The sequence below is a fragment of the Vicugna pacos genome, unplaced genomic scaffold, assembly GCF_048564905.1.
Source record: "Vicugna pacos unplaced genomic scaffold, VicPac4 scaffold_17, whole genome shotgun sequence".
Classification (NCBI taxonomy): domain Eukaryota; kingdom Metazoa; phylum Chordata; class Mammalia; order Artiodactyla; family Camelidae; genus Vicugna; species Vicugna pacos.
The window spans coordinates 2,849,334-2,921,422 of record NW_027328738.1 but is presented as its reverse complement, the minus strand read 5'-3'; the positions used below and the strand labels follow the sequence as shown (position 1 = coordinate 2,921,422).

The 72,089-nt window shown below is 45.7% G+C and overlaps 1 long non-coding RNA gene across 1 annotated transcript; it reads left to right on the top strand.

Moving 5' to 3' along the window:
• Nucleotides 1–21,696: 21,696 nt before the first annotated feature.
• Nucleotides 21,697–44,620, top strand: LOC140692802 (uncharacterized). The gene is made up of 3 exons (XR_012068408.1): nt 21,697–21,830; nt 40,939–40,998; nt 44,348–44,620. It is a non-coding gene; the product is annotated as an uncharacterized lncRNA (long non-coding RNA).
• Nucleotides 44,621–72,089: the final 27,469 nt, after the last annotated feature.

Here is a 72,089-nt window from a genome sequence, read left to right as displayed (position 1 = left end):
TTGTAGAAGACACATAGAATGCACATGACACCACAAAGGTGAGTCTAGCAGAGACTAATTTATTCTTTTCTAAAAATACATTATATTCTGAATTGGTATACATACCTTACATATACATACTTGAATCTCTTCTGCATCATCCCTGCTAAATGCTTATTTGGACCTGTGGTTACAATAACTCTAAGTTGTCCCTAAGGAAAGCCCATTCGACCTTTAAACAACTCCATTAAGTGTTATTTACATAAAAACATTATATTTTATAAGCTAGGCATTTTGTAAAAATTAAGTAGAGACAACCCTTGCCATCTGTAGTTTATAATCTTTACTTCTCCCAGTTTAATACATTATGGTAAGACAAAACTTATATTGAGCAAAAGAAGCCACAGAATAAAAGAACACATTGTACAATTTAATTTATATGAAGTTCTAGAACAGAGACAGAACTAATGTTAATAAGTGTTACAATAGTGATTTTGGAGATGGGTGACTTAACTGAGAAGGACCATAGGATATCTGGGATGATGGAAATTATTTTTTATCTCAATCTGGGTGGTGTATATAGTTTTTAAAATTTTTTTTCAATAATATTGGTGAGGGTCTGTCCTAAGTTCTTTAATAGCAGCCAGAATAAGTGTATAATAGCAGAAACAAGCATGTACTTTACAAAGAATAAAGCCTTGAATTTTTTTAGTTTCACAACATTTATTAAAAATATTATAATAGGTTTGCCTTAATGTCTATGTATCCCTGTGAAACTGAAGATAATCCATATATGTGAGACACATATGAGTTAATTTGACCCTTTCTATTCAAATGTTGACATGTACAAAGTTGCAGATGGTAGGACGTAGACCATAGTGGCCTTACACAGGCTTAGAAAAATAAGTAACATTTTTTTCAATCACAAATCCAGAAGAAATCATCATAGTCTTATTAACTGACACTCAATAGAAATAAATAATAGAAATGAATTTTTCAGGGCTTGATCTTTGTTTGGCAATTGAGATAACCGTCTTCATTTACTTTTCTGCCCAAAACTAAGGTAGCCATTTCTATTTGGTATATATGAAAACAGAAACACAGGAAAGTTTCTACTAGGAAATACCTTATGTAGAGATACAATTTCCATCGCCTTTCTTCTGGGTGTTTGATAAGTATGAAGGTTATCATTGCTGTCTATTTTTATATAAGACCGAGTTTCTTCTTATGGCTGTACTTTTGAACATTAAAGAAAAGATCATTTAGCTACTCCATCTCCATGTAACCATAATAATGAAATGGTAAAAATTTAGAATAGAATTTGGACCTTTCAACCAAACCTATTACCCATATTCACTGGTGACTAGACGGTGACAATATTACCCATTATTTTGTACCATTACGTTGGTGTTAATATACTTCAATGGAAGTTGCATCATGAAAGCCAATAATTACCATCACAGTGCTTTAAAATCTTTCCTTATAATAAATGGTAATATATATTGAATGAATACATGAATATCATTAATAATAAATATTATTATATATCATTAAATAATAAATCATTAGATAATAAAAATATAATTAAGTAATAAAAGCTAAGAACATTATTATTCATCTAGGATTGTTAAGGTGATTGTTCAAAACATGAAGTAAGAAGCATTTGGTTATATTTTTGCCTTCCAAGAAATATTGTCTGCTGTATATAAATGTAATTTTTGGTACACTTTGACACCAAAAAAAAAATACTGCTTTACTCAACTTGTGAATGTAATGTTAAATTTTATTTTGAGGAAATGTTAATATAGATACTCATTTATTATATATATTTAGTTTTTTTAAATCTCTTAAGAAGTCTAATAATATTGCCAGATGTTTTAAAGATCTTAGAAAATTGTTAGGGTCAAAGGGCATAATCCAAAGAGTTTGGAAAAATGCTTTCAAAGTTAGTAAATAGTCCTTTTTCTCTACCCAGAACCTTTTGTGGGTTCTGTTAGTAAACTTCACCTTGAGCCAGAAGATACTGAGAGTTATTTCCCAGGTCTTACTTGAGGAAGATTTTTGGTGATAAATTGCCCACGTTATGACTGACTACATCAGAGTTTGGTTACTTTTGAACTTACTCTTGCTGGCCTACTTTCAGATGAATACATAGCATCTACATTAAATCATTAGTTTTCTTTCAGACAAATGACCATTGCAAGTTTAATAAAACAAATTTAATTCAAATAATATAAGAAAATGAAGATTTAAGATATTCTTAAATATTGTTTCTCTTTCAGAATGGCCATCTTAACTCTAGAAGAATATCAGATCTGGACTGTGAAAAATGTTCTTGCCAATGAGTTTTTGAATCTACTTTTCCAGGTATGTTTAAGGTAAATAACAGAGACCGAGGGCAGTGGTACCAGTAGTTCTACATCTTTTCCATTATGTAGTAGTTAGACAACTAGACTACAAAACCATATATTGTCAAAAGAACTGCATTAACCTGTACACCACCTGCAGATGGTAAGTTAGAGCGTGCCTGCTTCTCAGAGTCACAATGTGCATGATAGGAAAGTAGAGTATAGCTGATAATGTCTATCTTAATTACTCTTGATAGAGCAGATTGTAGACACATAAAAAAGAATTTAAAATGAAAAAGCCATTATAATTTGCTATTTTTCTTTACTTTTTTTTAAGACCCTCCCTAACAAGTAAGGCAGTGTGGACAGAGACATAGATCATAAGTTGGCAGCTGTAAATTTTTCACAAAGTATACCATCTTTCCAGTTAGGAGGTTATTTTAGATGCAGAGCTGTTTCTTAATTTTCTTTCTTTCTTTCTTTCTTTCTTTTTTGTAATTTAATTCTTTAGAAGGTCCAATAAAGATTGAAGGAGAAAGGAGGAAAGAAAAGCTGTCAGGGGTGAACATGAAATCATAAAACTTGCCAGATTTTAAGTATTTTCCCAGTTAAAGTAGTTCTCTTTGCTCCAATTTAAAGAAACAACTTATAGTTTCCCATTTTTCATAATTCTTCAAAAATATATGTTGATTTAATAGTATTTTACAGGGGGGAGGGCTGTGAGTAGGGACAGACTGGAAGTTCAAGATTTGTAAATACTGACAGGTATATATAGAATAGATAAACAAGCTTATACTGCATAGCACAGGGAAATATATTCAAGAATTTGTAGTAGCTCATGGTGAAAAAATATGAAAACAAATATACGTATATTCATAAAGGACTGAAAAATTGTGCTGTACACCAGAAATTGACACAACATTGTAAATGGACTATAACTCAGTTAAAAAATAAAAGATAAAACTGTTAGAACACTATAAAAAAAGTAGTATTTTACATTTTTCTTATTTTATTCTCCTTTTCTTATAAAAGCACCCCTATGAAGATCAATAAGGCTTGATATCTTCATATCTATCATGATCCTCCATTGTGAATACAGAGTAACCTGCCTGTGGCACAGCTATGTTAGAATAAATGAAAATTGAACTCTTCCTGACAGCTAATAACTAATGTATATTTAAAGCATATGAAATCTGATAAGCCTGTGATGCCCATTTAAATCAATCAGTTGCTCCACTGTCAGTTATCTGTCAGGATCTAAGTTGATGTCTTTATAGAATATAAATACATGTAAAAATAATATAAACCTACTATAAACAGGAATGACTTGCTTAGTAATATGAAAATTGAGCAGCTATTTTTATCTCATTTAAAACGATGCCCTCAATTACTTTGTTATCATTAATTATATAGATATTTTGACCACTTAAGTTTGTGTCTGAGTCATCTGGCAGCTCTTACATAGCAAAGCATTTTGAACTTTTATATTGCCTTTCCTATTTTCTCATGCTTATCAGGGACTTGCATAGGCACTATTTTTTCTATGACTCTATAAACAGATTTATGCCTGAAATTTTCTTTTGTGTCTCAGGGTTTCTAGCATTATATTACTGACAGATTTCTTGTTGGTTGCCAATCTCATTTGTTTCTTTGTATATATACTCCTTTCAGTCCTTTCAAATATATATATATATATATGTAGTCAGTTTACAATGTTGTGTCAATTTCTGGTGTGCAGCACAATGCTTCAGTCATACATGAACATACATATATTCATTTTCATACTCTTTTTCACCATAAGTTACTACAAAACAGTATTGGATATAGTTCCCTGTGCTATACAGTATGAACTTGTTTATGACTTGGGAGTTTGAGATTTGGAGGTACTAAATATTAACATTACATTTTATGATGCTCACTTTATCCCATATTCAGACATGCTTTTAAAACTTTATGTTCACTTAATATATAAGTAAGCAGACTTACTCTAAATTGTTTTATTTTCTGTCTGTTTCTAAAATAGAATTAGCTAATAAATTCAGTGATAAAAGCTTGAATTATTCTTTTATTTTATTTGCCAAGATCCCACTCCTGGCTGACCATTTTGGGTATTTAAGTATAAAGTAAGTAAATGTCAGTAGAATTAGGAAACCATTCCTGTGGTAATATTATTTTCAGTCCTTTCAAATAAACTCAGTGCCCAATATTTTGCAGAGGAAGCATTCTAAACATGATCAGGATCTTCTGTCTTGTACGTTTGTCAGAAAGCGTGAAATGTTAAACAGTTTGATAAACAGAACAGTTCACCACACTGACCCCTACCTATATCCATGTTCTAATCCTGAAATCTGTGAATATGTTATTTTACATGGCAAAGGGGATTTTGCAGATGTATCAGGTTAAGAACTCTGAGACAGGGAGATTAGCCTGGATTATCTACATGGGCCTAGTCTAACAACAGGAGTCCTTAAAAACTGAAAATCTTTCCCAGATGTGGTCAGAAAGATATGACTTTGGAAGAAGGATTAGAAAGCTGTAAAGCTGTTAGCTTTGAAGATAGAGGAAGGGCCATGGGTAAAGAAATGTGGGTGAACACTAGAAGCCGGAAAAGACAAGGAAATATATTCTTCCTTTGACTTACAGAAGGGCATACAGCCCTACTGACATCTTGATTTTTAGCCAAGTGATACCTGTTCCTCACTTGACCTACAGAACCATAAAATAATAAGTTTGTGTTGCTTTAAGCTGCAAAATTTGTGATAATTTGTTACAGCAGTGATAAAAATAAATATAGGGGAGGTAATCCAAATTTATGGATTGGAGGGCTCAACATTTTAAAGATGTCAGTTCCCCTTCAACTGATTCAAAGATTTATATGTGCACATCAAAATCCCCAAAACTTAATTGTTGTTACTGTTTATTTGTAGAAATTGACAAGCTGATTCTAAATACATAGAGAAGCTTGAAGAGCCAACAATAGCCAAGATGATATTAAAGAACAATGTTAAAGAACTTATTATAAAACAATATTAACTCTATGTGATAACTACCTAAAGTTAGACATATAGACCAATGGAACAGTATTGAATTAAACCCTGTACCATACATGAACAGTAATTTTAGATAGATTATAAATCTAATAAATTTGAAACAAAAAGCAAAGCATCTGGGGGAGAGTAAAGCTCAGGTGGAATGTGTGCTTAGCATGCATAAGGTCTTGGGTTCAACTCCCAGTACCTCCATTAAAATAAATAACCTAATCCCCCACCAAAATAAAGCATCTAGGAAATAGTGTAGGAGATATTTTAATGACTTTGAAGTGGCAAAGAGTTCTTAAACAGGAGACAGCACTAAACATAAAAGAAGAGTTTTAAGTTAGACTTCAGTAAAATTAAGAATTATTTTTATCAAGAGATACCATTAAGAAAGTGAAAAGCCACACGGTGGGAAAATATATTTGCTATACCTATATCCAACAAAAGACTTGTATCTAGGGCATATAGAGAACAAAAACCAGTGGAGAAAAAGGCAAAACCTCAATATTAAAATGTGCAAAAAAATTGAACAAGTGCTTCACACACAAAAAGAAAAATCCAAATAAGCTATGAAAAGTGGCTGACCTCTTTAGTAATAATAAAAATACGTACTAAAACCACACTTGGAACACCATTAGACATCCACTAGAATAGTTAGTTGTTAAGTGATATGAAGCATTGGTGAGGGTAACATGCAATGGGGACTCTTACACATGGCCAGTGGGAATATAATTTCTTTCAAATACTTTGAAAGTAGGCTTTTTGAATGAAAGTTATATATGTATATGTGTGTGTGTATATATGTACACACACATACACATACATACATACACACACACACACTCCCTGTGTACCCTTCAGAAGCTTCTACATCAGAGCACAAAAGGACATCCAGAAAATTCTCATAATCACTATTTGTTATAGCCCCAAATAGAAAATGACCCAAACACCTGTCAACAATAAATACATAACCATAAGTGGTGGCACATGCATACAAATTGTATACTTTAAAGCAATAAAAATAAATATACCAGTTTACAGAAAACACTAGTGGATGAATCTTACATAATGTTGAGTGGAATGTAAGGGACTAAAACTTTCAAAAGCAAAAAAAAAATCCATGGTGGCTGAATTTAGGATGGTGAATCCATCAAAGGGGTGCCATAGTATCTGGGAAGAAACCCAAAGTGGAACAGCAATGTTCTGTTTCTTGACTGGATGAAGGTTACATAGATGTGTTTACTTTGTGAAAAATCACTGAGCTGTATACTTAAGATATGTTCACATGTAAGCATGTATATTATATTTGCATTTTAAAAAAAAAATGTATGCTTGCAAAAAAAGATATCCAAAGCCTAAGTATTTATCAGTAGGAGAATGGATAAAACAAATGATAGTATATTCAAACAATGGAATGCAATTCAACAATAAAAAAGAATCAACTACTGATACAAGGATGAACCTCAAAAGCCTAATTTATACATTTCATTGTCAGGTAAATTTTAACTCAGAAGGTAAACAAAACTATAAACAGGCATGTGCCCTGGGGGGAGGGGTGCTGAAGCCTTTGTCTCCTCAGACCTGTGCCATTACTGGCACATCTCGCAAGAAGAGAGGCAGGGCTCAGCCACAGCTACCATCTCCTCCTGTGCATAGTGCCCGGGTGGGGGCAGGGCTGAGACCTGAATCTGCACATGGGGGCTCCACAACCTTTTAGGCAGGACTGAGACTTGTTTATAGCCTGAGGCAGAGAGGATTTTTCTACCCTGACACCTCAGAGAACTTGTGCTGCCAAGGGAAACAAGGAGCTCAGATTTGGCACAGAGCGTAGGCGGGGCTGTTCCGTGGTCTTCCCTGAGCCCACCTACAGACCGCCTACCCAAGGCAGAGCAGGCTGCTGCACAGAGCAGCAGAGCGACCAGCACCAGGAGAGGGCAGGTGGGCAGCCACCCACCTTCCTGGCAGGAACACAGCACCTGACCACGGTGCTGGGGCGGGGTGTGATCTGCCCACCTGCTTTCCCCCAAGCACAGCATCTGACTGTGGCATCAGGAGGGGGAGTGACCTGCCCACCCACTGGATAAGAGCTCAGTTCCTGACCTAGTGTTAGGAGGGGACACAATCTGCTGGCCAACAGCCACTGAGAGCAGCACAGATGAGGGTGCCAACAGAAGGCCTATGAAACAGCAAGCTGAGTTTGTGAAGCAGGGCAAAGACACAAAGACCTCTCGATAAAATCATTAAGGGCACACCATCTCCAGGATAAGTAGGTAACTGCTACTTCTTAAGCCACGGTGCCAGAGAGATATGAGCAATGTGAAGAAGAGAAACCACTCCCAATGAAAAATTCAAGAGAAAACCCCTGAAAGCATGATCAATGAAATAGACATTGATGGTCTATTAGATCAAGATTTTAAAAAAGAGTGATCAAAGTACTGAAGGAACTAAAAGAAATAGTGTTTAGGTATATAAAATGTATCAAAAATGAAATAGAAACTATAAAGAAGAACTAGGTAGAATTAGTAAACTCATTGGCTGAGATGAGAGCTGACCTAAAGGCTGTGCAAAGCAGACAAGAAAATACAGAAGAATAAATAAGTGACCTAGAAGACAGGACAACAGAAAGCACCCAATCAGAACAGCTGAGAGAAAAACAAATGAAAAACAAAACAATATATGGGACCTATGGGGTAATATAAACTGTGCCAATGTATGCATAATAGGAGTTCCAGAAGGGGAAAAAGAACAAAGCGGGTTGAAAAGGTATGGGAAGGACTCATGACTGAAAACTTCCCAAACCTAAAGAAGGAATCATATCCAAGCACAGGAGGCTCAGAGGGTCCCAAGCAGGAAGAACCGAAACAGACCCACACCAAGGCATATCCTAATCAAGATAGCCAGATTCAAGGATAAAGAAATGATCCTAAATGTAGCAAGAGAAAAACAAAGAGTGAGTTACAAGGGAACCCCCATAAGGTTTTCAGCTGATTTTTCTACACTATTTACAACAGCTAAGACATGGAAACAGCCTAAAATGTCCATCAACAGATGACTGGATAAAGATGTGGGATATTTATATGATGGGATACTATTCAGCCACAAAAACTGACTACATAACGCCATTTGCAGAGATATGGATGCTCCTGAAGAATGTTATTCTAGGTGGAGCAGAACAGAAAGAGATCACTCCACACATGGAGCAGAACAGAAAGAGATCACACCACACATGTGAGATCACTCATGTGTGGAATCTTAAATATATGCAAGATCTTGTGGTAACTCACAGCAAAAAAAAAAAAGTGACAATGAATATATGTACGTTCATGTATAACTGAAAAATTGTGCTCTACACTGGAATTTGTCATAACATTGTAAAATGACTATTACTCAATAAAAAATGTTTAAAAATAAGTAAAATAAAATATAACCTTTAAAATACTGTATAATGAGAGGTGTGATGTTCTAGTATCTGTTTTAAGAAGTACGTTAGACACACATAAGAATAGCCAATGGTCAGACAGATCACATATTATCAGCTACCACCCCATGCAAATTAATGGCATTTAGCAGATATTCATATATGTGTGTAAATATATAAAATAGGTATTAGTCTATATGTAAATCAAATCAAATATTATAATCTAACGTAAAATCATATCAGCAAAAGCACTTTGCTGACATAAGTGTCTTGGTGTAAACAGATTACAATTTTTTATTGAGTTGTCATAATGGGATAATATTGTGAACCAAGTGGAAATTGTAAAAAAAAAAAGTTATCCAAAAAAAAAAAAAATCCTGACTACATGAAAAGATGCACAGTTACTATAAGGCCTCTCCCATTATTTACTATCAGTGTCAGAAAGTCTTGGAATAAGTTAGGAGAATTAAAAACTCTAACAAGACACAAGAATGCACTCTCTGTTAAAGAAAATAAACGAAAAGAAAAAAACAAATGAATAGACAATTAAGGTCCTACAGATAAAAATACTAATTTTTATGGGAAATAGCCTTAAAATCAAAAATAAGGAGATTATATTCTAATTTCACCTTTTGAATAAAGATATACAAAATTTAGCTGAATACCTTCGTATTTTGCACTTATGAAGAAAAAAATGTATTTGCAATGAAAAAGCAGCCATTACCCTGCCTTTTGAGTATTCTAAAGTTTTAGGTTTGAATATATTTCATCTTAAATGATCTTAAGCACTATGCAGTGGTTGGCGTTTTAAAAATACCACTGTGTGTGGAACTTCTAAAAGTGCTTCAAAAAATTTATATTTTTGTAATAATTTAGTAATGGCCTGGATATTATTTTTAACAAGACAACTCATCATGGAATACTGCAAGATTTTTTCAATGAGTTTATATTCACAAATGTTTAAGATTGTCACTGTATTATGAGAAAATGTCAACCGTGGCAGTATTTTGACTTGAAAATGAGATAAGCTGAGAAGCATATTTTAAGTATAAACTAAATGATAGCACTCCTTTAAAGACAAGAAAGTAAAAGCATGATAAACTCTGACTTTGACACACTTAAAATATAAAAATTAACATAATGTAATTTTACACACTTCTCTTTAACTCTCAGTACTTTCTCAGCCCCTTTCCCATTACACCCGCGTCCCCGCTCCTGACCCTTGGTGTACACACCTCCGTTCACACGGAGGAAGGGGGGACCCGGGCGGTGAGGACCAGGGGCGCGGACACCCCAGCGGCCCCGATGGACACGGACACTCACCCGCTCCCGGCGGGCGAGGAGAATAGTCGAAGCGGGCCCGCCAGCGCACCCGTCTCCTCCTGCCCTGCTGGCCGGGGCCCCAGCTCGGTCAGGTCCACACACACCCCGGCGGGAAGCGGGCTTAGGCCGTGGGAAACCAGCGTAACTTCAGACAGAGAGCGGGGAGCATCCTCCCGCAGACACGCAGGCAGCGATGTCCTGGAGCCTCCTTGGCGCCGCCCTCTCAGCCCTGAGGAAAGCAAGCTCCGCCCCCAGGGAAGACGCTGGCTGCTGACGCGGACTGCGCATGCGCACCGCCACCTAAGACACGCTGGCTTCGTGCACCCCCTGCAGGTCCTCGAGGACGGTGCAGGATACTCGGAACTCATTGTAGAACACATGACCCCTCCCAGCCATGATGCTAAATCACTGGAAATCTCAGTGCCCTGGCCTCTTTTTTAATGGCACTGGTGATGCTCTCATCCAGCTATGCCTGCTCTCTTGCCTGGCACATGCCTCAGTCCTTGGAATCCTGCCTGAATCAGATTCTGTTCTGGAGGAAGGACAGGTGCAGAAGAATCTCAAAATTCCAGACTTAGAAGATGACCAGGAACCCAAACTCAACTCTGTCAACTCCCTGGGGTCCCCTGAGGAGTGTGGTTTTCTCAGAACCATCTGCCCTGTGTCAGGAGCAGACCAAGCCTCAGGTAGCTTAGAGAGGCTATCATGCAGCACATGCTTTGAATGGTTCTCAGTTCTGACCTGCATGATCTTGAGACCCTTTTGTAACTCCTAACACTCTGTTTTCTCATACCTATAGTGATGGTTATTGACGACTGAGTTAATCCTCTTACAATGCTGATGTGCTATTGTTCCTTGGATAACAGAATATTTTGAAGGGATCAACAGTTTATCACTTCCCCCTAATGAAGTATGTTTTTAAATCTAGAAATGTTTCAGGGGGCACTCAGGTCCTCCTCTTGCACCAGTTCCTGAGGTGTTGGCAGTTTCTGCTCTGAGCTCCAGATCCTGATCCTGCCGGTGGTCTATGGTGATGCCATTGTGTACATGCTCTTCCTTTTGCACCGGTGTGGAAAGGAGACAGCCCTTCCCCTACATGAGGCTGCAACATGCTGACACTCAAAGCAGGCACAATGAAGAACCAGCTAGAGTCCCCGGTACCAGCTGTCCCAGGTAGAAACGTCACCTTCACCACAGTGTTCCTGTGCTCCTATCAGGCCTTCACTACTCCCAGCAGGCCATGCCTGAGCAGTGTGACAGGTGACTGTCTGTCCCAGCATGGCATGGTGGTGATGATCCCACCTTATCTGTTTGTTTTTGGAATGTCCCCACACCTCTCTGAGCTTCACTTTGCTCTTCTCACAGGCAGAGTTGTACAGGCATGAACCTCACAGGGTTATGGTAGGTAGTCACGGTAGCTGCTCACCCAGTGGCATTCTCTGCCGAGAGGGCTGCTGGGAGTGCTGTGTGTCTTCACACTTGTCCTTCACTCTTCCCAATGAAAACACTCTTGGCCTTATTCTTCCCTGGCCTGCGGCCTTTCTGTGCTTGCAAAAGAACATGGAAACAATCTGCAAAGAAGTTTTGAGGTTCTGTCCATCTTGTCCAGGAAATGCTGACTCTGCTAGATATGCTGTTGGGTGGGCTCTCATGGGAGGGGCTTGGGCAGGACTTCCCTTTGCAATAAGCTGCCCCACCCAGGCCTTTCCATGATCCAGACCCCTGGGACCAGGGTGCAAATCCCCAGCTCCCCACTTGTCAACCATGTGACCTGGGCAACTTTCTCAAACCCAAGCTTTGTCCACCCAAGGTCAGCAGAGATGGGGGATAACAGGATGTCCCGCACAGAGTGTCTGTGCAGATTAAGTGAGGTAGAACAGACAGAACAGTGGTGGGGCCTGGCCCATTGGTTGGCAGAAGGGAGCTCACCATGTGCAGCAAGTTCCGCGGGTCACCCAGCAATCTGCCCAGAGGCTTAGCCACTCCATCGCTATCATGCATCTGAAGTCCACTTAACCACATGGGAGAGAAACAAACACATATTCTGAGTGTAGCTGCCACAGGGAAAATTGCATCTTAGCGGGGAGTAATACCAGAGGGTGATCAGGATGGCGGCAGATGCCCCCTGGGTTTGAGCAGACTGGAGCTGCTCTTCAGAGACTGGGGTTAGTGAGGATGGGCTTGTAGAAATACCCCTCTCCTTTACCCATCAATGCTGGGTCCTGCGGGTACTGAGTCCCACAATCGGTGTGCTGCTAGTGCCCTCAGCACAGAGAAAAACCCAGGGGTTCCCACAAGGCTTCGGCCACGTCCTCTGCTTCCTGAACTCCCACTCTGGTGACCCCACCTGGGATGCAGAGATGAGGTGAGGCAGGGACCTGTGCTGTCAACATCACTGCTCTACCCTGGGAATCTGGCACACAGTAGGTGCTTGGTAAGTCATTGTTGAATGAACAGCAATACTGGGCCAAGTTTCTGTGGGTGTCTGTGCCCCCAGATCAGGGACCCCTCAGGGCCCACCTCACAAGTGACATGAAAATAATGATCCCACCAGGAGCAATAACAGTTCCTCAGAATAAATGGGCTTTTCCAAGCACTCTCCACCTGTTGCAAAGGCCTCCCAGCAGGGAAGTGGGCTGTCAGGGGCAGCACTGCACTCTCCACTGTAACAAGGAGAAAGCCAAGGGCCACAGAGAGGAGTGCCTTTCCAGTGTCACTGCTCACTTTCCCACCTTTTGGGAGACCAGGAGGCTTTTCTACTACATTCTGGCTCTGAAGCCCGAATACTGTGTGGACATGCCTCCCTCCCTGGAGCAAGGAACCACTAAGTGACCTGTCACTTGTCACCAAGCAGACAGGCTCATTCCAGCTCATTGTGCCACCAGCAGGTTGTGCTAGAAGCAGGATCCTCTGGGAGACATCACACTCTCCCAAGCTGGAAACACGTGAACAGCTCACAGGTTTCCTGGAGAGGATGGTCACATGGCCTTGATCTGGCCGATCAGCATTTTCCATCCTCCCTGGCCACTGTGATTGGCTCAGGGCTGGGCACCAGCCCAATCAGGCTCCACGGAGGTCAGGCCTAGTTGCTGGAATCCTGGGAGCAGAGAAGTTCTATTTCAGTTGGGAGTTGAGGGGTGGTGATGTCAGCCTGTGGCAGTTGGTGACCATCTTGCTTACATAAAGGCAGAGCCATGTGAAGATGACACCAGTGGCAGAGCCCAGAGGTGGGGAAGGATGACTTCTGTTGATGTCACTGAGCACCAGGTACAGACCTGCCTGAAGCTATCCCCCTGTGGACGTCTCAGTTAGTCATTCTCTCCTGCCCTGTTTGCTTCATTAAGCCACTTTGGTTTTCTGTCACTGGTTTTAAGAAAAAGTTTGACTATTCCTTCAAGCTGGCTAAATGGAGACCCTGGAACTGCAACAGTGAGGTGACAGGCAACAATGTGGCTAATAGAGTCCAGAGGCGTCTGTTCAAACAGGGGATTGTAAATGACAAGGGAGAGTACACATGGCCTCAGTGAACAGATTTGCTACTGGTAGCTCCCAGTTCCTGGATATTAGAGTGCATGCACTCAGCCAAGTCTCAGCTCTGCTGTCACACCTGCTAACCCACACCTCTCCTCTCCCACCTGCCGGGCCTAGGGGGGCTGGACACCCCCGGACACCTGAAACAGCCCAGGGCTTTGTGTAGTAATTTACACAGGCTGCCCCCAGTTCTGAGGGTGAGGGTGACTGGGTTCCAGTTTACAGAGAAAACAGACTAGACGGTCTCACTGGTGAGATGTGGGGGTGGGACCCCAATCTACCTTCTGACCTATGACTTCAGAGTGGACAGCCTCCCCACCCTCAGCCAGGATGCTTGCTAAGCCTAGGGGCTCAGGAGTCCTGCTTCCTCCAGCACCCCTCCTGGAGGTGAGAGTGGGGGGCTCTTCTCTATACAACATTCACCCCTGCAGGGGCACACGTGTGACCTCACAGTCTGTCATCCCTTCCTTATGACCTGGACCTCCTTGATGTGTGAGCACTGCAGATCATGGGTGCACACGTGGGCAGGTGCACCATGACTGAGAGGACAACACTCCAATTTAAGCCCCTCCTTGCTCAGATGATTACATCCTGGAATTGAGGGGTTCCCAGGGGTCAGTTGGCCAATTCTGGCCTTAGGGGCAAATTCTTATCACCCAGGGGGCTAATTTTTAAATTAAATTACACATTTACAATTCAATAGTCAAGCCCCTTTCTAGGCAGCCTTGTAGCCACTCAGCTTTTACCCCTCGCTGTGACCATGTCCTTAACTTCAAATTGAGTGTCATTATGGACATGAACATGTCCCTTTCATGTGTCACCTTCACAGTAAGCGGCCACCCCAAACTCCCCTCCCTTCCCCTTGTCGATATCTCCACTCAGGGAGTAGGGCCCTTTTGATGCAGTTGTGCAAATGTGTGATCTAAGGGTTTAGAATGTCCAGGCTAGGAGGGGTCTGCCCCACATGGCAGGGCAGGTGGGCTGGCAGGGGGTGATGGTTCACTTGCAAAACCTCAGCTGGTTTCAGGCAGTGACAACAGACTGGCAGCCAAGGGCTCAGCTGGTGCAGAATAAGTGGATTAACTGTGTTCACCCAGACGCCTTGGGGGTGGCAGCCCTGGAGTACGACTACAAGTGAGGAAGGTGGAGGGTCCCCAGTGCCTGGACCTCCACCTTCTAAAAATCAGGACTGAGATGTGGCTCTGAAGTCAGAACACTGGAGTTCAAAGCTTCCCCCACCACTTAGTCAATAATTCAAAGCAAATGAGCCTCAGTTTTCTCATGTGTAAAATGAGAACTTTGAAGCCTCTCCCTCTGAGGGTGTGGAGGGAAGTAAATGCGGTGACAGCAGAGCACAGGAGCTGTCTGGGCTGAGCCTGCATACAGGCAGGCCGTTGTTGCTGCCATGACCACTGTCTTCCAGGGCAGGGTCTGCACTCTCTCCCTGTGAAGGTCCAGACAGTAAACATTCTAGGCTTTGAGGGACCTACAGTCCCTGTCACAACTACCACCCTCTGCTGTTGGAGGGCAAAGACAGCTCCTGCAGTAGGTAGTCCAGTCTCGCACCCCCGCTTCCTGACATAAGTATTCCTGAGATACAATTTTCACATAACTTTGTTGGCTTTAGGTGTGCAGCATAATGACTTGTTACATGTGCATATTGTGAAATGATCAGTGCATTAAGTTTACCTGACGTCTGTCATCACCCAAAGTCACACACTATTTCCCTTGTGATGAGAAATTTTAAGAGGTACTCTCTTAACTATCAAATGCACAACACAGTGCTGTTAACTACAGTCAACTTGCAGTACATTATGTCCCCAGGACTTGTTTATCTTCTAACTGGAAGTTTGTACATTTTGATTATCTTTCCGAATTTCAATCATCCCCTGACTCACCTCTGGCAACCACCAACCTGATATCTGTTTCTATGTGTTTCGGTTTATTTTGTAGATTCCACATATAAATGAGATCATAGGTATTTGTCTTTCTGTCTTATTTATTTCACTTAGCATAATACCCTGAAGGTCCTCCCAAGTTGTCACAAATGGCAGGATTTCACTTTTTTAATGTCTGAATAAGATTCCATTTTATATACATATATATGCATCATGTTTTCTGTACCCATTCATCTGCTGATGGACACTTAGGTTGTTTACATATCTTGGTTATTGTAAATAATGATACAGTGAACATGAGGGTGCAGTTGTCTCATTGACATAGTGATTTCATTTCCTTTGGATATATTCCCTGCAGTGGACTTGCTGGATCATATGGAAGTTCTAATTTTAAATTTTGGGGGAGCCTTCTTACTCTTTTCCCGAGTGATGGCACCAATTTACATTCCCACCAACATTGCACAAGTTTCCCTTTACTTCACACCACCACCATCACTTGTTATCTCTTGTATTTTGATGACACCCACCCTGACAGGTGAGAGGGGGTATCTCATTGTGGTTTTGATTTGCATTTCCCTGATGGTGAGTGATGTTGAGCACCTTTTCATGTACCTGTTAGACATCTGTGTGCCTTCTTTGGAAAAATGTCTATTCAGTTCCTCTGCCCACTTTTTAAATCACATTGCTTTTTTTTTTTTTTGCTGTTGAATTGTAAGAGTTCTTTATATGTTTTGAGTGTTAACCCCTTATCAGATATATAGTCTGAAAGTACTTTCTCCCCTTCTGTCTGTTACCCTACCCTCTGCTTTCTGGATGACAGGGGTCCAGGCACTTAGGAATCTCTGCTTCTCACGTGTTTCCAATGTTGGTTGGGTGAGGGCTGTGTTCTGATAAAAGTGTGCACAACCGTGGGTCACTACCCCTTATTTTAGAAGGTGGGCTCTGAAGAGTGCAGTGTGGGCAGGGATGTTTCCCAGAAGTCATCATTTGGATGGTCATGTGCTCTGGAACTCACACCAACTAGCCCGGATGTGATGGGGCAATTTGCAAAGGGAGGACCTTGCAGCTAAGACACAGACCAGGTGCTCTTGTGTCTTGTTGGAAGGACCTGGAAACAAAGTTGTGTGGAACAGGGAATCCTCCAGGTCACAAGGCTCAGTTCAGACTTCTGGGGTGCAGAGACCTGCTCTGAGCCACTGTCACTGAGGAGCGAAGGGCCTCAGGCAGGAGGGAGGAGTTGCTGGATTTCACTTGCCCTGTGTGTCAAGTTTCAGCTCTGGTGATTTGTGGAACATGGGCTTAGCTTTGGGAATGTAAGAGGAGAGGTTACTGGGGAAGGGCTGGCTTTTTCCTTTGATTGAGGTCCTACTGTGTGCCAAGCACAGCAGTCCTCTGAGTCAGGGCTGGAAAGCCAGGCACAGAGAGGTCAGGGAGTTTCCAGGTCACACAACATTAGGCGCATCATTAGGGTCTGATGCAGACCTGACGCCCAGCCCACATTCTCTCTCCTTTCCCAGGACCATCATGATCCCACATGTCAGAATCACCCAGAGAGGCCCAGGTATGGGCACTGGGACCTTTCCTGCCTAACATGCAAGGAGCCTTAAGAGGGACAACAAGGCACTTCCTGAGTCCATGATGCCCAGAGGCTGCTCTTAGCAAGAGGCTCAGCACACACTCTTGGATGAATCCTAGCTCTGTCCTGAGTCACTCTGTCCTCCCTGCCTCAGTTCTTCTGCCCACATGGGGCTGGAAACAGCAGCCACTTCACAAGGGTCTAAGGAACCTCCAGGATCCTGGAAGCAGCACCCTCACACAGGGAGCACGGTCTCCTTAACTTTTCCTCACCTCTTTGCTGGATGTAGAGTCCCAGCGGGGCCCTGGCTTGTCCCAATTCTCACCCCAGATCAGGGTCCAGCAGGGGGTGGTGTCCAGGCTGGACTCTGTCCTCTGCCCCTTTTGGGGACCCTCATTCATCGCACCTTGGCTGCCTAGACACTGTCTTCCAGGGGCCACTCTGTGCCTCCCACACCTACCTAGCATCCACCCACCCTGGGTTACTCCAGCGCCCTCTGGCCCTTGGACACACACCTACTCCGTGTTGAGTGGAAATGAGGTGACCGACATGCTGGGCCTCCTGGACAGTCTGGAGGAGACCGATATCCCCAACCTGCCCACCACCCCAAGAGCCCAAGATGGGGAGAGGGTGTGCCTCCATTCATACTCTGATTTGCTCAGATTCTCAGCACCTACTTTGCTGGGTGGGTATGGGGGCAGAGGTATGATGTAAAAGCAGGAGACCTGGACAGCAGACCATGAGAAGGGGGCTAGCCCAGGCTGGTCTCATAACCCCCTTAGCTTTGGTTTTATCATCTTTAAAGTGGGACAGACTCTTGTGAGGTGAGCAGGATCCTGACCCATAGCCAGGAACTGTCCTACACGCCTTAGAGAAGCTCACTGACTCCTCACGAAAATCTGTGGGGCAGGGACAGGCATTATCACCCATTTCTGCAGAAGTAACTGAGGCACAGAGAGAACAGCTGAGGTGACCACCCCAGATTACAGAGCCCAGGTCATCTGGTTCCAGTGTCCAGGCTCATGGTCAGTGCCCACTCTGGGTTTTCCTCCTCCCTTCATCCACCACTGGGACCCATGGCCGCAGCCTCATCTCAGTGTGATTGTTCATGGGGAGCAGGATGGGTGCACTGAGGGCCCGTTTCTCTGAGGACTGCTTTCCCAGAAGGCTCAAGGGGTTGACTGTATTCACTACTGGACACCCAGGCCTGGGCCCAGGCCAGCCACACTGCAAAGCCTGAATCAGTGATTGTTGAGTGAATACCTGAACCTCTGCATGTACCTGCATGTTGCCCCCATTTCCTCATCTCCACAGCTGGCTACCCGGCCAAAACCCCGTGTAATCAGGCCTGGGCCAGGGACAGTCACGGGGACCAGAGATGCTCAGCTGGGGACAGGAAGCCTCAGGGGCCCTGTGGCTGTCCCAAGCATCTCCTGGGGCAATTCACAGGGAAGCCCAGCCAGCTTCCAGGAACAGCAATCAGGTCCCAATCCCAGGGGTATAAGGTAGGTCTTGAGGGGTGTTTCCTGAGACTGACTTTGTGTATGAAGGGGGCCTGGGGGTCAGGTTGCTTTCAACGTCCATTCCAGGCCTACATCCCTGCTGGCAGCATGGACCTAGTCATAAAGGACACAGGCCGTGGGGCCAAGGCTATAACAGGGCTCTGCTCCCTCTCTGTGGCTCAGTGTCCTCATCTGTAACAGAGAACTAGTAACAGGGCCATGGGAGGGCTCACTGAGACCCTCCTCTGTGGCTTTGGTTGGACACTGCCCTCCCTCTGCTCAGTGCCATTCTCTGTAATAGAGAATAGTAACATTTCTCTTAACCCGTTTTGGCCCCATTTTTCTGAGTCTCTTTCTACATTGGGCCCAGGGCTTTCACAGAGATCACAGACTTGGGATGTAATCAGAGTGTGGTCACAGCCCTAGTGGTCCCAATTGAGGCCAGAGGAGCTTTGGGGGGGGGTGGGAATCCAGAACTGCTTCATGGAGGAGGTGAGATCTGAGCTGTGTCCCCAAGGATGAGCTGTCATCTAGCTGAGGCCTGACACTGAGCAGGACCCATGTACATGGTTAATGAGGGTGTGAATGAATGAATGGGCACCCCTCTGACAGAGAGTGAGGGGGGAGTCCCCTAGGCCAAAGCAGGAAACACAGGGCACCCTGGGGGAGCAGAGGGCGTGGCTGCAGTGTGATGCCTGCCTCACCCTTTATGGGTGTCTTGCCACCACTTTAGCGTGTGTTCTGGTGGATTGGGAGCCCTTTTCTCTCCTCTGCTTCAGTATCCTGCTCTTCATTCCCCTGCTCTTCATTCCGAGGAACACCCGCCTGTGTCACCTCAGTGTCCCCAAGTGGACCTGGACCTGTCTTGTGGGAGATTTTGAAGAGGGATTTGGTGTGCAGCCCAAGACTGAAGTGGGAGGGAGAGGATAATAGGGACCTCCAGAGGGGATCATGGGCTGGGAGTCATCGGAGGGGTGGGGAAGGCAGAGCCTCAGAGCTGTAGGATCCTGCTAGTGGTGGCTCCTTCACGAGGGGCTTCACAGGGAGGAAGCAATCATGGGGAAAAGGCAGAGCTCAGTTTGGGGCTTGCTGACATGGAACAGCTCATCACAGAGACATCCAGAGGAGCTGGATGTAGGGAACGAAGATGCCACTGATGTCAGGGTCAAATCCTGAGACCCAGATGAGGTGGGGCGGTGGTGCAGGGGACGGGGCTTGAGGATATCAAGATGTTCATTCATTGGGGTCCTCAGGGTGGGGACCTTCATGTTCATTTCACAGCCACCTGGTGCCTGACAGAGTTAGGCTTAGGGAGGTCACTGAGTAGACACATGCCGATAACCTAGATTCTGCTCTTTCCACATAAAGTCCCTGGTGTGAAGCCAGCAGGCACTCTTCAGAGTCATACACCCTCACCCCTGGGCTCTCTGTGTGCCTAGAGCCCAGTGGCCCCTTACCTCCCACTCCCCACTGCAGGACCCTTTGCACACCTGCATTTCCACAAGCTATAAAACATCTTCTCTTGCTGTGTGTTTACCCTATGAAACCTCATTGCCCCAGGAAGAGAGGCCTCACATCCTTCCCTTATTAAAGTGGTAAAGCCTTTTGTTCAGAGAAGCCCCTGTCAGATCTCATAACCAACCAGGTACCTGTGCATGAATTGATCATGCAGCCCCCTCCTCCTTGTGTGCACAGCACCCCCCCAATAACAGACCCCACACACTCAACCTTTGCGCTCGTGTAGGCACCTCTTACCTGTGTGGCCTGATGTTGTCTATAGCAGTGTCCCTATTGAACTTTCCTAAACCCTTCTCAGACGCTGGTATTTCTTTACCAACCCAAGTAATTAGCCTGCCATTGTGCCCACAACACCTGAAACAGAGTTGGCTAAATTATGCAGATTGATGATGCAGGTTAATTTGCTATAAAGCTGAAATCAAGGTTTACAAATAAAAGCAACATACATACTCAAGGCAGGACTAAGAACTCACACGGATAACTAAGACCCTCCACATACATCCCACTTTGCCCTTAGGGCCTTTGCGATGGCTGCTCTTCCAGCCAGGATCTCTCTCCGCCTGCTTCTTAAACACCTCCAGGAATCTGCTCAAATGTCCTCCCTGACCTTATTTTTCTCCATGGAACATATCACCTCTGGACATTGTGTATATTTTACTTAATTTTCTCTGTGTCCCACACCAGGCTGTCTGCTGCATGAGGATGGAGAACTGACTGCTTCACTACCTGCTGTGCCCGGTATCTGGAACCCACCCAACACACAGTAGGACCTCAGAAATTGTGTGATGGGTGTGTGATCACTGTAGGCCACAGACAAAAGTCTTCCCAGCAGTCATGGTAAGAGTCATTCATTCTCTACTTACTGTGCCCTACTGTGTGCTGGATACTGACCTGGGTGGGAGGCATGCAGTGGATTAGACACAGTGAGCACACACAGCATGTTAGGAGGGACATGTGCTCTGGAGACCACACAGGGCTGGGGGAAGTCAGGAGTGCAGGAGTGGAGGAGAAGAGGGCCAGGTGGAGACAGTGGTGCCAGAGGAGACAGAGAGGTGGGGCCCAGGTCGTGCAGGGCTTTATGGCTCCTGTGAGAGCTTTTCCTCAGGGCAGCGGAACCATGGCTGGGTACGGAGCAGGGGCCCAGTTCCTGAGTGCTATGCAGGAAATGGAGCAGGTGTCTGCTGGGGAGATGTGCGTGGAGGAGGCTGTCCCTGTAGACTGTGCAGGCAGAGAAGGCTCCTCTGAGGAGGTGACATCTGAGCTGAGCCCTTGTATGGACCGTGTTTCCACCTTCTGTAGACTGGATGCTTTCATCTGCCCTGCAGCCCTATGCAGGACACACCCTGTTCTCAGTCACCTGGACTTGGCCTCCTGCCTGCCTTTTGGGCCCTCCCACCCCAGAAGGAGTCCTTCTAGATCTAACTCACTACCTCCTCCACTGGACTTGGACTCACACTGAGCCACTGTCCACCTGCCCAACTCACCCAGAGTCAAGTCCAGACACTTGGGGGAGCCCCTCCACTCCAGAGCCCATGAACTTACTCAAATGGCCAGTCCTCAGCCTGCTCACATGCCTCACACTCCCCTCCTGCAGAAACCCTGTGACAGATCATGTCCACAGCACCCTGCTCCTCCGATCCTGACCCCAGGCTTTCCCATGTGGTGTGACCCCGCATAGGTTGCAGTCCCCTCCTCCAGTCTGGTGAGTAGAAACTACCTTTTCTTTTTTCTTTTGTTAATATATTTATTTTTTAATTTTTATTTTATTGAGTTATAGTCAGTTTGCATTGTTGTGTCAATTTCCAGCATAGAACATAATTTTGTCAATTGTGTTTACTCTTTCAAGAAACCATCTCTTGGCTTGATTTTTTCAAATGTTCCTTATATCTCTATTTTATTTTTTTCCTCCCTGATCTTTATTATTTCCTTCCTTCTGCTTACTTTTGTTATTTTTGCTCTTCTTTTTCTAATTCTTTTAGGTGGTAAGTTTGATTGTTTATTGCAGTTGTTCCTCGTTTTTGAGGTAGACCTGATTCTCTCGCTATAAACTTCCCTCTAAGCACTGCCTTTTCTGGATCCCATAGGTTCTGTGTGATTGTGTTTTCATCATCATTTGTCCCAATGTGTTTTTTATTGCTTCTTTGATTTCATCATCCACCCATTTTTTTAAAAGTAGTATGTTGTTTAACCTCCATACTGTCATTTATTTCTCCTTTATTTTTCTGTAGTTAATTTCTAGTTTCATGGTATTGTGGTCAGAAAAAGTTGCTTCAAATATTTTCTATCTTCTTCAAATTGTTAGTGCTTCTTTTGTGCCAAAGTATATGACCTATCCTAGAAAATGTGGTATGTGCACTTGAGAAGAATGTATGTTCTATTTTAGGGAAATATAAAGTTCTGAAAATATTACCCAAAACAAATTGTTCTATTGTATCATTTAATTTCTATGTTGTCTTATTAATTTTATGTATGGAAGATCTGTCCAGTGATGTTAATGGATTGTTTAAGTCTTCTACCGTGATTGTATTCCGATCAAATTTTCCCTTTTTATCTGTTAGTATTCTCTTTTTGTCTGTTATATATTTAGGTGCTCCTATGTTGTGTTCATATATGTTAATGAGTGTAATATCTTCATCTATGACTCCTTTAATCATTATAAAATGGGCTTCTTAATCTTTCTTTATAATCTTTGTTTTAAAGTCTATTTTATTTGAAATCACTGTTGATATTCCTGCTTTCTTGTGATTTCCATTTGTGTGGAATATCTTTTTCAGTCCTCTCACTTTCAATCTATGTGTTTCCTTCTCCCTAACGTGGGTCACTTGTATACAGCGTATTGTAGATACTTGCTTTATTATCCACTCTGCACTCTATGTCCTTTGATTAAAGCATTTAGTCCATTGACATTTATAGTAATTATTAATAGAAATGTGTTTATCACACTTTGAACTTTGTTTTGCAGTTCATTTTGTATTTCCTCTTTGTTCCTTACTTTTTCTTTTTGTGGTTTGATAATTTTCCTTTTTATTATCTTGGTGTCTTTTTAGTTTTGTGACTCTATTGTAACTTTTTGGCTTGTGGCTACCCTACTTTGTACATATATTAACCCATTACTATATCTGTTTATTTTAAACAGATAATAATATAAGCTCAAACCCATCCTACCAAGAACAAAAAAGAGAGAGAGACAGAGAGAAAGAGAGAGAGAAACCTGCATATTTTCTTGCTCGCCTCTCCCACGCTTAATGATTTAGATGCCCTCTTTTATGATTTCATGTTTATTCTGTTGTAATTCATTGTAGCAATCACCTTTCCAATTATGGTTTTCTCCTTTTTGTAGCATCCTGCTTCTTTTCTATTTAGAGTAGGTCTTTCAATATTTATTTTAGCATAGGTTTAGTGTTGCTAACTTCTTTTAGTTTTTGCTTCTCTGTGAAGTTCTTTATCTCTCCTTCTATTCTAAAGGATACCCTTGCTGGATAAAGTATCCTAGGCTGCATCATTTTTTCATTCAGGACTTTGAATACACCTTGCTTCTCCCTTCTGGCCTGTACTGTTTTTGTAGAGAAATCAGCTGAAAATCTTATGGGGGTTCCCTTGTATCTCATTCTTTGTTTTTCTCTTTCTCCCTTTAGAATCATTTCCCATTCTCAACCCTGGTCATCCTGATTGTAATATGTCTTGGTGTGGGTCTGTTTGGGTCCTCCTTGTTTGGGACGCTCTGTGTTTCCTGTACTTGGATATCTGATTCCTTCTTTAGGTTTGGGAAGTTTTCAGTCATGATTTCTTCAAATATCTCTTCAATCTCCTTTGTTCTTTCTTCTCCTTCTGGGACCCCCATTATGAGTAGGTTTGCATGCTTTATGTTATTCCAAAGGTCCCGTATATTGCTTTCATTGGTTTTTATTTGTTGTCTTTCAGCTGTTTTGTTGTCCTGTCTTCTAAGTCACATATTCATTCCTCTCAATTATCCAGCCTACATTTTATAGCCTTTACCTCAACTCTCCTCTCAGCAAATGAGTTTTCCAATTTTCACTGGCTCCTCTTTAGAGTTTCAGTTTCGTTATTTGACATATTCTCTGTCTCTATACACAATCTCTTTTAGTTTCTTCAGTACTTTGATCACTCCTTTTTTGAAATCATCTAGTAGACTATCAATGTCTATTTCATTGATTGTTCTTTCAGGGGGTTTATCTTGTTCTTTTAATTGAGACAGGTTGCTCTGCTTTTTTATCTTGCTTATATCTCTCTGGCACTATGGCTTATGGAGTATCAATTATCTACTGTGGTCTTTTAAGAGTTTATTTATTTATATAAAGTGGATGCAGAAATAAAACTAAGCACAAAGAAATTAGTTTTAAAAGCAGTATAATCAATAACAGAAGAACATATTGAAACAAGATAACAATTGAGTTGGGATGAATTTTTAAAATATTAAAGGAAGAAAAAATATTTGAGAACAGAGTATAATCACAACAGAAGAACAAAACAAGGATAAAACTGAAATTGGACAAATTGTAAGATAATAATAAAAGTATTTTAAAAGAAAATTTTAAAAGGGATTAAAATAGAAATATAAAAATTATTTAAGAAGTAACATTTAAAAAGTAAAAGAAAATGGAACAGAAAAAGGAAAGAGTATGTTCCCTTGGAGATTGTGTGCCCTTAGTAATTTTATCAAGAGGTCCTTCTTAAACATGTGTGGTTACCAAGTCTTACTTCTGTGCCTTTTGTCTGTTATCCCTTTGGTTAATGATGTGGCCATTAACCTGTTAACCAGAGCCTACCCTGGCTATTGAATGGGGACTCCTCTTTGTTTTGTTGTTGTCAAAGCTCCTGCCCTTGCCTAGCTTCATGAACTCAGCTCGTTGTTTCCAGAGACCCTCTGGTCACACCCTTGGTCTGTGCTGCTCCCAGTGCCTGTAGGTAGACATGTCACTTCTCCTCACAGTGCTGCATCTTGGTGCTGCACTCCTGCATGGTAGGTGGACAGGTTGTGTCCCTTCCCAATGCCGTGTCCAGGTGCAGCAGTCCTCCACAGTAGTTGGGTCGGTTGCTCCCATATTCAGTGCTACTCCCCACACCACATCTGTTCCACACTCTGTGGGTGGGCTTGAGGCAAATGGCCACACCAGCCCTAATCCCTGCTCTTTGCCAGAACTTTGCTCCTTGTTCATTTGTCTTAGAGGTGTGAGTTCATAGAGGCACCAGGACAGAAACGTCCTATATGTCTGGGGATGTAAACAAGTCTCAGTCCCACCTATGAGGTTGCAGAACTGCCAGGTACATATTCAGGTTTCAACCCCATGTCTGCCTGGGTGGGTATGATGGCTGTGGCTGAGCCTCATCTCTCTTATTCTGAAAAATCACCAGTTATGTTGCCGTGAGTCAGCAGAAACAAAGGACGAAACACCCCTTCCCCCAGGCAAGCCAGCAATATTGCTTTGCTTTATTTTTTTCTTATTTTATGGGAGGCCCAGGCTGTTCTGATCTGTATACAATCCAAGCAGTTTTCCACAGCACACTGCAGTCCCCCAGGGTTACCTATGTACAGTCAACCAGAGTCTGCCTGGATCCAGCAGCCTGTCCCTTCCCATCCCTGATTCACTTCTAGGTTTGGGGGTTGTTGACACACTTTGTGCCCATTTAACTTAATTCTGTCAGTCAAGGGTGGTTCTGTACACATCTGAGCCTCAGAGGTTCCCTGTCCATCCTGCTGACCTCTCCGTTGGAAAGAGGGAGACCCAGTCAACCAGCACTATCCCTCCTTTGCTGCTCCCTCTTCAAAGGACCAACCCCAAGCCATTTTGCATTTTCTTCCTTCTTTTTTCCTTTTCTCCTACCAGATTGGTGGCACATTTTGTCTTTTGAAGATGGCAATGTTTTATCAAAGTTCAGCAGATGTCCTGAGTGGATGGGTGTGTCTGTGAATGTCAGTCTTGGTGAATTTATTGGAGAGGATAAGATACAAGCATCCTTCTACTCCAATATCTTGGCCTTTCTCCAAGAATATACACTCTTAATAATTTTGTCATAAGGTTATTTTTAACTATGGGTGGTTGCCAAGTCTTCCTTCTACGCCTTTTGCCTGTTATCCCCTTTTTTGGTGGTGTGGCTGGTGTTCTGGTGGCCTGAATCTGCCCTGGCTATTGAGCAGGAGCTACTTTTTTTCCTGTGGTTGTCACACTCCTGCCCATATCCTGCTGTGAAAACTCCACTTGCTGGTTCCAGAGGCCGTCTAGTCGTGCCCCTGGTCTGTGTCCCAGCATCAGTAAATGGGTGGTCTGCACCCCCCACCAGATGCCTGGTCCCAGGACCACACTTGTGCAAGGTAGTTGGCAGGTAGCTCCCCTGCCGCATTAGGTCCATGCTTTGTAGGTGGACTCAGAGGAAACAGCTGCACTAGCCCTCACCCCTGCTGTGTTCCAGAACACTGATTCTTGTGCATTTTTCTTAGAAGAACCAACTCAGAGAGGCATAGGTGTGTAATGGTCCCTTCTTCTTGGGACTGTAAACAAATCTCAGTCCCACCTATGAGGTTGTGGAGCCCCTAGGTAGAGATTCGGGTTTTAACCCCTCCTCTACCTGGGAACCATGCACCAGAAAATATGGTGGCTATGGCTGAGCCTTGACTCTCTTCTCCCAAGAAGTCTCCAATAATGGTACTGTGGGTCTGCGGACACAAAGGCTATGGCTCCCCTTCCCCCCAGGGCACACCAGCAGTGTTTTTTGCCTTTTTTTTGTATTTTATGGGGGACCAAGGCTGTTCTGTATACTCTCCCAGCCATGGCACACAGAACATTGCAGTCCCCCAAGGTTTCCTTTGTAGAGTCAGCCCGAGTCCTCTGCTCAACTCAGACAGCCTGTCCCATCCCACCCCTGCTGGTTCGTGTCTAGGGCTGGGGATCTTTGGGACCCTTTGTGCCCAATTAACTTAGTTCTGTCAGTCAAAGTCTATTCTATACATATCTGAACCTCTGATGTTCCATCTCCATCCTGCTGAACTCGCCATTGGAGTTGGGGAGACCCAGTGTATTAATGCTATTCCTCCTTTGCAGCTCCCTCCCCATTGCAATGGTCCAGAACTATTTTCCTTTTTCTTCTTTTCTTCTGTTCTCCCAACAGATTTGTGGAAAATTTTATCTTTTGAAGAAGCCAATATTCTGTCAAAGTTCAGCAGGTGTTCTGGGTGGTGGGTGTGTCTGTGGATGTCACTCTTGGTGAATTTGTGGGAGAGGGTGAGCTCTGAGCATCTTTTTTACTCCACCATCTTTCCTCCTCCTTCACTCTTTTTCTTTTGATTGGAACATTTAGTCCATTGACATTTATAGTAGTTATTTTATAGATGTGGGTTTATTGCCATTTTGAAATTTGTTTTCCAGTTGATTTTGGTATTTATTTGTTTCTTTCTTTTAATTATTTTTATTTTTGTGGTTTGATAAATTCCTTTTCTATTAGCTTGGTTTCTTTTTGGGTTTTATGACTCTATTATATACTTCTGATTTGTGGTTATCTTGTCATTCAAGTATGGTAACCCCTTACTTCATCTGTTTGGTTTTAGTTGATAGTCATGTGGGCTCAAGTGCATCCTAAAAAGAAAGAAGACAAAGGGAAAAAAGAAAAAAAAAGAGAAAAAATATATATTCTCTTGCTCTCCTCTTCCACCTTTTATGATTTTGCTGTTCTCTCTTTCTTGTTTGCTTTCTTGTTTTCTTTATTGACTTACTGACTTATTTATATCCTCATGTTTTCCCTTGCAACTCACTGTATTTATCGCATTTCCAATTATGGTTTCTTAATTTCTATAGCTTCCTGTTTATTTTTTATTTAGATTAAAACTTTCAAATTTTTTTTTAGCATAGATTTAGTACTGCTGAATTCATTTAGTTTTTGCTTGTCTGTGAAATTCTTTCTCTCTTTCTGTTCTAAAGGATAGTCTTTCTAGATAGAATAACCTAGTTTGCAGCCTTTTCTTATTCAGGACTTTGAATATATCTTGCCACTCCCTTCTGGCCAGAAGTTTTTAGGTAGTGAAATCTGCTGAATGCTTATGGGACTCCCTTGTAACAAACACTTTGTTTTTCTCTCACTGCCTTTAGAATATTTTATTTAACTTTAGCCGTTTTAACTATAATATGTCTTGGTGTAGGTGTGTTTGGTTTCTCCTTGTTTGGGACCCTCTGTGCCTCCTGTACTTGGATAGTTCTTTCCTTCTTAAGGTTTGGAAAGTTTTCAGTCATGATTTCTTTAACTAACTTTTCAATCCCCCTTTCTCTTTCTTCTCCTTCTGGGACTCACCATTATGCATAGGCTGGCACACATTATATTATCTTGCTTTAATTGGTTTTTATTGACTTTTCTGTCTGCTGTTCTTTTTGGGTTATTTCTTTTATCTTGTCTCCTAAGTCATTTATTCATTCCTCTGCATTATCTAGTCTTCTTTTGATTGCCTGTATTTGAATTTTCTATTTTTAACTAGCTCTTCTTTATAGTTTAAATTTTATTTTAAAGTTTTCTGTCTCTATTGATAGTCTCTTTTAGTTCTTTCAGTGAGTTGATCATTCCCTTTTTCAAGTCTAGTAGACTATCAAAGTCTATTTTACTGCTTGTTCTTTCAGGGGATTTGTCTTGTTCTTTTAATTGAAAGTGGTTCCTCGGCTTCTTTATTTTACTTATATTTCTCTGGCTCTATGTATTTCTTCTAGACCCGTTTCTGAGCTTTTACATGTAGTAGGCAGGGTTGGAGCACTTCAGTTGTGAAGAAAAATAGGCAGAAGATGTTCACTGGGGAGTTCTCTCTGTGGTGTTGCCTGTCACTTGTTATGCAGACTTACAAAGTCCTATTTGTTGATTTTGGCTTTATCCCTGCCTTAGCTATGGGAATGTCAGCCACCTACTCTGGTGCCACTCAGGTTCTGAGCCCCAGGAAACATCAGTGCAGATCCAGCAGTGTCAGTCCCTTGGACCTGCCTTAGCAAGTGTGCAGTCACACATATGAATTTGTGGTCCACTACAGGTTCAGCTCAAACCCCAATCCCGCACTCACATATGGAACCATACACCACCCTGTTGTAAATACCCTCACTGGCCACCCTTCTTGAGTAAGAACTCCACTCACTACCTGTAAGTCTCAGAGGTGTGGATCCACAAAGTGACCAGATACAGCAAATCCACCCTCTCTGCCTGGGGCTGTAAACAAATCTCAGTCCCGCCTGTGAAGTTGCAATGGCACAGGGTATGGAGTCAACATTCAGCTCTGCCTTTGTTCAGCAGTGTTGGCTCTCACCAAGCCCCATTTCTCTTCTCACGAGAACACACCAGCAATGGAGCCAAGTGGAGTAAGTGACTTTGGCACAACTGTGTTTCATTCCTCCCCCATTATATCAAAATTGGTGCTTTTTTATGAGAGTTTCAGTCTTTTCTGTTCCACACACACACACACACAGCCAGAGCTCACACTGCCCTCTAGTTTCCTGAGGCTGCCTCTCTGCAGTGTGACCCAGCCCTCTGCCTGGGCTCTTCACTGACTCCAGTAGCCTGTTCTGGCTCATCCCTTCTAGCTCATGTATAGGGCTGGTCATCACAGGGACCCTCTGTGTCAGTTTTCCCCAGTTCTGCCTGCCATGCAGTTGCCACTGTCTCCTCCAAACCTTGGAAGCTCTGCTTCTTTCCTAGCTGATCTCCCAGCTAGAGAGGTTGTGTCCCAGTGTGAGGGTGCCTTTATTCCTATGCTACTCTTTCCCTGCAGGATCAGTCCTGCACTTAATTTTTCTTTTCTCTTTTTATTCCTTACCATATTTTGTGAGAATCTTCCTGTATTTCAAAATAAGAGACACTCTACCAGAGTTCAGGAGGTTTCTGTGCAAATCAATGTTTTTGTAGATGTAATTCTTTGAGTATTTGTGGGAGAGGTCAAGCTGTGAGTCTGTCTACTCTGCCATTTTGGCTCCTTCAAATTTTAAAATAGGGCTAGTTCTTTCTTAATTACTCTCAACAAGCTGTTGTAGTTTTCAGCGTACATGTCTTGTAATTTTTCCTTGCCTCTATTGGATGCTGATTCAGAACATACACAACCTTCTAGAGAAACCTGTCCCACCCTGCCATTTACTGCCAACTAGCTGGCCTGTGTCTGAATCATCAAAAGGTTTTGTTCTTTATCTGATTCTTAATTCTTTAGAATTTATCATTTTACTCTCATAAATGCTGATAGTACTTGTAACATATATTTTAAAATAAAAATAATAAACTTTATTCTATAGATGAAATATGAATGAATCTCAAGTAACATATGCTTTTAATACCTTAGAATTAGTAAAGCAATATAGATACATTATAAATGCTTGAAATGTTGCCTAAAGGAAAAGTTCAGAGATTTGCAAATCCCACTCCCAGAAGTGACCGTCATTAATGGTTTGGTGAACATCTCTCAGTCTCTATCTCTCTCATTCTCTCTGCCTCTGTGTCTCACACACCAAAAGATTCATTTACATCTATGATGATTTGACACATATGTGGTTATAGAGATGGCATCTGGGATGTAGATGATGGATTAACAGGCATCCAAACTGAGGGCTTCCTTGACATCAGGTAAAGACCTAGCACTCATTTTTCCAGCTGCACAACAATCATTCCTCCATGTGAATCAGAACTGATGAATCCCACCCCCTCTCCATGAACATTAGTGTTGCTTCCATTTCCCTAGTAGTTTAACCAGGATTGTGATGAGCATCCTTGAAAAGACATCTTTGAAAAATTGTGCAAGAATTTTAGTATGATCAACACTAAGCATCAGCACTGCTCGGAAAGTGGTGCACTTGTGGAACTGTGATGCATTCTGCATACTGTTCTCCCAGAGAGGAGAGTCTGCTCACTCTTCCCTCCAGGGGATCTACTGTGGCCTCTGCCTCCTCATGTTGTCACTAGAGCTGGTTGTCTCCAGGCTAAAGGCCTGCCAGTGTGATGTTGACCAATGCTGTCTCCGAAGTGTGGACATCTTCGTGCATCCTCACTTGAGAGGTCGAGCATCTCTAATATACACTGGCCACCTGCATTGCCACTTGTTGGAATTGCATGTGTTTGTTCTGTTTCTGTTTAGAACACAGTGTTTCAAGATATTTTTGGACCACAGGGATGTGAAACCTTTCTCTGACTTTAGGTTATGAAAAATGATTTTTCCATGTTATGGTTTGTCTTTCATGGATTTTGATTATTATTTTTTTTTATTTTGTTAGGTTATGTTTTGCCACAGGAAGAGCTAAGCATCTCCCTCCTGGCTCTGGTTTCACACATAGAATAGCAGTGCCTATCTCGAGATTATGCACATAGTTACTAAAAATATTCATTTTGTATATCTCATATTTAATCCACCTGGATTTCCCTTTGAAATAACCATAATGCTACTTCAAGTAAAAAAAAAAACACCAATCCCTTGTTAAAATATGAGAGCAGACACAAACAGCCACCTTTTGTATGATTTCATTGATAGGGAACATCCAGTTTAGGGAAAGACACACAGAGAGAAAGAGGATTAGGGCTTGTCAGGGGTTGGGGGAGGGATAAAAGAGAATGTGTGCTTTGGATACGGGGTTTTATTTTGAGGAAAGAAACAGTCTGAAACTAGACAGTGACGATGGTTACACAGCATTGTGAATGCACTTAATGCTCCTGAATTGCACAATTTAAAATGGAAAAACATCTAAATTTTATTATGGTAAACTTAAAACTTAAAAATAGATGGTACTCTAAATGACATGAAAGAAAACAAGGAAATGACAGAAAAAACAAACAAAAATGATGCCAGGAGAAGGGAAGTAAAGTTCGGGTCTGGGAGTGGGTTGATTCTTAGAATTAGATGACAGTGTTGGTGGTTGCAGAGACATCTCAGCCCGTAAGGGTGGTGATGCCTGAAATGGCTCTGGGTCTCATAGAAGTATGTGTGTAGGTTCAGGGGGAGCTACAAGATCAGGCTCAGGGTCTCCCTGCAGGACTGGTAATGTAACTTGGCTCTAGGTCTCCTGTAGGGCTAGTCTTACAGTCTGCAGAGCTGGTGGGATGTGACACGGTTCTGTGTGTTTTGCAGGTGCAGGCTCGGGTTCCCCAGCAGGGTTGTTGGAATGGGACCCAGTCCTGGGTCTCCTGCAGGAGCCAGATCAGGATCTCATGCAAGACCAGGCTCAGGGTATCCTTGTAAGGCTTGTGGAATGAGACCCCATCATTTTTCTCCTGCAGCAGCAGATTCAGGGTGTCCCTGCAAGGTTTTTCAATTTCACCCTGCTCTATATCTCCTGCAGGAGCAGGCTTGGACTGTCCCTGCTGGGTTGTTGGAATATGACCCATCTCTGATTCTCTTTCAGAAGCAGGCTCAGGGTCCCCCTACAGGGCTAGTCGATTTTGTTCCAGTCTTAGGTCCTTTGCAGGTGCAGGACTGGGGTCTCCCTTCAGGGCTGGTGGAATGTGACTCAGCTGTTTGTCTCTTGCAGAAACAGGCAGAGTTTCTCCCTGCAAGCCTTGTGGAATGAGACCCAGTGCTGGGTCTCCTACAGGAGCATGCTCAGGGTCTACATGCAGGGCTAGAGGAATTGGACCTGGCTAATGGTGTCCCTGCAGTGCTGCTGGAGTTGTTCCAATTCTTGGGTGTCTTGAAGGTGTAGGCTCTAAGTCTCCCTGCATTGCTAGTGAAATGTGACTCTGTTGTGGTTCTCCTGAAGGGACAGTCTCAGGGTTTCCCTGCAGGGCTGGTGGATGGGACATAGTGCTGGGTATTCTGCAGGAGCAGGCTCATCTTGCAACATGACCAATCTCAGGTTCTCCTGCAGGAGTAGGCTCGGGGCCTTCCTGCAGGGCTAGTGGAATTGGACATGGCTCATGGTCTCCCTGCAGTGCCATTGGAATTGGTCCAATTCTTGGGTCTTTTGAAGGTGTAGGTTGCAGGCTGATAAATTACCTGTAGGGCTGGTGGAATGTGACATGGCTCTTAGTCTAATGCTAGAGCTGATTCAGGGTCTTTCCACAGGGTTGGTAGAATTGGCCCAGGCCTGGGTCTCCTGCATGTGCAGGCTCTGGTATCCCTGCAGGGCTTGTGGAATGTGACTGGGTTTCTGTTTCCTGCAGGGGCAGGCTCAGAGTCTCCTTGCAGTGTTGCTGGAATGGCACATGGTTCTGAGTTTCCTGCAACAGCAGGCTTATGTTCTTCCTGCATGGCTAGTTGAATATGACTCAGACCTTGGTCACTTGCAGGAGCAGGCTAGTTTTCTCACTGCTGGGATGGTGGAATCAGACCCTGTCCTGAGTCTTCTGCAGAAGTAGCTCCAGGTCTTCCTACAGGGCTGTTGGAACATGACCCATCACTGGTTCTGCTTCAGGAGTAGGCACAGAGTCTCCTTGCAAGGATAGTGTAATTGGACCCAGCTCAGGGGTCACTACAGGGCTGATGAAATTTGTCCTGGCTCTGTGGTTCCTGCAAGTGTAGATTCTGTGTCTCCCTTCAGGGTTGGTTTAGTGGGACCCATTCCTGAGTCTCCTGTAGTAGTAGGCTCAGAGTCTCCCTGTAGGGCTGGTGGAATGGGCCCCTTCTCTAGGTCACCTGCCAGAACAGATTTGGACTCTGCCTTCAGGCTGGTGGAATTGGGCCTGTTCTTGCATCTCCTGCAGGAGCAGGCCTTGGGTCTTCCTGGAAGAATACTGTAATATGACCCATCTCTGGTTCTCTTGCAGGAGAAGCTCATGGTCTCCCTAGAAGGTTAGCAGAATTTGTCCCATTCCTTGGTCCAAGGCTCAGGGTATCCCTGCAAGGTTGGTGGAATGGGACCTAGTCCTGTGTATCCTGCAGTAGCAGGTTCTGTTCTCTTTGCAGGGCTGGTGGAATATGACTCCACACTGTGGTTCTTTGGCAGATGCAGGCTCAAGGACCCCACCAGAACTGATGGCTCTTAGTCTCCTATGGGAGCAGGTGAGGGATTCCCTGGAGAGCTGTTGGAATTGGTCCCAGTCCTAGGTCTCTTACAACTGCAGGCTCAGTGTCTCCCTGCAGGGTTTGTGGAATATGACTTGGCTGTGGGTATGCTGCAGGAGCAAGCTCAGTGTTTCCATGCAGGGTTGGTGGAATGGGATCTAGTTCTGGCTCTCCTGCAGGAGGAGGCTGGGGTTCTCCCTGGAGAGGCTGATGGAATTGGACTGGGATGTCTGTCTCCTGCAGGAGCAAGCCTATGGATTACCTGCAGAGCTGGTAGAATGTCACACAACTCTTGTTCTTCTGCAGGAGCTGGCTCATATTCTCTGTGAATGGCTTGGTCTCCCCCAGGAGTAGGTTTGTAGTCTCACTACAGGGCTGGTGTTATGTGACCCGCACTGTGTTTTCTGCAGATGCAGTCTTAGTGTTGGACTGCAGGTTTGGTGGAATGGGACGAAGTTCTGGGTTTCCTGGAGTAGCAGGCTCACGGTCTCCCTTCTGGGGTATTGGAATGTGACCCAGTCATGTGTTTCCTGCCAAAGTGGCCTCAGGATATCCCTGCAGGGCTGTTGGAATTGTACCTCACTGTGTATCACCTGCAGGATCAGGTTTGTGCTCTCCCAGCAAGGCTGGTGTATTTGGACCTATTCCTGGGTCTCCTGCAGAAGCAGGCTTTCAGTCTTCCTGCAGGGCTTCTGGAATATGACGTATCTCTAATTTTCCTGCAGGATCAGGCTTGTGGGTCACCCAGCAAGGCTAGTGGAATTGGACCCAATTCAAGGTCTTAGTGCATGATTGATGGAATGGGACCCATTCCTGGGTCTCCTGCAGGAATTGGCTCAGAGTCTTCCTGCAGGACTGGTGAAATTGGACCAATTCCTGAGTCTCCTGCAGGAGGAGGCCCTGCATCTTCCTGGAGGGATGGTGGAATATGACAGAGATCTGTTTCTCCTGCAGGAACAGGCTCAAGGTCTCCCTACAAGGCTAGTGTAATTGGACACATTCCTGGATCCATTGCAAGTGAAGGCATGATGGTCTTCCTACAAAGCTGGTGGAATGTGATTCGGCTCTGAGTCTCCTGCAGGAGTAGGCTTAGGGTCTCCTTGAAAGATTGGTGAAATGGGACACAGTGCTGTGTCTCCTGCAGTAGCAGGTTCAGGTTCTCCCTACAGTATTGGTAAAATTGGACCTGGCTCTAATTCTCCTGCAGTAGCAGACTGAGGGTATACCTGCATGGCTGGTTGAGTGTGAAGGAACAGCAAGTCTTAATACATTGGCCCACTCCTGGGAAAAGGATAAACAGGGCGTAGTGCATTGTCTCTTGTATTGTCTGAAAAAGCCCCTTGAGATGTGTTGATTCTGATGACCTCTTCCAAGAACTTGAACACTTTAAGAATCTCTGCCAACTCATCTTGTTTAGACTGAAGGACTCTGCCTTTCATCAGTTCTTGGAATAGAGATCAACACAAAAGGAAAGAGGGAAGAAAAAATTACCAATCTATCTGTTGAGAAGTCAGCTGAAGACATTAAAAAGTTCTCTTGCAATGCACTTGTTTCTATTTTGGTGCATTTAGAATCATTTCCTTATTATCAATTTTTGCCATTTAAATTAGAATATATATTGTCGTAGGCCTACTGGGGTTCATTATGCTTGGACGCTCTGTGCTTGCTGTGTTGAGATAGCCGGTTCTATCTTTGGTTTAAGAAAATTTCAGTCTGATTTCTTCAAATACCTTTTCAAACCATTTGTCTTTATTCTTTTCCATGTGGGATCCCTATGAGTCATACACTGGTATGTTTTCTCTTATCCCAGGTTTCAGTTGCATTGCTTGCATTGGTTTTCACTTGCTTTTCTATGTCGTGTTCTGACTGAGTGATTGCGGTTATCCTGTTTTCTAAGTCATTTATTTGTTCCTGTGCATTATCTAGTCCGATTTGGACTGTCTTTAGCTTAGCTATTCTCACCATTGAGTTTTCTGATTATATTTGGCTCATCTAAAGTGTTTCTCTTTCCATTTATACTAGCCTGCATTTGTATTCATAGACTCAAGATTTCCTTCAGTGTTTTTATGTCCTCCCTTTTCAAGTCATGTTCTAGTAAATTTTGGGGGTCTAATACATTGGATGTTCTTTCAGGAGACTCCTGTCTTTTGAAAATTTGGAATAGTTCTTTTAACTTTATTATATCTCTCTATCGCTATGGGTTAAGGATTATCAGTTATCTATTATAGACTTGAACGGCTTTTGTAAGTGAAATCATTTCTGTGCACATTTAGTTTTAATGCTGTGAGGATTGTTTTTGGTATGTAATGATGCCATGCATTCCTTCTGTGTCCGTTGCCTGTTATATCTATGATTGCTACCGTGGTTTTTGTTGTGGTGAATATAACCTATTCTAGTAAAGTTAGCAGAGTGTCATTTTGGTTAAATGTTTATCATAGCTCTGACAGTGCTGGGACTACTAATTTTTGCTGGAATAGAGGTTTCCAAATGATTTCTGGGCTGCAGGCTGGATATGTGGAAAGGGAATTGTTCCAATATACACTCATGAAAGTGCATTCGTCCTTACTGTTGCCACGGAAAAGTCAAAATTTTATAATGGGTTCCCTCAGGTTCTCTGCAAACAAAGACAAAAGTGGAAACAAATCTAATGATGTCACACATTAGAAACTGCTGAAACAATCCTGCAGTGCCACAATTGGGTCCTAAGTGTAGTACTGGGTCAGCACCACAACTATAGTTGCATTAGCATGTGGTAGGCAAGGTTGATGGAAAAGCTTCAAATTCTCCTATTTTTCAGCAGATCTCTGCTCCAAGAACTCTTGTCAATAAGGCATGGGAACTCAAAGGCAAGCATGGAGCATTTCAAAAACCTCTGCTTTGGACAATAAGAAATTTCAATCCTGCCTATGAAAGTTGCAGATCTTTTGGCTATAGAATCTTATTTCAACACGAAATTGCCCTGGATTCTAGAAACCAGATAAAGATGGCTCTGATTGAGACCATTTCTCCTTTATGGAGAAAATGAGCAATTATACTGTGGATGTGAAAAGGCTGTGACTAAGGCCCTGGGTTACTAAGCTAATCCACAACACATATGCCAGCAGATTTAATATTAAGAGAGGACCCAGGCAGATCTGTTCTCTAGATAGTACCAACCACAGCCCAAAACAATCTCCAAACCCCTGGGAATAAATTTGTGACATCAGCCACACCCCTAACACAGATTCCACAGGCACTCCTAGCTCAAAACTGGCAGATGCAGTCTTGGTCTGGGAATCAATTGCAGAGAAATTTTGTGATTATTGCTTTCAGTTATGTCAATCAAACGTCCACTATGCACTCTTTTAACCCTCAGCGCATCGTCTTCCATCTTAAATGACCTGTCCACTTTAGAGTGTGCATCCCAGTAAAACACAGTTTCGCCTTTAGTGCTCCTTCCCCCAAGTTCAGGTCCTGCACTGATTTCCATTCTCTACTTTGCCTTCTACTCTTTCCAGGTTATGTGAGAATTCTTTCTGACTTTTGAAGTAAGAGATGTTTGGCCATTATTCAGCAGGGATCCTGAGCCAAGGGCCGGGAGAGTGGATGTTTATCTTGCTGTATACATGGGAGAGAGTGAGCGAAGTTTGCACTGGTACTCTGCCAGTTTGGCATGGATAAATTAACACAATTTAGACATAACTCACAGACACTTGATCCTTGTTTAGCTATTTTCCTCTATATCAATGGTGGAAGGATGTGTTCGAAGATTCCAAGTCTGACAATGTGTACATACCTCCATTGCAGACTTTCAAATAGTTAACAGAATTGAATTACATACAATGGGAAGTGTATCAAAATAAAGATAGTTTTAGAAATATACTAAATCTAACTACAAGACAGAGTTGCCATATTTAGGTATCAGCTTGAAATACCAAAATAAGAAAAATACACAGAAAATACTAGTTAGCAGCCAAAATTCATGAAGGAGGCAGGTCAACACTTTTCTCTTGGTGCTTCCAACACTAAGAAAAACAATGAAATAAATCTTAGAATCATTAACAACCACAACCATGGGTTTCCATTGTTCATGTGGTGCCCTTTCCTAATAATGGCACATACTGGTCAATGTTGGCGATTCAAGGGGCAACATTACTATTTAGGAAAGCACAAAGAAACCCAAACAATGTATTTTTATATAGGCTTGGTTTCAATAGCACTTAGAGACATTATAGATATGAGAACACTGCTGCACTTCTGCTAGGCTATTGAGAATCATGTGCTCTTCTATGAAAGATGAGTATGTTTAATCGTCCAATTATGTTGAGAAACACAATTAAACCCGACAAATATGGCAACCACATTATATCCTGCACCCGGTACTTGACTGAAGGGAAAAGATGGTCCACAAAAAATGTGTCACTACATATCTATGTCAACAATTACACTTCATTTCAATAACAGAATTATAATAGTTACAAATACTGTTTTGAAAAACTGAGGATAAATAAATATTCAAATTCAGGCAAAGAATCCACTCACTTACAAAACACCCTTCACACCAAAGTAGATATAACCCCAGCATGATCTGAATCTGGGGGAAGGTCATCATTTCACAGTGTGAACTAAGAATTCAAACCAACCTATTTTAGTCCAGAGTAGTTGACCATGGAGGAGTTCACTGTTGTGCACAAAATGTGAAGGTGGAGGAACTCTGAATCTAGGAGGGTCTTCCTGTGCTCCTACTGGCTTCAATGCAGTTCAAGGGCTGATTCTCTGAAATGGATAACTGAGTGAAGGGGAGGGAAAAGCAAGTGCTTCAGAGCAAGGCCCAACCCTGGGAAAAGGCTTACCAGGGCTTGGTGCTTGGTCGTCTGAGTGGTTTATAAATGCCCCGTGGGAAGTTTGGAATTTCAAGACATCTTCCAAGAACATGAGAGCTTCTATCATTTCTACATTCTCTTCTGTTTTGGACGGAAGAAATCTTGGACCCGTACTTGGAGCAGAGAATTCAGTAACTTCCTCAAGTGCACGTTCAGATTCCACATGTAATTGACAGTATCAACGAGGCTCAATATGTCGATGAATGTCTTCCAAGCTTGGTATTCTCTACAGCTGTCTCCATGCCAGTATTCTTCATTGTAGCAGAACAACTCTCATCAATGTGTTCGCATCTCTCCTCAATCCATGCAGCCAGCTTTTCTGACAGATTCTCTTCGTGTCTCCTATAAAGTCAAATTCTAAATGATTGGGCAAATCTGAAAGTACCTCCGAGACTAACCAGTGAGCTGATGACACGCATTTCTTCCACTGTCTGCTCTTTAAGGTTCTGGAAACTGACCCGTGAACACAGGCCATTGGGCAGCAGCAGGATCTCGAACTTACACAGCTTCCCAAAAAAGAGACCTAAGCCAAGCTCCAAAGAGGGCGACAGCCCATCCATCACACTGATCCACCCACAGGGCTCTGCCCAGTTTCCATGGATCCACAGGCCACAACAAACCTCATGGAACAAACGAACATTCCACCTGGAATTAAACCGGCAACTGCCATCCCCAAAGGTGGCTGCAACTTGTCAGTGTTGGGGGAGGGGCTGTATGAGACAAGAGGTTCTAAAGGTAAATGTGATTCTATCCACTAGCGTCCCATGGGCTTTTCTCTTCCCTCTTTCCTTTTATTCAGATCTGTACGCACAGTACAAACGGAGGGAAGTGTGTCCAATTATAGTTGATGATTTCACACGTCTATAAACTTTCTAACAGTTCACAGTACACAGAGACCCACTAAAGGAGACTTATGTTCCTATAATATCCGTACACCCGGAATACATATGCGTCGCCTGATTTCTGCTGAAACACCCGCACTCTCAGGACATGGATCCATTTATTTCATGGGGGCTGAAATTCCTACAAATGAAACCAATCCCAATGTGCAATTTACTGTGTGTCTCTTTTGCCCTTAGAACACTTTTGCAGAGCTACTTGTCTTTGTTATAGGCTTATGCCATTTCTTCTCTACGTAGGGTATAATATGGCATACATTCAATCTGTTGGGAGACTTGCAAATTTATATCACGGACTATAAATCCATTTTATTCCAAATAGGCATTTGAATTAGGTCACGATATGCTCTTATGAATCAATATTTATGAATATTAATGCACGCATCTGTTTTCTGAATACAAGTGTGTTGAGTACATGCAAGCTGTGATATTGGGTCGATGAGTGCTGAATGATTCTTGACATCACCTTGAGTACTTTCTTGAGAATATTCATGGTTCCATTGTTTTATGTCAGCCAACCGTGCCCTTTTGGTGCTTGTTTGTTTGTTTGATTGTTTGTTTGTTTGCTTCTTGTTTGTTTTGCAAACACATTAGGCCATGCATCACTCCGTTCACTTAAGAGAGTCATATAAGCAGATTCACTTAAGATAGTGCTTACAATCATCTATGATTTCCTGCTTCACTCTCCCATATATAGGGTTTTGATGTCCTCTTGCTTTCTTCTTGTTTATTCTCTGCAACTCATGCTCCTCTTGCATTTCCAATAATAGTCTTCTTCTTTCCATTTCATCTTGCTGCTTTTCTAATCAGCGAAGAATTCTCAATCATTCTTTTAGGATAAGTTTTGAACTGCTGAATTCTTTTAAGATGTGCCGGTCTGTGGAATTCTCTAGCTTTGCCGTTATTAAAAATGGCGGTCATGTGGCATAGGCTACCCTAGATGGCAGCATTTTCCCATTCAGGATATGGTCTAAATCCTGGCACTTCTCCCTTTCCTGAAATATTACTGCTGAGATACAAGCTGAAAGCGCTCTGGAGGTTCCCTTGTGATTATGTTGCTTTCCTCAAAGTGCATTTTTTTCATTTTTTTTCCTCCAGGTGCATTTTAAATCACATGGATGCTCATGAACTTTGTTGATTAGAATCATCTGGCTGCTGGTAAGTCTATTGGGATTTCAATTCCGTTGGATGCTGTGTACTTCCTGAATTCATATACATGATTCTATCTTGGTTTTCAGGAAGGTTCAGTCAAATTTATCTACAGATATCTTTTCAGAATTTTTTTTTTTTACCTCTTGCTTTTCCATCTGGGACTCTTATGAATCCTAGTCTTACATGCTTTACTTAACCCAGGACTCAACAGCAATGTTTTCATTGTATTCAACTTGCTTATCTATGTCTGCTTCTGACTTAGGGATTTCTGTTCCCCTGTATTCACATTCATTCACGTGTCCCTCTGCATTATCTAGTCAACTTAGGACTGAATTTAACCCTGATATTATCCCATCCATTGAGATTTCTGATATAATTTGGCTCGTCTTTAGACTTTATCTTCCACATTTCTGGTATTCTGATTTTGTGTTTCTGAGACACGGTTGTGCTTCAGTGTTTCCCTCATCTCCGTTTTCAATACTAGCCCTGGTAGCATTTTGCAGTCTAGTTGTTTGAAAGCTTATCTTTTGGGCCTTCAATCCCTATGGAACTGAAAATGGTACTTCCTGTTTCTTTTACTGTACTTCTACATTTCAACTGGTCAAGTAATATCAGGCATCTAATGTAGACTTCAAGGGCTTTGTTAAGTGAAAAGTTTAGACCCTTGGCTCTATGCAATTCCATGGGATTACTGTGAGGACAATTTCTCCTAGACACTGATGCCATGTCCTGTTCCTGTGTGTGTTGTCTGGTATATCTCCAATTGCTGGTGTTGCCTTTGCTGTGATGAACAACCCGTACTATTTCGATTAGCATAACCTCATTTTGATTACGCTTATCTCACAATTCTGAACGTGCGCAGGACACTTTCTCTTGTGGAAATGAAGCTTCAAAAAGTTCTCAGCTCTGCATTCTTCTCTATGTCACTTTGGAGTGTTTCCTAAACAGCAAACTGAGAGTGCGCTTGTGCTTTGCAGTGCCACGGGAATGTCCCAATGAAACCAGTGCTTCCCAGAGCTTCTCTGTCTACTGAAACACCAGTGGAAGCACATCCATGGATGTCACACATCAGGGCCTGCTGGAATGATCCCGCAGACCGACCTTGGTGTCCTCGGTGCCGTACCGTGCCATCCAAAATGTAGCAGCTTCATTCTGGAGATAATGCTGAAGGAAATGCTTCAACTTCTCATGCTGTGGACTTGGACCACTCTTCCTTGTCCTCTCATTCTTGTGGCACAGGTGCACGAAGACAACCACAGAGCTGTTGTGCATCCTGTGCCTCAAACCAAACCATAATCCCAGCCCAGGTTATGAATGTAGCAGATCCTAAGGCTTTTCATTCTGATATCAAAACCAAGGCCCCCTGGATCCTTCAGACCAAATGCACGATATCTCTGATTCAGCCCCACACGTGCTCTATTGGCAAAATGCCAAATTGTTCCCTGGTCTTGCAGATGCACTGGGTGTGGCCATGGGACAAATCGATAATCTCAACCTCGCGCGCCAGTGTGGTTGCTTTCTCATTGGGGTCACAGGTCGGTTTGCTCTCTTGATAGGACCCACCACATCCCACAACGCACTCCAGGTCCCTGAGACACAGCGTGTGCCATCATCCGTAGCCCTATCCCTCCCTGACCGCTGACTCTGCTACCTCAAATTTGGAAGCTCAGATCTTGGTCTCAGAATCAAGTGTGGGGATATTTTGCGCTGGTTTCTTTGAGTTCTGTCAGCCAAGCATCTGCTGTGCACTCTTCTAACACTCAGCGCATCACCTTCAATCCCATGTCTCCTGTCTGCTTGAGAGTGTGCGTCCAAGTTCAACAGAGTTTCAACTTTGCTGCTCCATCACCAGGGGTCAGACCCTGCACTGGTTTCCATTCCCTGCTTTGCCTTCTCCTGCTTCCAGGTGTTCTGAGGCCTCATCCTGTCTTTGGAAGTAACAGACCTCTCTTCGGCAAGTGTCCTATGCCAAGGGCTGGGTGAGTGGATGTTTCCATTGCTGTGTACATGGGAGCGAGTGAGCGCAGTTTGCACTGCTTCTCTGCCAACTGGGCATCGATGAATCAACACTTTCCAGATACACTTCCCAGATATGTGATTTTTGTTTACCTCTTGGTTTCTATACAGCCGTGGTGGGAGGGATTGTCCAAAGACTCCAGTTTTGACATTGTGTTGATATCTCATTTGCAGTCTTTAAAAAGTTTAATAGAATTGATTTCCATGTTTTGGGAGCTGTACGAAAATGAAGTTAGTTTTTGAAACATACTAAATCGACCTAGAAGCCAGACTTGTCAATTTCGGTAACATTTTGTCAGCTCTAAGGAAAACATAGACAGATAGAATGCAAAGTAGCAGTCCAAACTGTAAAAGGGGTCATGTCAACTCTTTCCTGTTGAAGCCTCCGAAACCAACAGGAACCATGAAATAGCTATTGGAAACATGAAATAACCCCCAACATTGGATTCACTTGTGCATGTGGTGCCCTTTACTCCCAATGACACCTACTGGCCAATGTTGGCATTTCAAGGGGTAACATCCCTCTCTAGGAAAATACAAGAGAAAACAAACCAAATATATACATTTAGGCTTGAATCCAAAAGCACCTAGAGGCATTGTAGCTTTGAGAACCGTGCTGCAACTATGCTAGGCTATTGAGAACCAGGTGTTCTTCTATCAGTGATGAGAACGCTTAATCATCCGATCATGTTGGGTAAAGCAATTTAACGCAGCCGAGTCTGCACCCCCATGATATAGTGCCCCCGGGGGCTTGACTCAAGTGAAAGACGGTCCACATAAGCTGTGTCTTTAATGTCATTGGCGACTTTTACAGTTCAGTTCACTATCTGACTTATAGTATTTACCTATACTGTCTTGAAAGACTGAGGCCTGATACATATTCAAGTTCAGTCAAAGATTCCCCTCACTTACCACACTCCCTTCACCCCAGAGAAGACACAAACCCAGCATTTGCTGAATCTAGCGGAAGTCCATCGTTTCTTTGTGTGAGCTAAGTATTCAAATCCTATCTATTTCAGTCGAGACTATTTGAACTTTAAAGAGTTCACTGTTGTTCACAGAGTGTGAAGCTGGGGGAACTCTGATTCGAGGAGGGGCATGCCCTTCTCGTACTGGCTTCATTGCAGCTCAGGTACTGATCCTTCAAAATGGATGCCTGAGTGGAGGTGAGGGAAGAGCTTTACTTGATAGCTTGGCGCATACCAGGGAAAAGGCTTACCTGGGCTTGGTGCACTTTGGTCTGAATGGCTTGGAAATGCCCCTTGGGACGTGTGGATTCTCAAGAACTCTTCCAAGAACATGAGCATTTTGATCACCTCTGCCATCTCTTCTCTTTTAGACGTCAGGGATCTTGGACCCGTTCTTGGAGCAGGGAATTGAGGAACTTCCTCAAGTCCACGTTGGCACTCCGTATGTTTCTGCCAGTATCAGCGAGGTTCAATACGTCTCATGAATGTCTTTTGAGCCTGGTATACTCTACAGCTGTCTCCAGGCCAGTATTCTCCTTTGTAGCAGAACATCTCTCATCCATGTGTTCGCATCTCTCCTCAATCCGTGCAGCCAGCTTTTCGGCCAGCTTCTCTTCGTGTCTCCCATAAAGTCGACTTCAATAGGACTGGGCAAGTCTGAAATTACCTCGGAGTCTCACCAGTAAGCTGATGACAGGCAGATCTTTCACTGTCTGCCCTTTCAGCTTCTGGAAACTGACCCGTGAACTCAGGTCTTTGGGCAGCAGCAGTATCTCGAACTTACACAGCTTCCTGGACCAAACACTTAAGCCAAGCTCCACAGAGGGCGGCAGCCCCTCCATCACACTGATCCACCCACTGAACTCTGCCCGGTTACCTAGGATCCACCGGCCACAACAAGCCTCGCGTTACACACCAACATTCCACCTGGAATCCAACCGGTAACTGCCATCCCCAATGGCTGCCGCATCTTGTCAGTGTTGGGGGAGGGGCTGCATCCGACGAGAGGTTCCTTAGCTAAATGTGATTCTACACACTAGCGTCCCATGGGCCTTTCTTCTTCCCTCTTTCCTTTTGTTCAGATCTCTATGCACAGTACCAATGGAGGGAAGTGTGTCCCTTTTCAGTTGATGGTTTCACACGTCTTTAAACTTTCTAACAGTTCACAGTACACAGAGACCCACTAAAGGAGACTTATGTTCCTATAATATCCGTACACCCGGAATACATATGCGTCGCCTGATTTCTGCTGAAACACCCGCACTCTCAGGACATGGATCCATTGGTTTCATGGGGGCTGAAATTCCTAGAAATGAAACCAACCCCAATGTGCACTTTACATTCTGTCTCTTTTGCTCTTAGTACACTTTTACAGAGCTACATTTTGTTATAGTCTTATGCCATTTCTCTTTGACGTAGGGTAGAATATGGCATTCATTCATCCTGTTGGAAAACTTGCAAGTCTATATCACAGACTAGGAATACATTGACTCCAAATTGGAATTTGAGTTAGGGTTAGAGTTAGGGTTGGGGTTAGGCTTAGTGTTTAACTGTAGGGTTAGGATTAGGGTTTGGGTTAGAGTTTAGTGTTAGAATTAGTGTTAGGTTTACGGTTAGGTTTAGGAGTTTGTGATAGTTTTTGGGTTAGTTTAAGTGTTAGGGTTATGGTTTAGTTTTAGGGTTAGGGTTATGGTTAGTGTTCAGGTTCGGGATAGGGTTAGGGTTAGTGTTTAGGTTACGGTTTAGGCTTCGGGTTAGGGTTACGGTCAGGGTTCGGGTTCGGTTTTCGGTTAGGTTTAGGGTTAGGGTTAGTGTTCAGGTTAGGGTTCGGGTTCGGGTTAGGGTTTGACAAGCATTAGCGCGTGCATCTCTGTGGGCAGTGGAGTGTTTCAAACTGCTTCTCCAATCTTGGTGCACCTGTGCCACCATAAAGATTTGTGGAATATGTTTCCCCACCTCCAGCACACACACGGAGACGTGTTCAGGCATCCTAATTGTGGGGAGGCTCCTCCAAATGACAGCAGCGCCTGGGTTCTAATAGAATCCCTTAGTTTGTAATAAGAGTATTTCCGTGGTCCGGGATGTGACGGAATTCGTGGGGTTGTGCTTCGAGTCCAAGTAGCAGTGGGTGCCAACTGATCAATTGAGGAAGTACTTAGAGGACTTCTCCCATAAGGGAACACATTTGCCGCCATTCATCTGGGTGGAGTGGGGCTGTACAACTCCCACACACAGAAGAATGTGTTCTGGAATCCTGAGTGCAGGGAAGATCCTGCAACTGACATCAGAGCCTGGGATCTAATTGAATCCCTTTGCTTGTCTTCCCTGATGGTATTCGTAGGAGGGAGTGCAGGGGAACATGTGGTTTGGGCTTCAAAACCAAGTATTTGTGAGTACCTCTCTGTGGTTAGTGGAGGTGTTTTAAATACATCCCTAACCTGGGAACACCTGTGCCCCCATAAAGATCCGTGGAGTCTGTTTCAATACCTCCAGCACACACATTAACACTTGCACAGTTATCCTGAGAGTTGGCAGCCTCCTCCAACTGACAGCAGCGCCTGGGTTATAATAGAATCCTTTAGCTTGTAATATGAGTGTTTCCCTGATCCGGGATGTGAGGGAAAGCTGGAGGTTGGGCTTCGAGGTCAAGTAGCAGTGAATCCCCCCTGATTGATTGAGGAAGTACTTAGAGGACTTCTCCCTAAAGGGAACAACTTTGTACCCATTCATCTGGGTGGAGTGGGGCTGCACAACTCCCCCCCACACACAAGAATGGGTTCCGGAATCCTGAGTGCAGGGAAGTTCCTCCAACTGACAGCAGCGCCTGGGTTCTAACTGAATCCCTTTGCTTGTCCTCCCTGATGGTATGCCTAGGCGGGAGTGCGGGGGAAAGTGTGATTTGGGCTCCAAAACCAAGTATTTGCGAGTACCTCCCTATGTTTAGTGGAGGTGTTTAAACTACATCCCTAACCTGGGAACACCTGTGTCCCCATAAAGATCCGTGGAGTCTGTTTCCAGACCTCCAGCACACACACGAACAGTTGCACAGATATCCTGACAGTGGGCAGCCTCCTCCAACTGACAGCATTGCCTGGGTTCTAATAAAATCGCTTACCTTGTCTTCCCTGTTTGGTTGCCTGATACGGTGTGCGGGAGGAGGTTGGGGTTGGGCTCTAAAACCAAGTATTAGCGAGTGCTTCTCCATGGGAAGTGGAGGTTATTAACCAAAAACCCACAACCTGGGAATACCTGTGCTCCTTTAAAGATGCGTGGACTCTGTTTCCCCACTTCCAGCACACACATGAAGAAGTGTTCTGGTATCCTGAGTGTGGGGAGGCACCTCCCACTGACAGCAGCATCTGGGATCTAATAGGATCCCTTAGGTTGACTTCCCTGAGTGTTTTCCAAGGACAGGCTGGGAGCGAAGGTGGGGGTTGGGCTCTAAAGCCAAGTAATAGCCAGTGACTCTCTATGGGCAGTGGAGGTTTCTAAAGTACATTCCCTCCTTGGGAACACCTGTGCCCCCATAAACTTGCATGGACTATGTATCCCCAACACCATCACACACACAAAGAATTGTTCAGGTATCCTGAGTGTGGGGAGACTTCTCCAACTGACAGCAGCGCCTGGGTTCTAATAGAATCCCTTAGCTTGTCTTCCGTGATGGAATGCCTAGGCTGGAGAGTGGGGGAAAGTGGGGGTTGGGCTTGAAGTCCAAGTAGCAACGAGTGCCCCCGATTTACTGAGGAAGATCTTAGAGGATTTACTCCTAAAGTGGAACACTTGTGCCCCCATTCATCTGCGTGGACTGGGTCTCCACAACTCCCCCACACACAAGGCTGGACTCCGCAATCCTGAGTGTGTGGATGTTCCTCCAACTGACAGCAGTGCCTTCGTTCTAATAGAATAACTCAGCTTGTATTCCCTGAGTGTTTCCCTAATCCGGGCTGCGAGCGAAATCTGGGGTTTGGGCTTGGAGGCCAAGTAGCAGCTTGTGCCAACAGTTTGACTGAGATAGTATTTAGGGAACACCCCTACCGGGGAACACCTGTGTCACCATTCGTCTGCGTGTATTGGAGCTGCACACCTCCCCCACACACAAGACTGTCTCCGGAGTCCTGAGTGTTGGGAAGTTCCTCCAAGTGACAGCAGCACCTGGGTTCAATACAATCCCTTAACTTGTCTTCCCTGATGGCTTGCCCTGCCAGGAGTGCGGGGGAAATTGGAGGCTGGGCTCTAAAGCGAAGAATTAGCGAGTGCCTATCCATGGGATGTGGAGGTGTTTAACCTACATCCTCTAACCTAGGAATATCTGTGCCCCAAGGAAAATGCGTGGACTCTGTTTCCACACCTCCAGCACACGTGTGAAGAAGTGTTCTGCTTTCCTGAGTGTGGGGAGGCTCCTCCAACTAACAGCAGCACCAGGGATTTAATAGAATTCCTTAGCTTGACTTCCTTGAGTGTTCTCCTAGGCCGGGCTTTGAGCGAAGGTGGGGGTTGGTCTCTAAATCCAAGTAATAGCCAGTGCCTCTCTATGGGCAGTGAAGGTGTTTAAACTACATCATCTACCTGGGAAAAACTGTGCCCCCATAAAGATGCATGGACTCTGTTTCCCCACTTCCAACACACACACGAAGACGTGCTCAGGTATCCTGAGTGTGGGCCGGCACTTTCATGTGACAGCAGCGCCTGGGTTCTAATAGAATCCCTTAGCTTGTAGTCCCTGAGTGTTTCCCGAGGCCTGGCTCTGAGGGAAAGCTGGGGATTGGGCTTTGAGGCCAAATAGTAGCGAGTGCCCCCCGATGGACTGAGGAAGTATTTAGATGAATTCTCCCTAAAGGGGAACACCTATGCCCACATCAAACTACGTGGGGTGGGTATACACAAAACCCCTCCTCCCACAAGCCTGGCTTCCGGAATCCTGAGTGTGGGAAAGTTCCTCCAACTGACAAGAGTGCCAGTGTTCTAGTAGAATCCTTAAGCTTCTCTTCCCTGATAGATTGCATAAGCTGGAGTGCGGTTCAAAGTGGGATTTGGGCTCTAAATCCAAGTATTAGTGAGTGCCTCTCCATGGGAATTGGAGGCGTTTAACCAACAACCCCCAACAAGGGAGTACCTGTGCCCCCTGAAATATGCGTGGACTCTGTTTCTCCACCAACAGCACACACACGAAGAAGTTTTCTGGAATCCTGAGCATGGGGAGGCTACTCCAATGACAGCAGCACCTGGGTTCTATTAGAATCCCTGAGCTTGTGTTCCCTGAGTGTTTCCTTAGGCCGGGCCATGAGGGAAAGCTGGGGGTTGGGCTTGGAGGCCAAGTAGCAGCGTGTACCCCCCGATGTCCTGAGGAAGTTCTTAGAGGAATTCTCCCTAAAGGGAAACACCTGAGCACCCATTCATCTGCGTGGAGTGGGGCTCCACACCTCCCCACCACACAAGGTTGGGTTCCAGAATCCTGAGGGTGGGGTAGTAACTCCAAGTGACATCAGCTTCTTGGTTTTAATAGAATCTCTTTGCTTGTCTTCCCTGATGGTTTGCCTAGGCCAGAGTATGGTTGAAAGTGGGATTTTGACTCTAAATCCAAGTATCAGCGTGTGCCTCTCCATGGGAAGTGGAGATGTTTAACCTACAACCCACAACCTGGGAATTACTGTGCCCCCTGAAAAATGCGTGTGCTTTGTTTCCCCACCTCCAGCACACACACGAAGTTTTCTGGTATCCTGAGTGTGGGGAGGCTCCTGCAACTGACAGTAGCACCTGGTATCTAATTGGATCCATTAGATTGACTTCCCTGAGTGTTTTCCTTGGCCGGGTTGTGAGCGAAGTTGGCGGTTGTGCTCTAAAACCAAGTATTAGCGAGTTCCTATCTTTTGGCAGTGGAGGTGTTTAAAGTATTTCCCCAACCTGGGAACACCTGTGCCCACATAAAGATGCGTGGACTCTGTTTCCCCACCTCCAGCACACACACGAAGACGTGTTCAAGTATCATAATTTTTGGAGGCCCCTCCAACTGAGAGCAGGCCCTGGGTTTTAATAGAATCCCTTAGCTTTTCTTCCCTGATGGTTTGCCTAGACCGAAGTGCGAGGAAAAGTGGATTGTGGGCTCTAAATCCAAGTACTAGCGAGAGCCTCTCCATGCGAAGTGGAGGTGTTTAACCTACAACCCTCATCCTGGGAATACCTGTATCCCGCTAAAGATTTGTGGGATTTGTTTCCCTGTCTTCTGTAAACACACGAAGAAGTGTTCTGGTGTCCTGATTTTGTTGAGGCTCCTCCAAATGACACCAAGACCAGGGATCTAACTGTATCTCTTAGGTTGATTTCCCTGTGTGTTTTCCTAGGCCGCAGGGTTAGCGAATGTTGGGGTTGTGCTCTAAGTCCAAGTGTTAGCGAGTGCCTCTCTATGGGCAGTGGAGCTATTTAAACTACATACCCAAACTGGTAACACCTGTGCCCTCATAAAGATGCTTGGACAATTTTCCACACCTCCAGCAAAGAAAATATGTCGTGTTCAGTTATCCAGAGAGTGGGGAGGCTCCTCCAACAGACAGCAGCGCCTGGGTTCTAATAGAATCCCTTAGCTTGTATTCCCTGAGTGTTTCCGAGGCCGGGCTTTGAGGGAAAGCTGGGGTTTCGGCTTGGTGGCCAAGTAGCATCGAGTGCTCCCCGATGCAATGAGGAAGTACTTAGAGGACCTCACCCTAACTGGGAAAACCTGTGCCCCCATTCATATCCGTTGAGTGGGGCTCCACACATTCCCCCTCACAAGACGGGGTTCCGATATCCTGAGGGTGGGGAAGTTTTTCCAACTGAGAGCAGCGCCTGGGTTCTAATACAATGCATTTACTTGTCTTCAATGATGGCTTGCCAAGGGTGGAGTGCGGGGGAATTTGGGGATTGGGCTGTAAATCCAAGTATTAGCGAGTGCTTCTCCATGGGAAGAGGAAATTATTAACCAAAATCCCACAACCTGGGAATACCTGTGCTCCTTGAACTATGCGTTGACAATGTTTCCCCAATTCCAGCACACACACAAAGACTTGTTCAGGTATCCTGAGTGTGGGGAGTATATTCCAACTGACAGCAGCGCCTGGGTTCTAATAGAATCCCTTAGCTTGTCTTACCTGATGGCATGCCTAGGCTGGAGAGTGGGGGAAAGTGGGGGTTGGGTTTGAAGTCCAAGTAGCAACGAGTGCCCCCGATTTACTGAGGAAGTACTTAGAGGATTTCACGCTAATGTGGAACACCTGTGCCCCCACTCATCTGTGTGGACTGGGTATCCACACCTCCCCCACACACAAGGCTGGGATCCGGAATCCTGAGTGTGTGGAAGTTCCTCCAACTGACAGCAGCGCCTGCGTTCTAATAGAATAACTCAGCTTGACTTCTCTAAGTTTTTTCCTAGACCTAGCAGTGAGCGATGGTGGGGAATGGGCTCTAAAGCCAAGAATAAGCGAGTGCATCTCTGTGGGCAGTGGAGGATTTGAAACTTCTTCCCCAACCTTGGAACACCTGTGCCCCCATAAAGATGCGTGGACTCTGATTCCCCACCTCCAGCACACACACGGAGACGTGCTCAGGTATCCTGATTTTGGGGAGGCTCCTCCAAATGACAGCAGCGCCTGGGTTCTAATAGAATCCCTTAGCTTGTATTCCTTGAGTGTTTCCATATGCCGGGCTGAGAGGGAAATCTGGGAGTTTGGCTTGGAGGCCAAGTAGCAGCAACTGCCCCCCGATGGAATATGGAATTATACAGAGGACTTCTCCCTAATGGGAAACAAGTGTGACCCCATTCATCTACTTGGATTGTGGCTCCACATATCCCCGCCACACAAGGTTGGCTTCCGGAATTCTGAGAGTTGGAAAGTTCCTCCAACTGAGAGCAGTGCCAGTGTTCTAGTAGAATCCTTAAGCTTCTCTTCCCTGATGGATTGCATAAGCTGGAGTGCGGTTCAAAGTGGGATTTGGGCTCTAAATCCAAGTATTAGTGAGTGCCTCTCCATGGGAAGTTGAGGTGTTTAACCAACAACCCCCAACAAGGGAATACCTTTGCCCCCTGGAATATGCGTGGACACTGTTTCTCCACCAACAGCACACACACGAAGAAGTTTTCTGGAATCCTGAGAATGGGGAGGCTACTCCAAATGACAGCAGCACCTGGGTTCTATTAGAATCCCTTAGCTTGTGTTCCCTGAGTGTTTACATAGGCCAGGCTTTGATCTAATGTGGGGTTTGGTCTCTATAGCTAGGTTTTAGCGAGTGCCTCTCTATGGGCATGGAGGTTTTTAAAACTACATCCCTAACCTTTAAACACCTGCCCCCCATATAAATGCGTGGTCTCTCTTTCCCCACCTCCAGCACACCCTCGAAGAATAGTTCTGGTATACTGAGTGTGGGTAGGCACCTCCAAATGACAGCAGCAACTGGGAACTTATAATATCATTTGGCTTGATTCCCCTGAGTGTATCCATTGGCCAGGCTGTGAGCGAAGTTGGGTGTTGGGCACTAAAGACTAGAAATAGCGAGTGCCTCTCTCTGGGCAGTGGAGGTGTTTAAAATACATCCCCAAACTTGGAACAACTGTGCCCCCCCCAAAATGCGTCGACTCTGTTTCCCCAACTCCAGCACACACACGAAGAACTCTTAGGCTATAATAACTGTGCGGAGGCTCCTCAAACTTACGGCAGCACCTGGGATCTAACAGAATCTCTTGGATAGACATCCCTGATTATTTCCTTTGGCCGTGATGTGAGTTAAAGTGGGGTTGGGCACTAAACCAAAGTAAGAGCGACTGCCTCTCTATGGGCATTGGAGGTGTTTAAAATACATCCCCAAACTTGGAACAGCTGTGCCCCCCAAGAAATGCGTCGACTCTGTTTCCCCACCTCCAGCACACACACGAAGACGGGTTGAGGTTTCCTGAGTGTGGGGAGGCACCTACAACTGACAGCAGGGCCTGGGTTCTAATACAATCCATTAACTTGTCTTCACTGATGGCTAGCCTAGGCGGGAGTGCGGGGGAATGTGAGGGTTGGGCTCTAAAACCAATTATTATTGAGTGCCTCTCCACGAGATTTGAAGTGGTTTAACCTACAACCAAATATTTGGCAATACCTGTGCCCCGTGAAAGTTGCAAGCACACTGTTTCCCCACCTTCAGCACACACACGATGTGGTGTTCTGGTATCCTGAGTGTGGGGAGACTCCTCCAACTGACAGCAGCACCTGGGATCTAATATAATCCCTACGTTTGGCATACTTCAGTGTTTCCCTAAGACGGGCTCTGAGCCTAGGTGGGGGTTGGGCTCTAAAGCCAATTATTATCGTGTGCCTCTCTATGTTCAGTGGAGGTGTTTAAACTACATCCAAACCTGGGAACACCTGTGCCCTCATGAAGATGCGTGGACACTCTTTCACCACCTCCAGCACACACACGAATATGTGTTCAGGTATCCTGAGAGTGGGGAAGATCTTCCAAATGACAGCAGTGCCTGGGTTCCAATAAAACCCCTTAGCTTGTATTTCCTGTGTGTTTCCCTATGCCGGACTGCGAGGGAAAGCTGGGGGTTGGGATTGGAGGCCAAGTAGCATCGAGTGCCTCCAATGGACTGAGGAAATATTTTGAGGAATTCTCCCTAACGTGGAACACCTGTGCCCCCATTCTTCTGCGTGGGGTGGGTCTCCACACATCCCCCACACTAAAGGCTGGATTCCGGATCCTGAGTGTGGGGAAGATTCTCCAACTGACAACAGCGACTGGGTTCTAATACAATCCCTAAGTTTGCCTTCCCTGATGACTTGTCTATGCCAGAGTGCGGGGGAATGTGGGGTTCAGCCTCGACAAACAAGTACAATCGAGTGCCTCTCCACGGGATGTGGAGGTCTTTAAACTGCAATCCACAACCTGTGAATACCTGTGCCCCTTGCAAGATGTGTAGATCTGTTTCCCCAACTCCAGCACACACACGAAGAACTCTTCGGCTATCCTAAGTGTGGGGAGGCTCCTCAAACTGACGGCAGCACCTGGGATCTAATAGAATCTCTTGGATTGACATCCCTGATTGTTTCCTTTGGCCGCGATGTGAGTTAAGGTGGGGTTGGGCACTAAACCAAAGTAATAGCGAGTGCCTCTCTATGAGCAGTGGAAGTGTTAACCTACATCCCCAACCTGGGAACACCTGTGATCCAATAAATAAACGTGGACTTTGTTTCCCCAACTCCAGGACACACATGAAGAACTTTTCTGGTATCCTGAGTGTGGGGAGGCTCCTCCAACTGACAGCAGCACCTGGGATCTCATAGAATCACTTGGCTTGACTTCCCTGAGTGTTTCCATAAGCCTGGCTGTGAGCGAAGGTGTGGTTGGACACTAAACCAAAGTATTAGCGAGTGCCTCTCTATGAGCAGTGGAAGTGTTTAACTACATCCCCAACCTGGGACCACTTGTGCCCCCAGAAAGATGCGTGGACTCTGTTTCCCTCCTCCAGCACACACAAGGCATTGGGTTCAGATGTCTTGAGTGTGGGGAGGTTCTTCCCACTAACAGCAGCGCCTGGGTTCTAATACAATACTTTAACTTGTCTTCCATGATGAATTGAAAAGGCCGGTGTGCAGGGGAAAGTTGGGAATTGGCTCTAAACCAAGTATTAGCGAGAGCCTATCCATGGGATGTGGGTGTCTGACCTACAACCCACAACCATGGAATAACTGTGCCCCCTGAAAAATGCGTGTGCTATGTTTCCCCACGTCCAGCACACACAGGAAGAAGTGTTCTGGGGTTCTGAGTGTGGGGAGGTTCCTCCAACAGACAGCAGAACCTGGCTTTTAATAGAATCCCTTAGCTTGAATTCCCTAAGTGTTTTCCTAGGCCTAGCAGTAAGCAATGGTGGGGGATGGGCTCTAAAGCCAAGTATTAGCGAGTGCATCTCTGTGGGCAGTGGAGGGTTTTAAACTACTTCCCCAACCTTGGAACACCTGTGACCCATAAAGATGCGTGGAATCTGTTTCCCCACCTCCAGCACACACACGGAGACGAGCTCAGGTATCCTGATTGTGGGGAGGCTCCTCCAAATGACAGCAGCCCCTGGGTTCTAATAGAAACCCTTAGCTTGTCTTACCTGATGGCATGCCTAGGCTGGAGAATGGGGGAAAGTGGGGGTTGGGTTTGAAGTCCAAGTAGCAACGAGTGCCCCCCGATTTACTGAGGAAGTACTTAGAGGATTTCACGTTAATGTGGAACACCTGTGCCCCCATTCATCTGTGTGGAATGGGTATCCACACCTCCCCCACACACAAGGGTGGGATCCGGAATCCTGAGTGTGTGGAAGATCCTCCAACAGACAGCAGCGCCTGCGTTCTAATAGAATAACTCAGCTTGAGTTCCCTAAGTTTTTTCCTAGACCTAGCAGTGAGCGATGGTGGGGAATGGGATCTAAAGCCAAGAATAAGCGAGTGCATCTCTGTGGGCAGTGGAGAATTTGAAACTTCTTCCCCAACCTTGGAACACCTGTGCCACATAAAGTTCCGTGGAGTCTGTTTCCACACCTCCAGCACACACACGAACACTTGCACAGTTATCCTGAGAGTGGGCAGCCTCCTCCAACTGAGAGAAGGGCCTTGGTTCTTATAAAATCGCTTAACTTGTCTACCCTGTTTCGTTGCCTGATACGGAGTGCTGGGGAAAGGGTGGGTTGTGCACTAAATCCAAGTATTAGCGAGTGCTTCTCCATGGGATTTGGAGGTTATTAACCAAAACCCCACAACATGGGAATACCTGTGCTCCTTGAAAAAAGCATGGACTGTATATTCCCACCACCAGAACACACATGAAGAAGTTTTCTGCTATCCTGAGTGTGGGCTGGCAATTTCAGGTGACAGAAGCGGCTGGGTTCTAATAGAATCCCTTACCTTGAAATCCCTGAGTGTTTCCCTAGGACTGATTCTGAGAGATACCTGCGGGTTGGACTTTGAGGCCAAATAGTAGCGAGTGTCCCCGATGGACTGAGGAAGTATTTAGATGAATTCTCCATAAAGGGAAACACCTGAGCACCCATTCATCTGTGTGGAGTGGGGCTTCAAATCTCCCCACCACACAAGGCTGCGTTCCAGTATCCTGAGTGTGGGGTAGTTCCTCCAACTGACATCAGCGTCTTGGTTTTAATAGAATCCCTTTGCTTGTCTTCCCTGATGGTTTGCCTAGGCCAGTGTGTGGTTGAAAGTGGGATTTGGGATCTAAATCTAAGTATTAGCGTGTGCCTCTCCATGGGTAGTGGAGATGTTTAAACTACAACCCACTACTTGGGAATTACTGTGACCCCTGAAAAATGCATGTGCTATGTTTCCCCACGTCCAGCACACACAGGAAGAAGTCTTCTAGGGTTCTGAGTGTGGGGAGGTTCCTCCAACAGACAGCAGCACCTGGGTTTTAATAGAATCCCATAGCTTGACTTCCCTAAGTGTTTTCCTAGGCCTAGCAGTAAGCAATGGTGGGGGATGGGCTCTAAAGCCAAGTATTAGCGAGTGCATCTCTGTGGATAGTGGAGGGTTTTAAACTACTTCCCCAACCTTGGAACACCTGTGCCCCATAAAGATGCGTGGAATCTGTTTCCCCACCTCCAGCACACACACGGAGACGTGCTCAGGTATCCTGATTGTGGGGAGGCTCCTCCAAATGACAGCAGCGCCTGGGTTCTTATAGAATCCCTTAGCTTGTCTTCCCTGATGGCATGCCTAGGCTGGAGAGTGGGGGAAAGTGGGGGTTGGGCTCTAAACCAAGTATTAGCGAGAGCCTATCCATGAGATGTGGGATTTTAACCTCCAACCCACAACCATGGAATAAATGTGCCCCCTGAAAGATGCTTTGATCTTTGCCCTACATCCAGCACACACGCGAAGAAGTGTTCTGGTATTCTGAGTGTGGGGAGGTTCCTCAAACTGACAGCAGCACCTGGGTTCTATTAGTATCCCTTAGCTTTTGTTCCCTGAGTGTTCCTTTAGGCCAGGCCATGAGGGAAAGCTGGGGGTTGGGCTTGGAATCCAAGTGGCAGTAAGTGCCCCCTGATGCACTGAGGAAGTATTTAGAGGACTTCTCCCTAAACGGAACACCTTTTCCTCCATTCATCTGGGTGGAGTGGGGCTGCACATCTCTCCCACACCTAAGAATGTGTTCTGGAATTCTGAGTGCAGGGAAGTTCCTCCAACTGACAGCAGCGCCTGGGTTCGAATTGAATCCCTTTGCTTGTCTTCCCTGATGGAAAGCCTAGGCGGGAGTGCGGGGGAAAGTGTGGTTAGGGCTCCGAAACCAAGTATTTGCGATGACCTCTCTATGGTTTGTGGAGTTGTTTAAACTACATCCCTAACCTGGGAACACCTGTGCCCCCATAAAGATCCGTGGAGTGTGTTTCCACACCTCCAGCACACACACGAACACTTGCACAGTTATCCTGAGAGTGGGCAGCCTCCTCCAACTGAGAGCAGGGCCTTGGTTCTTATAGAATCGCTTAACTTGTCTACCCTGTTTGGTTGCCTGATACGGAGTGCTGGGGAAAGTGTGGGTTGGGCTCTAAATCCAAGTATTAGCGAGTGCTTCTCCATGGGATTTGGAGGTTATTAACCAAAACCCCACAACATGGTAATTCCTGTGCTCCTTGAAAAAAGCATGGACTCTGTATCCCCACCACCAGAACACACATGAAGAAGTTTTCTGCTATCCTGAGTGTGGGCTGGCAATTTCAGGTGACAGAAGCGGCTGGGTTCTAATAGAATCCCTTAGCTTGTAATCCCTGAGTGTTTCCCTAGGACTGACTCTGAGAGAAACCTGGGGGTTGGGCTTTGAGGCCAAATAGTAGCGAGTGTCCCCGATGGACTGAGGAAGTATTTAGATGAATTCTCCATAAAGGGAAACACCTGAGCACCCATTCATCTGCGTGGAGTGGGGCTTCAAATCTCCCCACCACACAAGGTTGGGTTCCAGTATCCTGAGGGTGGGGTAGTTCCTCCAACTGACATCAGCGTCTTGGTTTGAATAGAATCCCTTTGCTTGTCTTCCCTGATGGTTTGCCTAGGCCAGTGTGTGGTTGAAAGTGGGATTTGGGATCTAAAACTAAGTATTAGCGTGTTCTTCCCCATGAGCAGTGGAGATGTTTAAACTACAACCCACAACTTGGGAATTACTGTGACCCCTGAAAAATGCGTGTGCTATGCTTCCCCACGTCCAGCACACACAGGAAGAAGTGTTCTGGGGTTCTGAGTGTGGGGAGGTTCCTCCAACAGACAGCAGCACCTGGGTTGTAATAGAATCCCTTAGCTTGACTTCCCTAAGTGTGTTCCTAGGCCTAGCAGTAAGCGATGGTGGGGGATGGGCTCTAAAGCCAAGTATTAGCGAGTGCATCTCTGTGGGGACTGGAGGGTTTTAAACTACTTCCCCAACCTTGGAACACCTGTGCCCCATAAAGATGCGTGGAATCTGTTTCCCCACCTCCAGCACACACACGGAGACGTGCTCAGGTATCCTGATTGTGGGGAGGCTCCTCCAAATGACAGCAGCGCCTGGGTTCTAAAAGAATCCCTTAGCTTGTCTTCCCTGATGGCATGCCTAGGCTGGAGAGTGGGGGAAAGTGGGGGTTGGGCTCTAAACCAAGTATAAGCGAGAGCCTATCCATGGGATGTGGGTTTTTAACCTACAACCCACAACCATGGAATAAATGTGCCCCCTGAAAGATGCTTTGACTGTTTCCCTACATCCAGCACACACACGAAGATGTGTTCTTGTATTCTGAGTGTGGGGAAGTTCCTCAAACTGACAGCAGCACCTGGATTCTAGTAGTATCCCTTAGCTTCTGTTCCCTGAGTGTTCTTTTAGGCCAGGCCATGAGGGAAAGCTGGGGGTTGGGTTTGGAGGCCACGTAGCAGTGAGTGCCCCCTGATCCATTGAGGAAGTACTTAGAGGACTTGTCCCTAAAGGGAACACCTTTTCCTGCATTCATCTGGGTGCAGTGGGGCTGCACAACTCTCCCACACCTAAGAATGTGTTCTGGAATTCTGAGTGCAGGGAAGTTCCTCCAACTGACAGCAGCGCCTGGGTTCTAATTGAATCCCTTTGCTTGTCTTCCCTGATGGAAAGCCTAGGCGGGAGTGCGGGGGAAAGTGTGGTTTGGGCTCCAAAACCAAGTATTGGCGATGACCTCTCTATGGTTTGTGGAGGTGTTTAAACTACATCCCTAACCTGGGAACACCTGTGCCCCCATAAAGACCCGTGGAGTCTGTTTCCACACCTCCAGCACACACACGAACACTTGCACAGTTATCCTGAGAGTGGGCAGCCTCCTCCAACTGAGAGCAGGGCCTTGGTTCTTATAAAATCGCTTAACTTGTCTACCCTGTTTGGTTGCCTGATACGGAGTGCTGGGGAAAGGGTGGGTTGGGCTCTAAATCCAAGTATTAGCGAGTGCTTCTCCATGGGATTTGGAGGTTATTAACCAAAAGCCCACAACATGGGAATACCTGTGCTCCTTGAAAAAAGCGTGGACTCTGTATCCCCACCACCAGAACACACATGAAGAAGTTTTCTGCTATCCTGAGTGTGGGCTGGCAATTTCAGGTGACAGAAGCGGCTGGGTTCTAATAGAATCCCTTAGCTTGTAATCCCTGAGTGTTTCCCTAGGACTGACTCTGAGAGAAACCTGGGGGTTGGGCTTTGAGTCCAAATAGTAGCGAGTGTCCCCGATGGACTGAGGAAGTATTTAGATGAATTCTCCATAAAGGGAAACACCTGAGCACCCATTCATCTGCGTGGAGTGGGGCTTCAAATCTCCCCACCACACAAGGTTGGGTTCCAGTGTCCTGAGGGTGGGGTAGTTCCTCCAACTGACATCAGCGTCTTGGTTTGAATAGAATCCCTTTGCTTGTCTTCCCTGATGGTTTGCCTAGGCCAGTGTGTGGTTGAAAGTGGGATTTGGGATCTAAAACTAAGTATTAGCGTGTGCCTCTCCATGGGTAGTGGAGATGTTTAAACTACAACCCACAACTTGGGAATTACTGTGACCCCTGAAAAATGCGTGTGCTATGCTTCCCCACGTCCAGCACACACAGGAAGAAGTGTTCTGGGGTTCTGAGTGTGGGGAGGTTCCTCCAACAGACAGCAGCACCTGGGTTGTAATAGAATCCCTTAGCTTGACTTCCCTAAGTGTGTTCCTAGGCCTAGCAGTAAGCGATGGTGGGGGATGGGCTCTAAACCCAAGTATTAGCGAGTGCATCTCTGTGGGGAGTGGAGGGTTTTAAACTACTTCCCCAACCTTGGAACACCTGTGCCCCATAAAGATGCGTGGAATCTGTTTCCCCACCTCCAGCACACACACGGAGACGTGCTCAGGTATCCTGATTGTGGGGAGGCTCCTCCAAATGACAGCAGCGCCTGGGTTCTAAAAGAATCCCTTAGCTTGTCTTCCCTGATGGCATGCCTAGGCTGGAGAGTGGGGGAAAGTGGGGGTTGGGCTCTAAACCAAGTATAAGCGAGAGCCTATCCATGGGATGTGGGTTTTTAACCTACAACCCACAACCATGGAATAAATGTGCCCCCTGAAAGATGCTTTGACTGTTTCCCTACATCCAGCAGACACACGAAGATGTGTTCTTGTATTCTGAGTGTGGGGAATTTCCTCAAACTGACAGCAGCACCTGGATTCTAGTAGTATCCTTTAGCTTCTGTTCCCTGAGTGTTCTTTTAGGCCAGGCCATGAGGGAAAGCTGGGGGTTGGGCTTGGAGGCCACGTAGCAGTGAGTGCCCCCTGATCCATTGAGGAAGTACTTAGAGGACTTCTCCCTAAAGCGAACACCTTTTCCTGCATTCATCTGGGTGCAGTGGGGCTGCACAACTCTCCCACACCTAAGAATGTGTTCTGGAATTCTGAGTGCAGGGAAGTTCCTCCAACTGACAGCAGCGCCTGGGTTCTAATTGAATCCCTTTGCTTGTCTTCCCTGATGGAAAGCCTAGGCGGGAGTGCGGGGGAAAGTGTGGTTTGGGCTCCAAAACTAAGTATTGGCGATGACCACTCTATGGTTTGTGGAGGTGTTTAAACTACATCCCTGACCTGGGAACACTGTGCCCCCATAAAGATCCGTGGAGTCTGTTTCCACACCTCCAGCACACACACGAACACTTGCACAGTTATCCTGAGAGTGGGCAGCCTCCTCCAACTGAGAGCAGGGCCTTGGTTCTTATAAAATCGCTTAACTTGTCTACCCTGTTTGGTTGCCTGATACGGAGTGCTGGGGAAAGGGTGGGTTGGGCTCTAAATCCAAGTATTAGCGAGTGCTTCTCCATGGGATTTGGAGGTTATTAACCAAAAGCCCACAACATGGGAATACCTGTGCTCCTTGAAAAAAGCGTGGACTCTGTATCCCCACCACCAGAACACACATGAAGCAGTTTTCTGCTATCCTGAGTGTGGGCTGGCAATTTCAGGTGACAGAAGCGGCTGGGTTCTAATAGAATCCCTTAGCTTGTAATCCCTGAGTGTTTCCCTAGGACTGACTCTGAGAGAAACCTGGGGGTTGGGCTTTGAGGCCAAATAGTAGCGAGTGTCCCCGATGGACTGAGGAAGTATTTAGATGAATTCTCCATAAAGGGAAACACCTGAGCACCCATTCATCTGCGTGGAGTGGGGCTTCAAATCTCCCCACCACACAAGGTTGGGTTCCAGTGTCCTGAGGGTGGGGTAGTTCCTCCAACTGACATCAGCGTCTTGGTTTGAATAGAATCCCTTTGCTTGTCTTCCCTGATGGTTTGCCTAGGCCAGTGTGTGGTTGAAAGTGGGATTTGGGATCTAAAACTAAGTATTAGCGTGTGCCTCTCCATGGGTAGTGGAGATGTTTAAACTACAACCCACAACTTGGGAATTACTGTGACCCCTGAAAAATGCGTGTGCTATGCTTCCCCACGTCCAGCACACACAGGAAGAAGTGTTCTGGGGTTCTGAGTGTGGGGAGGTTCCTCCAACAGACAGCAGCACCTGGGTTGTAATAGAATCCCTTAGCTTGACTTCCCTAAGTGTGTTCCTAGGCCTAGCAGTAAGCGATGGTGGGGGATGGGCTCTAAAGCCAAGTATTAGCGAGTGCATCTCTGTGGGGAGTGGAGGGTTTTAAACTACTTCCCCAACCTTGGAACACCTGTGCCCCATAAAGATGCGTGGAATCTGTTTCCCCACCTCCAGCACACACACGGAGACGTGCTCAGGTATCCTGATTGTGGGGAGGCTCCTCCAAATGACAGCAGCGCCTGGGTTCTAAAAGAATCCCTTAGCTTGTCTTCCCTGATGGCATGCCTAGGCTGGAGAGTGGGGGAAAGTGGGGGTTGGGCTCTAAACCAAGTATAAGCGAGAGCCTATCCATGGGATGTGGGTTTTTAACCTACAACCCACAACCATGGAATAAATGTGCCCCCTGAAAGATGCTTTGACTGTTTCCCTACATCCAGCACACACACGAAGATGTGTTCTTCTATTCTGAGTGTGGGGAAGTTCCTCAAACTGACAGCAGCACCTGGATTCTAGTAGTATCCCTTAGCTTCTGTTCCCTGAGTGTTCTTTTAGGCCAGGCCATGAGGGAAAGCTGGGGGTTGGGTTTGGAGGCCACGTAGCAGTGAGTGCCCCCTGATCCATTGAGGAAGTACTTAGAGGACTTGTCCCTAAAGGGAACACCTTTTCCTGCATTCATCTGGGTGCAGTGGGGCTGCACAACTCTCCCACACCTAAGAATGTGTTCTGGAATTCTGAGTGCAGGGAAGTTCCTCCAACTGACAGCAGCGCCTGGGTTCTAATTGAATCCCTTTGCTTGTCTTCCCTGATGGAAAGCCTAGGCGGGAGTGCGGGGGAAAGTGTGGTTTGGGCTCCAAAACCAAGTATTTGCGATGACCTCTCTATGGTTTGTGGAGGTGTTTAAACTACATCCCTAACCTGGGAACACCTGTGCCCCCATAAAGATCCGTGGAGTCTGTTTCCACACCTCCAGCGCACACACGAACACTTGCACAGTTATCCTGAGAGTGGGCAGCCTCCTCCAACTGAGAGCAGGGCCTTGGTTCTTATAAAATCGCTTAACTTGTCTACCCTGTTTGGTTGCCTGATACGGAGTGCTGGGGAAAGGGTGGGTTGGGCTCTAAATCCAAGTATTAGCGAGTGCTTCTCCATGGGATTTGGAGGTTATTAACCAAAAGCCCACAACATGGGAATACCTGTGCTCCTTGAAAAAAGCGTGGACTCTGTATCCCCACCACCAGAACACACATGAAGAAGTTTTCTGCTATCCTGAGTGTGGGCTGGCAATTTCAGGTGACAGAAGCGGCTGGGTTCTAATAGAATCCCTTAGCTTGTAATCCCTGAGTGTTTCCCTAGGACTGACTCTGAGAGAAACCTGGGGGTTGGGCTTTGAGGCCAAATAGTAGCGAGTGTCCCCGATGGACTGAGGAAGTATTTAGATGAATTCTCCATAAAGGGAAACACCTGAGCACCCATTCATCTGCGTGGAGTGGGGCTTCAAATCTCCCCACCACACAAGGTTGGGTTCCAGTGTCCTGAGGGTGGGGTAGTTCCTCCAACTGACATCAGCGTCTTGGTTTGAATAGAATCCCTTTGCTTGTCTTCCCTGATGGTTTGCCTAGGCCAGTGTGTGGTTGAAAGTGGGATTTGGGATCTAAAACTAAGTATTAGCGTGTGCCTCTCCATGGGTAGTGGAGATGTTTAAACTACAACCCACAACTTGGGAATTACTGTGACCCCTGAAAAATGCGTGTGCTATGCTTCCCCACGTCCAGCACACACAGGAAGAAGTGTTCTGGGGTTCTGAGTGTGGGGAGGTTCCTCCAACAGACAGCAGCACCTGGGTTGTAATAGAATCCCTTAGCTTGACTTCCCTAAGTGTGTTCCTAGGCCTAGCAGTAAGCGATGGTGGGGGATGGGCTCTAAAGCCAAGTATTAGCGAGTGCATCTCTGTGGGGAGTGGAGGGTTTTAAACTACTTCCCCAACCTTGGAACACCTGTGCCCCATAAAGATGCGTGGAATCTGTTTCCCCACCTCCAGCACACACACGGAGACGTGCTCAGGTATCCTGATTGTGGGGAGGCTCCTCCAAATGACAGCAGCGCCTGGGTTCTAAAAGAATCCCTTAGCTTGTCTTCCCTGATGGCATGCCTAGGCTGGAGAGTGGGGGAAAGTGGGGGTTGGGCTCTAAACCAAGTATAAGCGAGAGCCTATCCATGGGATGTGGGTTTTTAACCTACAACCCACAACCATGGAATAAATGTGCCCCCTGAAAGATGCTTTGACTGTTTCCCTACATCCAGCAGACACACGAAGATGTGTTCTTCTATTCTGAGTGTGGGGAAGTTCCTCAAACTGACAGCAGCACCTGGATTCTAGTAGTATCCCTTAGCTTCTGTTCCCTGAGTGTTCTTTTAGGCCAGGCCATGAGGGAAAGCTGGGGGTTGGGTTTGGAGGCCACGTAGCAGTGAGTGCCCCCTGATCCATTGAGGAAGTACTTAGAGGACTTGTCCCTAAAGGGAACACCTTTTCCTGCATTCATCTGGGTGCAGTGGGGCTGCACAACTCTCCCACACCTAAGAATGTGTTCTGGAATTCTGAGTGCAGGGAAGTTCCTCCAACTGACAGCAGCGCCTGGGTTCTAATTGAATCCCTTTGCTTGTCTTCCCTGATGGAAAGCCTAGGCGGGAGTGCGGGGGAAAGTGTGGTTTGGGCTCCAAAACCAAGTATTTGCGATGACCTCTCTATGGTTTGTGGAGGTGTTTAAACTACATCCCTAACCTGGGAACACCTGTGCCCCCATAAAGATCCGTGGAGTCTGTTTCCACACCTCCAGCACACACACGAACACTTGCACAGTTATCCTGAGAGTGGGCAGCCTCCTCCAACTGAGAGCAGGGCCTTGGTTCTTATAAAATCGCTTAACTTGTCTACCCTGTTTGGTTGCCTGATACGGAGTGCTGGGGAAAGGGTGGGTTGGGCTCTAAATCCAAGTATTAGCGAGTGCTTCTCCATGGGATTTGGAGGTTATTAACCAAAAGCCCACAACATGGGAATACCTGTGCTCCTTGAAAAAAGCGTGGACTCTGTATCCCCACCACCAGAACACACATGAAGAAGTTTTCTGCTATCCTGAGTGTGGGCTGGCAATTTCAGGTGACAGAAGCGGCTGGGTTCTAATAGAATCCCTTAGCTTGTAATCCCTGAGTGTTTCCCTAGGACTGACTCTGAGAGAAACCTGGGGGTTGGGCTTTGAGGCCAAATAGTAGCGAGTGTCCCCGATGGACTGAGGAAGTATTTAGATGAATTCTCCATAAAGGGAAACACCTGAGCACCCATTCATCTGCGTGGAGTGGGGCTTCAAATCTCCCCACCACACAAGGTTGGGTTCCAGTGTCCTGAGGGTGGGGTAGTTCCTCCAACTGACATCAGCGTCTTGGTTTGAATAGAATCCCTTTGCTTGTCTTCCCTGATGGTTTGCCTAGGCCAGTGTGTGGTTGAAAGTGGGATTTGGGATCTAAACTAAGTATTAGCGTGTGCCTCTCCATGGGTAGTGGAGATGTTTAAACTACAACCCACAACTTGGGAATTACTGTGACCCCTGAAAAATGCGTGTGCTATGCTTCCCCACGTCCAGCACACACAGGAAGAAGTGTTCTGGGGTTCTGAGTGTGGGGAGGTTCCTCCAACAGACAGCAGCACCTGGGTTGTAATAGAATCCCTTAGCTTGACTTCCCTAAGTGTGTTCCTAGGCCTAGCAGTAAGCGATGGTGGGGGATGGGCTCTAAAGCCAAGTATTAGCGAGTGCATCTCTGTGGGGAGTGGAGGGTTTTAAACTACTTCCCCAACCTTGGAACACCTGTGCCCCATAAAGATGCGTGGAATCTGTTTCCCCACCTCCAGCACACACACGGAGACGTGCTCAGGTATCCTGATTGTGGGGAGGCTCCTCCAAATGACAGCAGCGCCTGGGTTCTAAAAGAATCCCTTAGCTTGTCTTCCCTGATGGCATGCCTAGGCTGGAGAGTGGGGGAAAGTGGGGGTTGGGCTCTAAACCAAGTATAAGCGAGAGCCTATCCATGGGATGTGGGTTTTTAACCTACAACCCACAACCATGGAATAAATGTGCCCCCTGAAAGATGCTTTGACTGTTTCCCTACATCCAGCAGACACACGAAGATGTGTTCTTGTATTCTGAGTGTGGGAAAGTTCCTCAAACTGACAGCAGCACCTGGATTCTAGTAGTATCCCTTAGCTTCTGTTCCCTGAGTGTTCTTTTAGGCCAGGCCATGAGGGAAAGCTGGGGGTTGGGCTTGGAGGCCACGTAGCAGTGAGTGCCCCCTGATCCATTGAGGAAGTACTTAGAGGACTTCTCCCTAAAGCGAACACCTTTTCCTGCATTCATCTGGGTGCAGTGGGGCTGCACAACTCTCCCACAACTAAGAATGTGTTCTGGAATTCTGAGTGCAGGGAAGTTCCTCCAACTGACAGCAGCGCCTGGGTTCTAATTGAATCCCTTTGCTTGTCTTCCCTGATGGAAAGCCTAGGCGGGAGTGCGGGGGAAAGTGTGGTTTGGGCTCCAAAACCAAGTATTTGCGATGACCTCTCTATGGTTTGTGGAGGTGTTTAAACTACATCCCTAACCTGGGAACACCTGTGCCCCCATAAAGATCCGTGGAGTCTGTTTCCACACCTCCAGCGCACACACGAACACTTGCACAGTTATCCTGAGAGTGGGCAGCCTCCTCCAACTGAGAGCAGGGCCTTGGTTCTTATAAAATCGCTTAACTTGTCTACCCTGTTTGGTTGCCTGATACGGAGTGCTGGGGAAAGGGTGGGTTGGGCTCTAAATCCAAGTATTAGCGAGTGCTTCTCCATGGGATTTGGAGGTTATTAACCAAAAGCCCACAACATGGGAATACCTGTGCTCCTTGAAAAAAGCGTGGACTCTGTATCCCCACCACCAGAACACACATGAAGAAGTTTTCTGCTATCCTGAGTGTGGGCTGGCAATTTCAGGTGACAGAAGCGGCTGGGTTCTAATAGAATCCCTTAGCTTGTAATCCCTGAGTGTTTCCCTAGGACTGACTCTGAGAGAAACCTGGGGGTTGGGCTTTGAGGCCAAATAGTAGCGAGTGTCCCCGATGGACTGAGGAAGTATTTAGATGAATTCTCCATAAAGGGAAACACCTGAGCACCCATTCATCTGCGTGGAGTGGGGCTTCAAATCTCCCCACCACACAAGGTTGGGTTCCAGTGTCCTGAGGGTGGGGTAGTTCCTCCAACTGACATCAGCGTCTTGGTTTGAATAGAATCCCTTTGCTTGTCTTCCCTGATGGTTTGCCTAGGCCAGTGTGTGGTTGAAAGTGGGATTTGGGATCTAAAACTAAGTATTAGCGTGTGCCTCTCCATGGGTAGTGGAGATGTTTAAACTACAACCCACAACTTGGGAATTACTGTGACCCCTGAAAAATGCGTGTGCTATGCTTCCCCACGTCCAGCACACACAGGAAGAAGTGTTCTGGGGTTCTGAGTGTGGGGAGGTTCCTCCAACAGACAGCAGCACCTGGGTTGTAATAGAATCCCTTAGCTTGACTTCCCTAAGTGTGTTCCTAGGCCTAGCAGTAAGCGATGGTGGGGGATGGGCTCTAAAGCCAAGTATTAGCGAGTGCATCTCTGTGGGGACTGGAGGGTTTTAAACTACTTCCCCAACCTTGGAACACCTGTGCCCCATAAAGATGCGTGGAATCTGTTTCCCCACCTCCAGCACACACACGGAGACGTGCTCAGGTATCCTGATTGTGGGGAGGCTCCTCCAAATGACAGCAGCGCCTGGGTTCTAAAAGAATCCCTTAGCTTGTCTTCCCTGATGGCATGCCTAGGCTGGAGAGTGGGGGAAAGTGGGGGTTGGGCTCTAAACCAAGTATAAGCGAGAGCCTATCCATGGGATGTGGGTTTTTAACCTACAACCCACAACCATGGAATAAATGTGCCCCCTGAAAGATGCTTTGACTGTTTCCCTACATCCAGCACACACACGAAGATGTGTTCTTCTATTCTGAGTGTGGGGAAGTTCCTCAAACTGACAGCAGCACCTGGATTCTAGTAGTATCCCTTAGCTTCTGTTCCCTGAGTGTTCTTTTAGGCCAGGCCATGAGGGAAAGCTGGGGGTTGGGTTTGGAGGCCACGTAGCAGTGAGTGCCCCCTGATCCATTGAGGAAGTACTTAGAGGACTTGTCCCTAAAGGGAACACCTTTTCCTGCATTCATCTGGGTGCAGTGGGGCTGCACAACTCTCCCACACCTAAGAATGTGTTCTGGAATTCTGAGTGCAGGGAAGTTCCTCCAACTGACAGCAGCGCCTGGGTTCTAATTGAATCCCTTTGCTTGTCTTCCCTGATGGAAAGCCTAGGCGGGAGTGCGGGGGAAAGTGTGGTTTGGGCTCCAAAACCAAGTATTTGCGATGACCTCTCTATGGTTTGTGGAGGTGTTTAAACTACATCCCTAACCTGGGAACACCTGTGCCCCCATAAAGATCCGTGGAGTCTGTTTCCACACCTCCAGCACACACACGAACACTTGCACAGTTATCCTGAGAGTGGGCAGCCTCCTCCAACTGAGAGCAGGGCCTTGGTTCTTATAAAATCGCTTAACTTGTCTACCCTGTTTGGTTGCCTGATACGGAGTGCTGGGGAAAGGGTGGGTTGGGCTCTAAATCCAAGTATTAGCGAGTGCTTCTCCATGGGATTTGGAGGTTATTAACCAAAAGCCCACAACATGGGAATACCTGTGCTCCTTGAAAAAAGCGTGGACTCTGTATCCCCACCACCAGAACACACATGAAGAAGTTTTCTGCTATCCTGAGTGTGGGCTGGCAATTTCAGGTGACAGAAGCGGCTGGGTTCTAATAGAATCCCTTAGCTTGTAATCCCTGAGTGTTTCCCTAGGACTGACTCTGAGAGAAACCTGGGGGTTGGGCTTTGAGGCCAAATAGTAGCGAGTGTCCCCGATGGACTGAGGAAGTATTTAGATGAATTCTCCATAAAGGGAAACACCTGAGCACCCATTCATCTGCGTGGAGTGGGGCTTCAAATCTCCCCACCACACAAGGTTGGGTTCCAGTGTCCTGAGGGTGGGGTAGTTCCTCCAACTGACATCAGCGTCTTGGTTTGAATAGAATCCCTTTGCTTGTCTTCCCTGATGGTTTGCCTAGGCCAGTGTGTGGTTGAAAGTGGGATTTGGGATCTAAACTAAGTATTAGCGTGTGCCTCTCCATGGGTAGTGGAGATGTTTAAACTACAACCCACAACTTGGGAATTACTGTGACCCCTGAAAAATGCGTGTGCTATGCTTCCCCACGTCCAGCACACACAGGAAGAAGTGTTCTGGGGTTCTGAGTGTGGGGAGGTTCCTCCAACAGACAGCAGCACCTGGGTTGTAATAGAATCCCTTAGCTTGACTTCCCTAAGTGTGTTCCTAGGCCTAGCAGTAAGCGATGGTGGGGGATGGGCTCTAAAGCCAAGTATTAGCGAGTGCATCTCTGTGGGGAGTGGAGGGTTTTAAACTACTTCCCCAACCTTGGAACACCTGTGCCCCATAAAGATGCGTGGAATCTGTTTCCCCACCTCCAGCACACACACGGAGACGTGCTCAGGTATCCTGATTGTGGGGAGGCTCCTCCAAATGACAGCAGCGCCTGGGTTCTAAAAGAATCCCTTAGCTTGTCTTCCCTGATGGCATGCCTAGGCTGGAGAGTGGGGGAAAGTGGGGGTTGGGCTCTAAACCAAGTATAAGCGAGAGCCTATCCATGGGATGTGGGTTTTTAACCTACAACCCACAACCATGGAATAAATGTGCCCCCTGAAAGATGCTTTGACTGTTTCCCTACATCCAGCAGACACACGAAGATGTGTTCTTGTATTCTGAGTGTGGGAAAGTTCCTCAAACTGACAGCAGCACCTGGATTCTAGTAGTATCCCTTAGCTTCTGTTCCCTGAGTGTTCTTTTAGGCCAGGCCATGAGGGAAAGCTGGGGGTTGGGCTTGGAGGCCACGTAGCAGTGAGTGCCCCCTGATCCATTGAGGAAGTACTTAGAGGACTTCTCCCTAAAGCGAACACCTTTTCCTGCATTCATCTGGGTGCAGTGGGGCTGCACAACTCTCCCACAACTAAGAATGTGTTCTGGAATTCTGAGTGCAGGGAAGTTCCTCCAACTGACAGCAGCGCCTGGGTTCTAATTGAATCCCTTTGCTTGTCTTCCCTGATGGAAAGCCTAGGCGGGAGTGCGGGGGAAAGTGTGGTTTGGGCTCCAAAACCAAGTATTTGCGATGACCTCTCTATGGTTTGTGGAGGTGTTTAAACTACATCCCTAACCTGGGAACACCTGTGCCCCCATAAAGATCCGTGGAGTCTGTTTCCACACCTCCAGCGCACACACGAACACTTGCACAGTTATCCTGAGAGTGGGCAGCCTCCTCCAACTGAGAGCAGGGCCTTGGTTCTTATAAAATCGCTTAACTTGTCTACCCTGTTTGGTTGCCTGATACGGAGTGCTGGGGAAAGGGTGGGTTGGGCTCTAAATCCAAGTATTAGCGAGTGCTTCTCCATGGGATTTGGAGGTTATTAACCAAAAGCCCACAACATGGGAATACCTGTGCTCCTTGAAAAAAGCGTGGACTCTGTATCCCCACCACCAGAACACACATGAAGAAGTTTTCTGCTATCCTGAGTGTGGGCTGGCAATTTCAGGTGACAGAAGCGGCTGGGTTCTAATAGAATCCCTTAGCTTGTAATCCCTGAGTGTTTCCCTAGGACTGACTCTGAGAGAAACCTGGGGGTTGGGCTTTGAGGCCAAATAGTAGCGAGTGTCCCCGATGGACTGAGGAAGTATTTAGATGAATTCTCCATAAAGGGAAACACCTGAGCACCCATTCATCTGCGTGGAGTGGGGCTTCAAATCTCCCCACCACACAAGGTTGGGTTCCAGTGTCCTGAGGGTGGGGTAGTTCCTCCAACTGACATCAGCGTCTTGGTTTGAATAGAATCCCTTTGCTTGTCTTCCCTGATGGTTTGCCTAGGCCAGTGTGTGGTTGAAAGTGGGATTTGGGATCTAAAACTAAGTATTAGCGTGTGCCTCTCCATGGGTAGTGGAGATGTTTAAACTACAACCCACAACTTGGGAATTACTGTGACCCCTGAAAAATGCGTGTGCTATGCTTCCCCACGTCCAGCACACACAGGAAGAAGTGTTCTGGGGTTCTGAGTGTGGGGAGGTTCCTCCAACAGACAGCAGCACCTGGGTTGTAATAGAATCCCTTAGCTTGACTTCCCTAAGTGTGTTCCTAGGCCTAGCAGTAAGCGATGGTGGGGGATGGGCTCTAAAGCCAAGTATTAGCGAGTGCATCTCTGTGGGGACTGGAGGGTTTTAAACTACTTCCCCAACCTTGGAACACCTGTGCCCCATAAAGATGCGTGGAATCTGTTTCCCCACCTCCAGCACACACACGGAGACGTGCTCAGGTATCCTGATTGTGGGGAGGCTCCTCCAAATGACAGCAGCGCCTGGGTTCTAAAAGAATCCCTTAGCTTGTCTTCCCTGATGGCATGCCTAGGCTGGAGAGTGGGGGAAAGTGGGGGTTGGGCTCTAAACCAAGTATAAGCGAGAGCCTATCCATGGGATGTGGGTTTTTAACCTACAACCCACAACCATGGAATAAATGTGCCCCCTGAAAGATGCTTTGACTGTTTCCCTACATCCAGCACACACACGAAGATGTGTTCTTCTATTCTGAGTGTGGGGAAGTTCCTCAAACTGACAGCAGCACCTGGATTCTAGTAGTATCCCTTAGCTTCTGTTCCCTGAGTGTTCTTTTAGGCCAGGCCATGAGGGAAAGCTGGGGGTTGGGTTTGGAGGCCACGTAGCAGTGAGTGCCCCCTGATCCATTGAGGAAGTACTTAGAGGACTTGTCCCTAAAGGGAACACCTTTTCCTGCATTCATCTGGGTGCAGTGGGGCTGCACAACTCTCCCACACCTAAGAATGTGTTCTGGAATTCTGAGTGCAGGGAAGTTCCTCCAACTGACA